Genomic DNA, 72,089 nt, shown 5'->3' on the forward strand with positions numbered 1-72,089 from the left:
TTCTGGCACGCCGAGCCTGCTCCGCCATTCAAGTAGAAGGTTGATATGGCCATGGACTCATCACTACCTACCTGGCTTCACCCCCACCCATAACCCTTAATTCCGCTTCTATGCAAAAATCTATCCAGCCTTGTTTTAAATATATTTACTGGCGTAGCCTGCACTGTTTCATTGGGCAGAGAACTCCACTGATTCACCACTCTCTGGGAAAAGCAGCTCCTCTTCATCTCCGTCCTAAATCTACTGCTCTGAATCCTGATTCTATGTCCCCTAGTTCTGCGGTCACCTACCATTGGAAAAACAATTTTCTTGCTTCCATTTTATCTATCCCTCTCATAATTTTATATGTTTCGATAACATCTCATCTCATTCTTCCTAATTCCAGCGAGTACAGTCCAAAGCGACACAATCTCTCCTCATAGTCTAACCCCATCATCTCTGGAATCAACCTGCTGAACCTCCTCTGCACCGCCTCCAAAGCCAGTATATCTTTCCTCAAGTAGGGAGACCAGAACTGCACGCAGTACTCCAGGTGCAGACTCACCAGTACCCCATACAGTTGCAGATCAACCTCCTTGCTTTCAAATTCAATCCCTCAGGAAATGAAGGCCAGCTATCCAATTGCCTTCTTGATAGCCTGCTGCACCTGCAAACCAACCTTTTGTGATTCAACCAACAACTTATGATTCAAAAATCCTCTGATGCCTACTTCAACATGACTTTTATTCTTTAAAGTTTTAACATAAAGTGAGGCTGGAAGGTAAAAAAAAAAGTATTATATCGGAGTATTCCTATTAGAAGAGCTGGCCTCTGATTAATCACAGATAATGTGCCACTATTAGAACTCCTTCACGGCAAATTTATTACTCGCCCTTTTTAGCAGATGCACTGATTGCTAAAAAGCTTTGTGCAAGACGTAGGCCTCCTAAACATTGACAAGAAGTGCTTTCCACCAAATGATTACAATCTATTCCTCTTCATTGTAGATAAGCCAGAATCTGGTCGGTCCATGGTTAAGACGGCTTCTGGAATGCTTGCTTTCATTCATCAAGAAACTGAGTGCAAATCTCAAGAGGTTATGGTGCAATTTCGTGGAACTCTCCTTTGGGTACATCTGGATTATTGCATTCTGGACTCCCCATTTTAGAAGGTTAAGGATTGGAGAGAGTGCAGACCGGGTCTACCAGGTTGCTGCCTGGTTTAGATGCCATGTGCTATCATGAGACTCTGGACAATCTTGATGTTGTTTTCTGCTGTGAGGCGTTGGCTGAGGGTACGTCTGATTGAGGTTTGTACGACTATAGGAGTAGACAGAGAATATATTGTTTTCCATGGTGGAAATGTCTAATATCGGAGGACATGCATTTAAAGTGACTGGGTAGGTTCAAGGGGAATGTGAGTGGCACATTTTTTACTCGGAGAGTGGTGCATACTTGAAATGCGCTGCCTGGCATAATGGTAGAGGCAAATACATTAGAACCTTTTAAGAGACATTTAGAGAGGTATTTGAATATGAGGAAGACGGGGAGATATGACCACTATGTAGGTGGAAGGATTAGTTATTGAGTTGTTTTATTTTAGTTTTTAGTTGGTTGGGTACAGAATTGTGCACCGAATGCCCTAATCCTGTGCTGTAATGTTCTAATCCTCTGTCTATTTCTAAGCATTCCACATCGGAAAGGAGGAAAGCACTGTGTTAATTCAGCCTCGGCTTCCGTCATCTTTCCAATGAATTGTAAAATTTGACAACAACATTAAATTCAGCCCTGGGGTAAAACGTTAACACTCTTATGGAAAAGAGTCTAAATGGGTAAAGTTACTGCAACCGCACCTAATTTCGTTTACAGGACTTCAAAAAAGTGACAGGTTCTTGAGAATTAATATGTTCTGAAAATTTTATCAACTTTAATTAGCACATCACCGCTCCCTCATGTACATCCTGTGCTAACAAGAAGTGAGAAGTGCACTGATGCACATTTATAGATATCCACAACCCACAAACCCACAAACGTGAATTTTCATTTCACACACACACACACACACACACACACACACACACACACACACACACACACACACACACACACACACACACACACACACACACACACACACACACACACACACACACACACACACACACACACACACACACACAATCTTCCATGCATTCTCTAGAATTTCCTTTGAATCTTAGTGATTGTAAGGTTTCACGGCGTTTTCTCCGGTGACGTCATCGTCAAGAATGACAGCTTAAGTCACTAGCTCCTCCGGAAAAACGCGTATTAAGCCCCGTTAACCCAACAAATATAGTATTTTTCGAAAAATATTAGTACTGAAATGAGGGGCAAGAATGGGGAAAAAGAATGGTAATTTTTAAAAAGCGACACTGCGGAGCCTGCGGCCGAGAGGAGTGCAGCGAGCGGCTCTCCTACCCGACCGCGTGCTAGCGAGGCGGCCGCTGGGCCTCGACCAGGCGAAGTGGCGAATATGTTTGAAATCCTGAAAGAGATAAGGGAGTTCCGGAAAGAAATAGAGCAGTAGCTCCGTGATCTTAAGTCAGAGCTCGCCAGTGTCAATCAAAAAATAGTGGTGGCAGAGACTCGAATTAGGAGGGTGGAAGATCGCGTTCAAAACGTGGAACGGATACTGAGTAAGACAATAAAAATATTACATCACGAAGAAGGTAAACAGCTTGACCTGGAGGGAAGATCACGGCGGAAAAATATCAGAATCTACAACGTTCCCGAAGAAGCAGAGAGCTCGTCTATGAAGGAGTTTGTCAGAAAGTTACTGCGGGACGCGTTGGATCTTGCCCCGGCTATGGAGCTGGAAGTTGAAAGAGCCAGCGCGTGTTCGTTCCGAAACCTACCCAGGATAGAAAGCCACGCTCAATAATAATTAAATTCCTTCGGTACAGCACCAAGGCGGAGATTCTACGAAGGGCCTGGGGTAAGAAGAGAGTGTTTTTAGAGGATAAATTAAAATATTTCGACCAAGATACCCCCCCCCCCCCGCGGACCTCCAGAAACGTAAAGAATACTCTGAAGTAAAGCGAGTACTAAAGTACGGAGATTTCAAACTCCGTACCCTGCTAAACATCGAGTGTTTTATGATAACGAGACGCGGTTGTACCAGACATTGGAAGAGGCGACTACAGACATGAAGGCCAGAGGGTTGCCCGTCAGCGTCACCAAAACGAGGGAAAGCCTGGTTTAGGAATTATCCCGCTCTGCTTGGGAAATAGTGCCAGAATTGAGAAGGCAGGAGACGGGAGGAGGCCGAGGGAAATATATCAGGAAGAGACCGGGAGTTTCCCAAAGACAGTCCTCACCCACTTCAGAAGAGCCATAAGGATTGGCTAACCTTAAAAATGTTGAGAAGCTAAACGGCAGCTAAAGTACACGGTGATATACCTACCTCGAGAAATACTTATTATAATGTGGATTTTATTCTTTATTCTTTATTCTTTGTTGTTATTCTTTATTCGCTCACTTACTCCTTTTCCCCACCAAAATGAGAATATATGTGTGTGTGTGTGTGTGTGTGTGTGTGTGTGTGTGTGTGTGTGTGTGTGTGTATGTGTGTGTCTGTATGTATGTATGTGTGTATATTTGTGTGTGTGCATATATATATGTATATATAGGAGGAGTACACAGGGAAATCTTTTCTGTGTAATGGATTTGTTCACTGACTTTTATGAATGCTGTAATGGGGGCCCTCAACTCACAAGTAGGAGGGGTTATCCCCCACAGCTAGACATTCCCTCTAGCTCAACGCAGGGTCATCGACTAGAGACCTCAGCCTTGGAATCACACGTTCATTGCTAGTTTTGTTATTATTTGCGTTTCTTGGTTCTTCTTTGTTCAGGGAGTAGATCGATTAAGTTTTATTCTAATTTCAATGATACATTGACAGATAAATACAGATGGCTAAGGACAAGGTAAAATTCATTTCTTTTAATGGCAATGGGCCATTAAATCCAATCAAACGAAAGAGAATTTTATCCAAAATGAAAAAGAACAAGCCCATGTAGAAACTCATTTAAGTGATAATGAGCATAAAAAACTAAAGAGAATAGGCTTCACTAATCTGTTTTTCTCCTCATATAAATCAGGACATAGGAGAGGAGTTGCTATTCTTATCTCAAGTAAGCTAAATTTTGAAAAAGTATTCGAAATGGGAGATAAAGAGGGCAGATATATTCTGGTAAGGGGGAATATAGACGGCAATTCAGTTACTGTATTCAATATATATGCACCCCCGGGAAGTGATATTAGGTTCTTTCAGAAAATTACTGATATTATGGTAACGGAAACAGAAGGTCTCCTGATATGTGGGGGGGGGGGGGGAGACTAAATTTACAATTACAACCAAACTTAGACTCTTCCAATAGAAAAGCCTATGAAACAAAATCCTTACATAAGAAAGTTAATACACTTTTTGAGGATGTTGGTTTAATTGATATATGGAGGGACCTTTTCCCTGACAGAAGGGATTACACTCATTATTCTGCTCCACATTCTGTATATACAAGAATAGACTATTTCATAACATTTGGAAAAGACAAAGGCCAAATAAACACCTGTAGAATTGGGACAATAGATGTAGGTGACCATGCACCTATATATTTATCTGTTGATTTTGACCTACAACCAAATAATACTATTTGGAAACTAAATTCAAGTCTACTCAATGATCCGTACTTTAAGGAACAAATTAAAAAAGAAATTGGTCTCTACTTGGAATTTAATGTTAATGGAGAGGTTTCACCTCCCATTTTACGGGATACTCTGAAGGCAATCTTAAGAAGGAAAATTATAGTGATATTTTCATATAAGAAAAAAAATAAGGAATAAAACATTACAAGAACTATAAAATAGGCTGAAGGAACCAGATAAAAAACACAAATTGAATTTGGCACAGGACACATTAGGGAAAATTAAAAGAATTAGGAATGAAATAAATAATTTGGCTACGCAAGAAATCAGGAAAAACAATGTTTCTGAAACAGAGACATTATGAAAGTGGATCGAAATCTATGAAAATACTGGCGTGGAAACTGAAAAAAAGATGATAGCAGAAAATACAATTCATAGAATTAGGGACCCAAGAACGAAAATGATTTTAAAAAAAATAAGCTAAGTGAAATTCAAGAAGCATTTGAAGTGTTTTACAAAATTTCTATATTCCAAAGTTCCAGGGGGAAGCATAACCCATATTGACACCTTCTTGAATTCTCTGGAGTTACCCACTTTAAGTGAAGAACAAAATAGAACGATGACTGCTGACATAACAAGTTGAATTAAAAGCTGCAATTAGTAGGCTTAAATTAAGCAAGTCACCAGGATCAGATGGGTATACGGCAGAGTGGTACAAATAATTTAAAAATGAGTTAATTACTGTTTTACTCCCCACACTGAACTGGGGTCTAAAATAGGCACAAATGCCACCCAGTTGGAAGGAAGCGATAATCTCAGCTATACTGAAATAAGGCAAGGATAAAATGGAATGCGGGTCATTTAGACCAATATCCGTTCTTAATGTAGATTATAGGTTATTTACCTCCATCATGGCCAAACGATTAGAGGAGTTTCTACTCATACTGATACGTAATGATCAGACAGGTTTTATACGACAACGCCAGACACAAGACAATATACGTAGGACACTTCACATTATGGATCATATACAAAAAATTAAAATTAAAATAAAATCGAAGCAATAGTGATAAGCGTGGGCGCTGAAAAAGCAGTTGATTCGGTTAATTGGAATTTTCTTTACAGAGTTTTACATAGATTTGGTTTCCAAGACACAATTATTAAAACTATACAGACACTATATGACAATCCTACTACTAGGATTAAAATCAATGGATATTTATCAAATAGTCTTACCCTAGAAAGAAGCATGAGACAGGGTGGTTCATGGTCACCACTACTCTTCGCATTATATCTGGAACCGTTAGCACAATACATCAGACAAAATGAAATTATCAGGGGAATTACTATTAGAGGGACAGAGCATAAATTGGCTTGTTATGCGGATGACATTTTGATCAATCTAGGGAAACCAACATACTCTTTACCCAAATTGATGCAATCCTTTGAGCAATATGGTCAATTATCAGGATACAAGATCAACATAGATAAAACCCAATTACTTTCATATTACTATAGCCCACCAAGAGAAATTGAAAGTAGATACCCCTGGGCATGGAACACAGAGTCTTTCAAATATTTGGGCATCATTATGCCAAAAGATTTGGCAAAATTATCAGAATGTAATTATCAGCCTTTATATTAAAAATTAAGGAAGATGTGGCAAGATGTAACCTGATTCCTTTTTTTCAGTCTCAGTTCAAGGATTGAGTCTATTAAAATGAATATACTGCTCAGACTGTTATATCTCTTTCAGACCCTACCAACAGAGATTAATCAAAATCAATTCAATGAATGGAACAAGATGCTAACAAAGTATATTTGGCAGGGTAAAAGGCCTAGAGCTCGTTTCAAAACTTTGCAACAGCAAAGGAAAAGGGGGGATGGGGCCTACCTTCTCTTAGAGATTATTATTTTGCAGCACAGTTGAGAGCTGTGATATGTTGGTGCAACCCATCATATGACGCTCAATGGAAAAACATTGAGGAGCGGGTACTTCCCATCCCCATACAAGCAATTTTGGCTGATAATAACCTACAAAGGTACATAAATACTATTCATAACCCATGGGTGAAATTGACAAAATATGGAATACTACTATAAAAGAATATAACCTAGAGGGAGATATTGCAATTCTTAAATGATGTGCATATGACTCGGATTTTACACCAAATAAATTGGATGCCAGATTTAAGGACTGGACAGCTAATGAAATAACAGTTCTTTGCAATATAATCAAAGAAGGAACACTGTTCAGTTTTGAAATGCTTAAAGAGAAACACTTATTAGAAAACCAAGATTTTTATCGATATTTACAGATGCGACAATATGTTAATAAGACACTTAAAAATGTAACCAAGGCAAGTACATGCTTGATAGAGCTCTTTAGAAAAGCATATAATTCAGATAATAGTAGTAGAATAATTTCAAGCATGTATAAGGGGTTGTCAAATCTTAAAACACATTCGACTTCATACATCAAAACAAAATGGGAGAAGGAAGGAGGGATAATTATATCTGAGGAAGAATGGACAACAATATGGAGATATCAATGGAAGTGTACCAGTTCACAGAAATGGAGGGAGTTTGGATGGAAAAACTTGATACGATATTTTATTCCACCCTCTCAGAAATCCCTTTATGATAGTAACCTCCCTGCTTGCTGGAGAAATTGTGGAAATTAAAATGCAAATCATTATCATATTTTTTGGGACTGTCCTATTATCAAAAACTATCGGAGGGGGATACACAATGCCCTACAAGACATCTTTAAATGTGAAATATCCTTAGAGAGTAAGACCATATATTTTGGATATATACCTCAAGAATGGTTGAAAAGAGATAAATATTAAATGAATATACTGTTGGTGGTTGGTAAAAAGACTCTTACTAGGAAATGGTTATCACAGGAGAGCCCAACTTTAAATACATGGATGGAAATTACAATGGACATTTACAAAATGGAGAAGATAACAGCATCTGTTAACCATAAGCTGGAACAATTTGCTTCATACTGGGAAAAATGGTTTAACTACATAATGCCTCATAAGCCTGATTTCATTTTCACAAATCAATGAATCTGTTGAAAATAAATCACTCCCTACTTGTACATAGTTCTTTCCTTTTGCTTGTTTTTTTCTTTCCACTCTTTTCTATAAGTGTATACCTCAGATAAATACCTTGTGGAGATCTGTGATGTATACAAACTTTGTATGATTATATGATATATAGGTACAATGTCTGAAATACATTTTATGGAAACGTTTGTTTGATGATGAACTTCAATAAAAAAAATTACAAAAAAAAAGACCTCCTTCACTCGCCCTTTTTAGCAGATGGTTAGTTTTGATCAATGCACTGATTGCTAAAATGATTCGTGCAAGGTGCAGGCCTCCTAAACATCGACAAGAAGTGTCTCCCACCAAATGATTACAATCTATTCCTCTTCATTGTTTCATTGTAGATAAACCAGAATCTGGTCGGTCCATTTGTGCCATAATTTAAAATTAATCCTGCTGCCCTAATTCGCAAAAGTGGCTAATATATTGTCTTCAAGATGCTCAATTAGGGTCTTGGAGGAGTCAAATTCCAGCCTGTCCTGTCCAAATTGAACAGCAGACATTAATCTTTTTCAGATTCCTCAAAACGCTGATAATCGTTCTAATTAGAAAACAAATGTTGCTTCTCTCCCTGTGTGAGCTGCCGGGCATCTAGCAATTGTAGGATCATGTGACCTTTATCAGAGGTTGACGTCAAAGTGTCTCTGCCATCAATTGAGATTGTTTCTATGCTTTAATGCATTTTTAATTTTACGAATCATGTAATTTTCTTCTCATTTTTCAACCTTTTTAAAATTCAGAGGAGGTACTGGTTGCTCCTTCAAAATTAATTTATTGTGCATATACAGTTCCACGTAACTTTATCTTATTCCTCATAATGAATGTCATTCTGTGATAGACTATCAACCTATGATAAAATCCATCGCTCTGCCTGTCTTTCCATCATTAAGGACGGCCCAGGATATGCTCTTTTCTCAAAATGCCCTCTAAAATGCACTCAACATTTTAGGAACAGCTTCTGCCTCTCTGCAAAACAACCAATTTCCAGACATGTGTCAACGATATTCAAGCTGATTACTTGACTCTAATTCAAATTCTGTTTGTTTCAATACTGTTCTTCATCGTTACCTGAACGATGTTTACAACGTTATGAGAGGCTCAGGCAGGATGAATAGAGTGAAATCTAGTCCCCATATATTAGACCTGACCAATCTAGAATCTATCAATCGCTGCTTTAAATATACTTAAATACTTAGAGGCATATAGTACAGCACAGAATTAATTCCTTCAGCGCATTTAGTCCATGCCAAAAACAATTTAACTGCCTACTCTCAATGACCTGCACTGGCACCATAGTCCTCCCTATCCCTACTAACCATGTACCTATCGAAGTTTCTCTCGAGCGTTGCAATCGAGCTCGCATGGACAGCTTGTTCTGGCAGCTCATCCCATACTCTCACGACCCACTGAGTGACGAGGTTTCTCTCTCGTTCCACTTAAACTTCTTCTCTTTCACCTTTAAGCCATGACATCAGGTTGTTGTCCCACCAAACTTAAGTGGAAACAGCCTGCTCACATTTACCCTATCTATACCCCTCATAGTTTTGTACACATGACGTAATGGTAGAGGCAAATAAGTTCGAGGCTTTTAAGAGACACTTAGATAGGTATATGAATCTGAGGAAGACGAAGCGGTATGACTACTATTTTGGTAGAGGGATTGGTTTTCGAGTTGTCTTAATTTAATTTTCAGCTGGTTCGGTACAACATTGTAGGTCGAATGGTCTGCTCCTATACTGTCCTATTCTAAGCCTGTATCTATGTCTAAGCATTCCACAACGGAAATGAGAAAAGCACGGTGTTAAGTCCATCTCGGCTTCCGTAATCTTTGCAATGAACTGTACAAGCTAAAAACAAAATTAAATTCAATCATGGGGTAAATCGTTAACACTCATATGAAGAACAGTCCAATTGGGTAAATTTACTGCAACCGAACGGAATTATGTTTACAGACCTATAAAAAGTGATAGGTTCATAAGAAATAGTAAGTTCTGTAAATGTCATCAACATTAACCAACAGATCACTGTTCTCTTATCCACATCCTGTGTTTTATTTATGGCTTATAATTGACCTCAGCTAAAGGTTTTCTCAAATTTACCACCATCAGAAACCTAACAAGAAGTGAGCAGTGCACTGGTGCACATTTGCATATATTCACAACCCACAAACATACTCTCCTTTCTTTCTCTCTCACTGTCTCTGTCTCACACATACACACACGCATGCACACGCACACAATCTCAAATTCTTTCTCTACAATCTCAATTGCATCTTTGCAGTTGTAAGGCTTCATAAAGCATTTCTGAAACTCGTAGAACATTGCTACACTTCGAATACATTATAACCAAAACTAGGGGTGAATTTTTAGAGAGAAATACAAAGGGCTTAAGAATATAAGAAATAGGAGCAGGAGTAGGCCACCTGGCCAGTCAACCCTGGAATCATTAAGCCACGAAATCAGGTTATTGTCCCACTAAACTTAAGTGGAAACAGCTTGTTTGCATTTACCCTATCTATACCCCTCATAGTTTTGTACACCTAAAAAGACACTTGGAGGCCAGGGCTCCACGGCTGCCTGTGGTGAAGAATTCCACAGATTCACCACTCTCGGGCTGAAGAAATTACTCCCCAACTGCGTTGTAAAAGAATGTCCCTCTATTCTGAAGCTGTGTCCCGTCCTCTTTGGCTCACCCGTCATTCAATACTGGAATTATTTTAGTGAAACTCCTTTGAAACCTCCCGAATTTCAGCAGCTCCTCTCTAAGATAAGGGGTCCAAAACTGCTCCAGATACTCTCGATGAGGCCTCACCAGAGCTTAAAATGTCTCAACATTACATCGTTGATTTTATATTCTAGTCCTCTTGGAATGAGTACTAACATCGCACTTGCCTGAGGTCATCAGTCGCCTAAACGCAGTGATACCCTCGAGCCAGGGATCACTGGTTGGCCTCGGGTAACCGGCCGTCTCGCGTGACTGGCGGGAAGTGCCGATGCTACCAGCCTGGAGCGCGAACAGATGGGCGCCGTCTCTAAACCTGTTCACCACACCGAATGTTCATGGGGAACCCGGTGCTAAAATATTTACAGACCACCTAATTCGCGCTCAGGGTTTCGTAATTAGCAGAGCAGCTACCTCGCTGCGATCTACTGAAAGTCATCCCTCCAGCCAAACTTTTGTCGGTCGATAGATCCTACCTACCTACAAGGGGGGCAGGCACGCCCCCTGTCGTACTCCTCGCTCGGTCTGTCGCTCTCTCCGGACTACAACCGCCGCGCCCCCGGCACTCACCTTGTCCTCTCACTGGTGTGTTGCAATGATTTTATATGTTCATACAAGGAAAACATGCGATGTATGTTTAAGATCCAAACGTTACTTAAAATGTCATGATGCTATTTACTTATAAGTGAGTGATAATTGACTTATCACTATATTCATGCGAGAAAAATAAGCGCTGTGTGTTTCATATTAAATTCGTTAGATAAACCCTTTCAGAAACGAAATTGAGTGTATTAGCCACTTATAAGTGACTTATAGTTGACTTATCGCCTATAGTCGGGGCGTGATTAACAGTCCCACCCCACGTCCCCCTCCCCGCCCCCATCCTTTCGTCGGCAAGAATATTGTCAATATTAAACTGGTCCGCGGTGCAAAAAAGGTTGGTGACCCCTGGCAGTCCTGTACCTTTGCATGACAGTTTTTTGTATGTTCCTTCCAGTCAGAAAATAGTCAATCTTTCCATTACTCCCAGTGCATGACCATACACTTCCCGAAGCTGTATTTCACCTGACACTGCGAAATCCATATGCCTATTCTCCTAATTTGTCTAGATTCTTCTGTACCCTCTCTACTTCCCCAACAATACCTGCCCCAACAATTATCTTCATATTGTCTGCAGACATTGCAACCAAACCATCGATTCCATCATCGAAATCATTGGCATATAATGTAAAAGGAATCGATCCCAACACAAACCCCTGTGGAACACCACAAGCCACTGGACTTAATGTTGAAACTTCATTACTGGTGAGGCCACACTTGTGGATTTTGTGAACAGTTTTGGGCCCCTCATTTTTAGTAATAATGTGCAGAAACTGGAGAGTGTTCAAAGGAGGTTCAAAGAAATTATTCCAGGATTGAATGACTTGTCATGTGAAGAGTGTTTTATGCCTCTGAGCCTGTATTCACTGGATTCCAGAAGAATGAGGAGAGCTCTTATTAAAACCTTTTGAATGGTGAAAAGTCTTAATAATGTGAATGTTAAGAGAGTGTTTTCAGTGGCGGTGGAGTCGAAGACCAGAGGACACAGCCTCAGCATACAGAGGAGTCCTTTTATAATGAAAATGACGAGGACTTTCTGCAGCCAGAAAGAGGTGAATCTGTGGAATTCTTTACCTCAGGCAGCTGTGGAGGCCAAGTCTCTATGTATATTTAAGGGAGAGGTTGAGAGATTCTTGATTGGGCAACGCGTGAAGGGATACTGGGAGAAGGCAGGAGATTGGGGCTGAGATGTTTATTCGTTCAGTCATGATAATACATAAGACAAGGAGCAGAATTAGGCCATTTGGCCAATTGACTCTGCTCAGCCATTCAATCATGGCTGATCCTTTCATCCCCTCCTCAGCCCAACTCCCCAGCCTTCTCCATGGAACCTTTGATGCCGTGCCCAATCAAAGAAAAGTCAAGTTCTGCCTAAAATGCATCCAACGACCTGACATTCACAGCTCCCTATGGTAACGAATTCTACAAATTCACCAAACGCTGCCTCAGGATGTCTCTCTGCTTCTATCTTTAAAATGGGCGTCCCTCTATCCTGAGGCTGTGCCCTCTTGTCCTTGAATCCCCCATCAAGGGAAACACACAATCCACATCTACTCTGTTTGACCCTTTCAACATTCAAAAGGTTTCATCCTTCTAAATTCCAGCGAGTGCAGATGCGGAGCCATCAAACGTTCTTCGTATGATAACCATTCCATTCCTGGAATCGTTCTTGTGAACCTCCTCTGAACCCTCTCCAATGCCAGCACATCTTTTCTTAGATACGGAGCACAAATCTGTTCACAATACTCAAGGTGATACCTCACCAGTGCCTTATAAAGCCTCGGCATTGCATCCCTGCACTTGTATTCTAGACTTCTTGAAATGAATACTAATATTGCATTTGCCTTCCTCACCACTAACTTTACCTACAAGTTTACCTTCCAGGTGATCTTCCCAAGTCCTTTGGCATCTCGGATTTTCTGATTTTCTACCCGTTTAGAAAGAAGTCTGCACATTTATGTCTGCTACCACAATGCATGGTCATGCATTTTCCAACATTATATTTCATTTGCCACTGTCTTACCCGTTCTCCCAATCTGTTTGTCCTTCTGCAGCCTCTCCATGTCTGATCCTCCGGTGACTACTGGATCAGAGATGAGGACCTCTGATTTCCCTCTCCTGAAGTTAACAATCAGTTTCTTGGTCTTATTGACATTGAGGAGAGGTTGTTGTTATTTCACCACTCAACCAAATTTTTAACCTCTCTCTATGCTGATGCATCACCCCCTTTGACAAAGCCCACAACAGTAGTGCCATCAGCAAGCTTGTAAATTATGTTGGAGCTGTACAGTCATGGGTGTAAAGCAAGTATAGCAGAGGGCCACATCTCCGCAGTTCTTGTGTGTTGACAGAAATCGTGTTGCTAATCCGCACTGACTGGGACCTACAAGTGAGAAAATCCAGGACCAATTGCACAAGGGGGTATTGAGTGCAGGTCTTGGACTTTACTGATTAGCTTTAAGAGGATGGTCGTGTTACATTCTGAGCAGTAACCGATAAAGAGCATCCTGATGTATGCATGTTTGCTGTCCAGATGTTTTAGGATTGTGTGAAGAGCCAACGAGATAGCATCAGCTGTAGACCTATTACTTCGGTAGGTGACTTGGAGCAGATGCAACTCACCATTAAGACAGGACATTATATGCTTCAACATCAGCCTTTCAAATCACTTCATCACAGTGAATGTAAGTTCCTCTCGGCAATATTCATTTAGACAAGTTCCCACGCTCTTCTTGGGAACCGGTACGATTGTAAACTGCTTAAAGCGAGTGGGTAGATAGATAGGTAGATATATACAGATAGATCGATAGATAGATAGAGAGAAATACAGACAGACCGACAAAAGGATAGATAAACAGAAAAATAGATTGACAGTCAGACAGACCTATAGATAGGTAGATAGATGTGAATGAGGTAGTGGTAGCTATGAAGCTGCTTCGTAATTCGACAAATTCAGATACAGCAGGCATCATATTGAGGCCGTTTTGGTTGACAGTCTGGCTGACCCAAAGTGAGGCACGATACTTTATGTGCTAAACCAAAATTCTCCCGATTCGCATCCATACCACAGATGACAAAATGAATTTTATCATCATTGTCTGGTCTGCCATTCAAGGCTCTTAGGAACCTGTTGTTCTTAGCAGTCTTGAGAATTAAATCTCCAATTTATATTGATGTTTGAAGATTGGTGGCTGAAATATGCTAAACCCAAAAATCGCTCTAACAATTCCTCTGCTTGGTCCTCCAGGACCAAAATAATTTTGTACTAGGAAGACTAGCCTTAAGGAGGATCGTCTCAAAGAGGGCAGAAGAAATGCGCTACCGCTGAATTTCCCCCAATCGCTTTATGTCATCTACATCTACCCGACCATCCCTCATCACTACTTACAAAATGTTTAGCAGAGAGATTCATCCAGAAATTTGAACAACAGTCTTTAGAACTGCAGCTTCATTCCTATGCGTGTTGGCTCTTCTCCTGCTCGCTGATTGCAGCTCAATCGTTCTCTTTGTCTTCAGTCCTTCATTCTCTTGTAGCTAAAGCTCTCTCTTTAGAGGGGTACCAGCAAGGCCAGTTTATCAGATTCACGGGCCTTCTCATCGATGTACAGGAAAGGATTTGGGTGGTCTCCATTTCAATGACTGGAAGGATTTCTCCCCTCTGGCACCTCCTTCCAAACTGTCCAGTCGATCACCGGTCCAACTGCTGAAAGGGCAGTTGCTCAGTTACATTCACTCCTCATTCGGGCTGGGAGTGACAGCCTTCAGATGCCGTGTGCCATCTTTCTCAGTCTGCCATGCCATCAAAGTTGTTAACCTGATGTTACAGCTTTAACTTAAATCCCTTCCCACCAATGTCTCCCAATATCTTTTCTATTCTATGCTATTCAACGTATCGCCTACCTGCAGCAACCAGCCTTCATTACAGATTATCATTATCATTACAGTTCTGCATGCATTTCACGGTTTTCTGTCATGCTCTCGGCGTCTTCTGCCTTCTCGTTTGCTGTGGGTGCATTTCCATCAACTGTGCTCAGGTGTGACAGGGCCGGCTGGAGTTCATCTCTTAAGTTCTCTGTAATTTACTAAGTTACTAGGTACACCTGATCCCCCGCACTGTTTGTGGAGCAACAAAAAGGTGAGTTGTATGGCTTAACCTGCACCAACTGGCTACCTCGCCAAGTCTGCACACAGACACAAGCGTCACTTGTTGAAAGTAGCATCTGTGGTCCTATCGATCTGGGAGGAATCCCTGCCTTTTCAGGCAGTACCCTCACCGGGACTTGGTCAGCTGGCTGTGCGAGGACTATCTCGCTTCCCTCTGTCTCTCTGATCAGCAATGTGCTGCTATTGTCTTGCTTGCTCCTTCAACAATTGAAGTTTGTTACAAAGGCCTTCACATACTGTGTCAATCTATCCCTGTAACTCCCCGGCTCACCGCAACCCGTAATTACCCCATAAGGGAAATCACATTGCTTGCCACGTTAATAATTCGTAAGGGCTGAGACCAGTGTGCTGTTCCGGGTTCCTTGCAATCTCATTGGGATTCCTGGTAAATCAAGCCTTTCCCATCTCAGCTATAGTTTTGGCTAAGGCATTCTTAGCCTTCTTAGTTCAGTTCAGCTTTGCTAACATTCCTGAACTCTGAGAGCAGTATAGTACTTGGAAGCAGCCTGTGCGGTTGTTCACAAGTGTAGGTCAGTTATCGATATGGATACTGCTGTGTCAACTAACATATCGCATTGCCAGCACCCTAACAATGTTGTGACCATCCGTAGCTCAGTCCTGGTCGCCTCACTACTGGAAGGATGTGGAAACCATAGAAAGAGTGAAGGGGAGATTTACAAGGATGTTGCCTGGATTGGGGAGCATGCCTTATGAGAATAGTTGAGTGAATTCGGCCTGTTCTCCTTGGAGCGATGGAGGATGAGAGGTGACCTGATAGAGGTGTATAAGATGATGAGAGACATTGATCATGTGGATAGCCAGAGGCTTTTTCCCAGGGCAGAAAAGGTTGCCACAAGAGGACACAGGTTTAAGGTGCTGGGGAGTAGGTACAGAGCAGATATCAGGGGTAAGTTTTTTACTCACTGAATGGTGAGTGCATGGAATGGGCTGCCGGCAACGGTGGTGGTGGCGGATACAATAGGGTCTTTTAAGAGACGTTTAGATAGGTAAATGGAGCGTAGAAAAAATGGAGGGCTGTGCGTAAGCCAAGGGAAAGAACATGCTCCGCACAACTTTGTGGGCCGAAGGGCCTGTATTGTGCTGTAGGTTGTCTATGTTTCTTTCTTTTCTTTCTTTTTAAATCTTTTTATTAATTTTTAAACAAACATAAATGAAACATGAATACAGAGAGTTTGAGAGTACATAGTTAATAGTTTAAATAAACATTCAAATAGATGATAATCCATATAACCTCGCAAACTCATAGTAATTACGAACAAAAGAAACAAAAAAAACCCAAAAAAAGAGAGAGAAAAAACTAACCAACATGGGCCATTGCATTATGTCAAATATATACAGTAGTGCCAATAACTCCATACCTCCATCCAAATAATTAAGGATAATAAAAGTGAGGTTTAGGAAAAGACAGTTTAACTCATATGAAAATGTTGAATAAATGGTCTCCAAGTTTCTTCAAATTTAACTGAAGGATCAAAGACAACACTTCTAATTTTATCTAAGCTCAAACAAGAGATAGTTTGAGAAAACCACTGAAATATAGTTGGAGGATTAATTTCTTTCCAATTCAATAGAATAGATCTTCTAGCCATTAATGTAACAAATGCAATCATCCGTCGAGCTGAGGGGGATAAACGACTATTATCCGCCATTGGTAAACCGAGAATTGCAGTAATAGGATGCGGTTGGAAATTGATATTCAGAACTGTTGAAATAATACCGAAAATATCTTTTCAGTAATTTTGCAAACAAGGGCAAGACCAAAACATGTGGGTCAATGAAGCAACTTCAGAATGACATCTGTCACAGGTTGGATTAACATAAGAATAAAATAGAGCAAGTTTATCCTTAGACATATGAGCTCTATGTACAACCTTAAATTGTATTAGGGCATGTTTAGCACAAATAGAAGAAGAATTGACTAATTGTAAAATTTTCTCCCACTGCTCAGTGGGTATAAAACAATGAAGTTCTTTTTCTCATTCCTTCTTAATTTTTTCTGATACTTCTGGCTGTATTTTCATGATCATATTATAAATGGTGTCTACTAAACCCTTCTGACAAGGATTCAGAGCTAAAAAAAAATTCCGTAATGTCCGATGGACATAATTTCGGAAAAGACTGGAACTTATTATTCAAGAAATTTCTAACTTGCAAATATCTAAAAAAAAATGAGTTTTAGGTAAATTATATTTATTAGATAACTGTTCAAAGGACTTAAAACTGTTAACTAAAAATAGATCACAAAAACATGTTATACCTTTTGTTTTCCATAAAACACAGGCTTGATCCATAAAAGAGGGCCGAAAAAGAAAGTTAGATATTATAGGGTTTGATAAGATAAACTTATTCAAGCCAAAAAATTTACGAAATTGAAACCATATTCGCAATGTATGTTTAACTATAGGATTAGTTATTTATTTATTCAATTTAGATAAAGAAAAAGGAAGTGAAAATCCTAAAATTGAAAACAATGAATAGTCTTGTACAGATTTACATTCCAAATTTACCCATTGTGGGCAAGCTGCTATAGTCGATTCTTGTGTTCAAAATATTAAATATCATATACTAACTGCCAGTAGTAAAATCTCAGGTTTGGCAAAGCCAAACCATCCTCCTTCTTAGGCTTCTGTAAATATTTTTTGCTTAGTCTAGGATTTTTATTCTGCCACACATAGGAAGATATTTTGGAGTCAAAAATATCAAAAAAAGATTTAGGAATAAAAATTGGTAATGCTTGAAATAAATATAAGAATTTGGGTAATACCATCATCTTAATAGCATTAATTTGACCAACCAATGACAAAGATAATGGAGACCACCTGGTAACAAGTTGCTTAATTTGGTCAATTAAAGGTAAAAAAAAAATAACTTTAAATAAATCTTTATGATTTTTGGTAATTTTAATACCCAAATAAGTAAAATAATCTGTGACGTATGTTTCTATGTTTAAAAGCTGCTGAAAGATCATCAGCTTTGTTAAAGACAAAGACTGATGGCCACTGGGAAAGTCCACCATTTTGGTTGACAGTCCGAAGGTGTTTCGCACACTCATTCACTCTCTCTCTCTCTCTCTCTCTCTCTCTCTCTCTCTCTCTCTCTCTCTCTCTCTCTCTCTCTCTCTCTCTCACACACACACACACACACACACACACACACACACACACACACACACACACACACACACACACACACACACACACATCTGCGGGCTGATTCATAAACAGGAAATGTGAACTCTACCCCTTTAGCTAGAATGTGACAACGGTGATGAATTGCACAGTTCTGGCCAGAGGTTATAGCTGGTAAACAATGTTTGTGTTTCTTTAGAAACATCCTGTAAGATGGTTCCTTTATTAAAGCCACCATGGGAGCAAATTATCTCAGGAAAACAAATTTGACCACAGGGCCTTCCCTTTCATATCCTTCTTACACAGTCAGCGCCGTCGTGCCCAGCACACCGCCCTCGGATCTATTGCTATGACGATGAGACGATCGCCTGTCTCATTGTGGTCTGTAAATTTGCAAAGAAGGGCTAGAAAGGGACTGAAAAGAAAGAAGGTCGTTGTTTGGGACCATCCTGAGCTGTTGTGTGGCAGAGTACTCTGTTCTGCTGGCTGATTCTGGGAACACACACTGAGACACACATGAAGATATATAAGAAAGGAAATCTGTATGTAAACACCAAGATATACAGGCGCCTCATCAGTAAACATGCTTACAAGATGAGCTACCACAAGAAAAGATCCCCATCATCAGGTCATGTTCTCTCCTTGCCACTACCTTCTGGCAGGAGGCACATGAGGCTTAGGTCCCATTACATGAGGCCCAGGAATAATTATTACCACCCAAACTTCAGGCTCCTACTTCAGTGAGGCTAACATCATTCACCTCAACGACGACCTGAATTCACAACCTATAGATTCACTTTCAAGGGTTCTACACTCAATATTATTTATTTATTTATTGTTATTTATAATATTTTTCTTCTTTTATACATTGGTTGTTTGTCAGTCTTTGTTATTTGTAATTTTCATAAAATCTATTTTATTCCTTTATTGTCTAAAGGTAGTAAATAGTGACAAGTACGTACTTTGACAATAATTTAAACTTTGAAATTTGAAGAGCTCTGTAAGATCATCAATTCTGTAATAGAGTACACTAAAACCCAATCACTACCAGAAAATGAAAGGTTTGGTCGTTTGTGGAAAAAATACTCTCAGACCTTTCACGTATACATATCTCAAGGAAGCCATCGAAGTGACTATGCGCCTTGTATGAAGAATTCACCAACATTACAATGTATAAACTCAAAGAGATTATGAATTTATTTAAAAAGGCACACTTGTTTGTAGTTCTTGTGTATACTTTTCAACAATAACATTTACTTTGAAATAAGACTGCTCACTCAAGAATGAGTTGTTCAGCTTTATTTCACAGTAATAAGTTATGTCCAATAAATTTTTCCCAGATTTATTTTATCCTAATAGCTCAATGATGTGTGCACTTGGAAAGATTAACCACTGCATCGTGCATTAGATCTGGTGTGGCCAGCTGGTTCCAATCTTTCTGGTTCTCGGTAATTGCATGGTTATCGGTACACTTGATCCGCTGCTCTGTACCTGGGAACAACAAGAAAGTGAGTCATATGGTTTATCCTGCGTCCACTGTCTCCACTGGCTGCCTCGCCGAGTCTGCACAAAGACACAAGTGTCACTTTTTAAATTTACCATCTGTGGTCCTCTCCATCAGTTACAAAGGCCTTTCACATGCTGTCATTCTATCCCTGTAAGTCCCCAGCTAACCACAACCGGTGATTGCCCCAGAAGGGAGTCACATGGCTCGCTGCATCAATACTTTGTGGCGGGTGAGACCTAGTGGGCTGTCTGGGGTTGCCTGCAATCTCATTCGGATTCCTGGTAATGCATCAACCTCTGTCTTTCCCGTATCAGCTCTCGCTTTGGCTACTGCATTGAATGTTCAGTTCTTCCTTTCCCGAACTCTGAGAGTGGTATTGGATGCCTGTGAAGTTACAACTCCACGTCGTGCACATGCCATCAGATAATCATGCACATTAGGCATACCAGCTGTCTGTACAGTATATGCATTTACCCGTTGCCTTTACTATAAGACCTTAAGACCATGAAAATAGAGTTAGGCCATTTGGCCCATCGAGTATGCTCTGCTATCCAATGATAGCAAATCCTTTTCTTCTCCTCCTCAACTCCATTTCCCATCCTTATGCCTGTAACCTTTGATGCCATGTCCAATCAAGAACCCATCAACCTCTACCTTAAATACACACAACGACCTGGCTTCCACAGCAACACGTGGCTACAAATTCCACAGATTCACCACACTCTGTTTTTAATGGACACAGCTCTATTCTGAGGCTGTGCCCTCTTCTCCAAGATGCTAACATCACGGGAAACATCCTTTTATCATCTAATCTGTCTAGGCCTTGCAACATTCGAAAGGTTTCAATGAGATCCCCCCCCCCCCACCTCTCACCCTCCTAAATTCCAGTGAGTACAGACCCAGAGCCATCAATGGCTCCTAGTATGATAACCTTTTCATTTCTGGAATCATCCTTGTGAACCTCCTCTGAACCCTTTCTGACCCCAGCACATCTCTTCTATGATGAGGAGCCCAAACGTGTATACAGTACACAAGGTGAGGCCTCACAAGTGCCTTATAAAACCACAGCATCATATCCCTGGTCTTGTATACTAGACCTCTTGAAATGAATGTTAACATTGCATTTGCCTTCCTCACCACAACTTATCCTGCAAGTTAACCTTCAGAGTGTTCTGCACAAAGACTACCAAATCCCTTTGCATCTCAGATTTTTGAAATTTCTCCCCATTTAGATAATAGTCAAAGTGCATGACCATGCATTTTCCAACATTATATTTCATTTGTAACTTTCTTTCCCGTTCTCCTAATCTGTTTAAGTCCTCTCCATCCTATCTGCTTCTACAACACTACCTGCCCCTCCACCAATCTTCGTATCATCTGCAAACTTGGCAACACATACATCTATTTCATCATCTAAATCATTTATATATAGCAGAAAAGGAAGTGGTCCCAGAACCAACCCCTGCGGAACACCACCAGTTGATGGCAGCCAACCAGGATCTTTTTATTTCCACTCGATGCGCTCTCCCAACCAGCCAATGCTCTGACCATCTCAGTCACTTTCCTGTAATACCATGGGCTCTTAACTTTGTAAGCAGCTTCATTTGTGACATCTTGTCAAAGGCCTTCTGAAAGTCCAAATATGCAGCATCCACTGCATCCTCTTTACCATCCTACTTGTAATCGCCTCAAAGAATTCCAATAGGTTTCCATATGGGACCCATGCTGACTGCGTCTTATCTTGTACTGTGTCAACAAGTACTCTAGCACCGCGTCCATAACAATAGACTCTAACATCTTCCGAACCACTGAGGTCATACTAACTGGTCTATAATTTCTTTTCTGCTGCCTGCTCCTTTCTTAAAGAGCAGACTTTTGCAATTTTCCAGTCCTCTGGCACCATGCCAGAGTCCAGTGATTTTTGAAAGATCATTTATAATACCCCCATAATCTCTAATGTTACCTCTTTCAGAACCCTAGCGTGCAGTTCATCTGGTCTGGGTGCCTTATGTACCCTCAAGTCTTTCAGCTTTTTGAGCAGCTTCTCAAAATTGCACCCACTTCTCTCCCTTCACACACTATAACTTCTGGCACACTGCTAGTGTGTTCCACAGTGCATAAATACTCATTTAGTTCATCTGCCATCTCCTTGTCTCCCTTTATTATTTCTCCTGCCTCATTTCATTTCACTGTCATTTCACTTTTATTTTCAACATACTATCCACATTGATATTATTTGCTAGCTTGCTTTCATATTTCACCTTTTCCCGTCTAATGGTTCTTCTAGTTGCTCTCTGTAGGTTTTTGAAAAATACCCCAATCCTCTAGCTTCCCACTAATGTTTGCTTTGTTGTATACCCTCTCTTTTGTTTTTAAATTGGTTTTGGCTTTCCTTGTTAGTCACGGTTGTATTATTTTGCCATTTCAGTATTCCTTCATTTTTGGAATACATATGTCCTGCACCTTCCTCATTTTTCCTAGAAACGCACGCCATTGCTGCGCTGCTGACATCCCTGCCTGCACAGCTTTCCAGGTTACTTTGGCCAACCCCTCTCTCACACCACTGTAATTTCCCTTACTCCACTGAAATACTGCTACGTCAGACTTCACTTTCTTCCTATTAAATTTGAAGCTGAACTCAATCAGATTGAGATCCTGATTCCTAGGGGTTCCTTAAGCTCCCTAACCGCCTCCCATACATTATGTAAGACGCAATTCAGTATAGCTGATCCCCTAGTAGGAGCTACAGGCAGCTAGTCAAACCAGGGCTTCGGGAGACATATAGGTGGGTAACAGTCAGGAGAGGGACGTGCAGGAGTCAGAGGCTGGAGGGTACCCCTGTGGCTGTCCCCTTTGGCAATATCTGCGCTTGCTTGAGTACTGTAAGGTGAGAAGGCCTAACTGGGGGAAGCAACATTGGCCACGCTTTTGGCACAGAGTCTGGCCCTGTGGCTCTGAATTGTAGGGAAATGAAGAGGATGGCAACAGTGATAGGGGACTCTATAATTAGGGGGTCACACGGGCAATTCTGTAGATGCAGGAAAGAAGCATGGATGGTAGTTTGCCTCCCAGGTGCCAGGGTACGGGATGTTTCTAATCCCATCCGGAGGTGTGTCTATTTCAATGCGAGGAGTATTGTGAGGAAGGCTGACAGCTGAGGGCGTGGATTGACACGTTGAATTATGACACTGTAGCCATTAGTGAAACTTGGCTACAGGAGGGGCAAGGCTGGCAGCTTAATGTTCCAGTTTTCTGATGTTTCAGACGTGATAGACGCAGAGGGATGAAGGGTGGTGCGGGGGGGGGGGGTAGCATTGCATTACAGCAGTGCTCAGGCAGAACAGATTGGAAGGCTTGTCTACCAAGGCCATATGGGTGGAGCTAAGAAACAGAAAAGCTATGACCACATTAATGGGGTTGTATTATAGACCACCCAATAGTCAGCGAGAATTGGAGGAGCAAATCTGCAGAGAGATAGCAGACAACTGCAGGAAGCATAAAGTTGTGATAGTAGGGGATTTTAATTTTCCACGGATTTGGGACTCCCATACTGTTAAAGGTCTAGACGGGTTGGACTTTGTAAAATATGTTCAGGAAAATGGCCAAATTTGAAGAAATGAGAAAGGATCTAAAAGGCGTGGATTGGGACAGGTTGTTCTCTGGCAAGGATGTGATTGGTAAGTGGGAGGCCTTCAAAGGAGAAATTTTGAGAGTGCGGAGTTTGTATGTTCCTGTCAGGATTAAAGGCAAAGTGAATAAGAATAAGGAACCTTGGTTGTCAAGGGATATTGGAACTCTGATAAAGAAGAAGAGAGAGATATATAACATATATAGGCAACAGGGAGCAAATAACGTGCTTGAGGAGTATACAAAGTGCAAAAAAAAAACTTAAGAAAGAAATCAGGAGGGCTAAAAGAAGACATGAGGGTGCTTTGGCGGACAAGGTGAAGGATAATCTTAAGAGCTTCTACAGGTATATTAAGAGCAAAAGGATAGTAAGGGATAAAATTGGTCCTCTTGAAGATCAGAGTGGTCGGTTATGTATGGAACCAAAAGAAATGGGGGAGATCTTAAATGGGGTTTTGTGTCTGTATTTATTAAGGAAACTGGAATGGAGTCTATGGAAACAAGGCAAACAAGTAGGGAGGTCATGGAATTTATACAGATTAAAGAGGAGGAGGTGCTTGATGTCTTGAGGTAATTCACAGTAGATAAATCCCCAGGACCTGACAGGGTATTCCCTCAAACCTTGAAGGAGACTAGTGTTGAAATTGCAGGTGCCCTGGCAGATATATTTAAAATGTCGGTATCTACGGGTGAGGTGCCGGAGGATTGGAGGATAGCTCATGTTGTTCCGTTCTTTAGAAAAGGCTCTAAAAGTAATCTGGGCAATTATAGGCCCATACGTTTGACGTCGGTAGTAGGTAAAATGTTGGAAGGAGTACTAAGAGATAGGATCTACAAGTATTTAGATAGACAGGGAGTTAATAGGGAGAGTCAACACGGCTTTGTGCGTGGTAGGTCATGTTTAACAAAGTTATTAGAGTTTTTTGAGGAGGTTACCAGGAAAGTGGATGAAGGGAAGGCAGTGGATGTTGTCTACATGGACTTCAATAAGGCCTTTGACAAGGTCCCGCATGTGAGGTTAGTTAGGAAGACTCAGTCGCTAGGTATACATGGTGAGGTAGTAAATTGGATTAGACATTGGCTCAATGAGAGAAGTCAGAGAGTGGTAGTGGAGGATTGCTTCTCTGAGTGGACGCCTGTGACTAGGGGTGTGCCACAGGGATCTGTGATGGATCTATTCCTATTTGTCGTCTATAATGTGGTAAATTGGATCAGCAAATTTGCTGATGATACAAAGATTGGAGGTGTAGTGGACGGTGAGGAAGGTTTTCAAAGCTTGCGGAGGGATCTGGACCAGCTGGGAAAATGGGCTGAAAAATGGCAGATGGAGTTTAATAGAGACAAGTTTAAGGTATTGCAATTTGGAAGGACAAACCAGGGTAGAACATACACAGTAAATGGTAGGGAACTGAGGAGTGCATTAGAACAAATGGATCTAGGAATACAGATACAAAATTCCATAAAAGTGGCGTCACAGGTAGATAGGATAGTAACGAGAGCTTTTGGTACATTAGCCTTTATAAATCACTATAAATGTGACTAAACACATTAATTAAGGTTGAGCAGTAGATGTAGTGTATATGGATTTCAGCAAGGCATTTGATAAGGTACCCCATGCAAGGCTTATTGAGAAAGTAAGGAGGCATGAGATCCAAAGGGACAGTATTTTGTGGATCCAGAACTGGCTTGCCCACAGAAGGTAAAGTGTGATTGTAGCCTGGTCATATTCTGCATGCAGGGCGGTGACCAGTGATGTGCCTCATGGATCAGTTCTGGGACCCTTACTCTTCGGGATATTTATAAATGACCTGGATGAGGAAGTAGAGGGAAGGGTTAGTAAGTTTGCTGATGACACAAAGGCTGGAGGTGTTGTGGATAGTGTGGAGGGCTGTCAGAGGTTACAGCGGGACATTGATAGGATGCAAAACTGGACTGAGAAGCGGCAGATGGAGTTCAACCCAGATAAGTTTGAGGTGGTTCATTTTGGTAGGTCAACTATAATGGCAGAATATAGTATTAATGGAAGACTCTTGGCAGTGTGGAGGATTAAAGAGATCTCGTGGTATGAGTCTATTGGACATTAAAAGCTGCTGCGCAGGTTGACTCTGTATTTAAGAAAGCATACGTTGCATTGCCCTTCATCAATCGTGGGACTAAGTTTAGGAGCCGAGAGGTAATGTTGCAACTATATAGGACCCTGGTCAGACCTCACTTGGAGTGCTGTGCTCAGTTCTGGTCGCCTCACTGCAGGAAGGATGTCAAAACCATAGAAAGGGTGCAGAGGAAATTACAAGGATGTTGCCTGGATTTGGGAGCATGGCTTATGAGAATATGTTGAGTGAACTCGGAATTTTTTCCTTGGAGCAACAGAGGATGAGAGGTAACCTATTAGAGGTATACAAGATAATGAGAGGCATTGATCGTGTGAATAGTCAGAGGCTTTTCCCCAGGGCGGAAATGGCTAGTACGAGAGGGAACAGTTTTAAGATCTTTAGAAGTAGTTACAGAGGAGATGTCAGAGGTACGCTTTTTATGCAGAGAGTGGTGAGTGCGTGGAAATGGCTGCCAGCGACGATGGTGGAGGCGGGTACGATAGGGTCTTTTAAGAGACTGCTGGACAGGTAAATGGAGCTTAGAAAAATACAGGGTTATGGGTAACCATCGGTAATTTCTAAGGTAAGGACATGTTCGGCACAGCTTCGTGGGCCGAAGGGCCTGTATTGTGCTAGAGGTTTTCTTTGTTTCTGTGTAGTGGGTTCAAAGTCAAACTGCTCTAAAAAGCCATATTTTCGGTATTCAACAAACACACTCTCTTGAGAGCCATTAGCAACCTAATTTTCCCAATTGATCTGCATGTTAAAATCTCCCATTACTATCATAACATTGCCCTCTTGACATGACTTTTCTATTTCCTGTTGTAATCTTTGGTCCACCTACCAGTCACTGTTGGGAGGCCTGAATATGACTGCAATCAGGGTTATTTTACCCTTACCGTTTTTTAACTCAGCCCAGAAGGATTCAACATCTTCCGATCTTATGCCACATCTTTCTACTGATTTAATGCCACTCTTTACCAGTAGATCCACGCGGCGGGAATTAAACCCGAGTCGTTGGCGCTGTAATAGCTTTATGATCATCGTAACGCTACAATGCCACCCTGAAGTTACCTGGACCAGTCTTCTTGGGACACGGAAAGTTGTAGTGGATCTGACATGTTTAATTTTATGTAAGGTATAATCCAACCGGCTGGAGCAAAACTATTTTCATTTCCAGAGATGCAAAGAGCCAAGACAAGGTACACAAACTTAAGGTGATTGACTAAAGAATCAGGACCTACACGTGGATGAACATAAATAACCCTTTTGCATCGCAAGTGACTGGGGTTCTGAAATGCCATTGCACAAATTGTGGTCGAAAGAGAATCAACTTTAACACTCAGAGGGGAGCGGGATGCGTATCTGAAAAGAAAGGACAGGTTGGTGCTGTTGCTCTTGAACACAGATTGTCAGCGTTGGCAATTGGTGACTGTTTTCTTATTGTCTCACGAAGTGAGATGCACTGCAAGCTTTGTCATACCTGGCACTCAGCCGGACATTTTGAAACATAAGTAGACACACTCAGCGGCCACAGAGTTAGGTAAACCAGCACATATACTCATGAATACAAATATTTAAACAGCCAATCATGTGGCAGCAGCTCAGTGCATAAAAACATACAGACATGGTCAAGAGGATCAGTTGTTTAGAGCAGATATCAGAATGGGGAAGAGATATAATGCAAGTGACTTTGACCGTGGAAAGTTTGTTGGTGACAGAAGGGGGTGTTTTGACTATCTTAGAAATTGCTGACCTCCTGGGGTATTCACGTTCAGCGGTCTCTGGGGTTTAAAGAGAATGGTGCGAAAAACAAACAAGCAACCTTGAGTGAGCTGCAGAACTGTGGGTGAAAACACCTTGTTGATAAGAAAGGTTAGAAGACCATTGCCAAACTGTTTCAAGCTAGCAGGAAGGCGACAGCAACTCAAATACCAGACGTTACAACAGCGCTGTGCAGAAGAGCATCTCTGAACAGACCACTCTTCGAAGTTTGAAGTGGATGGACGACAGCAGCAGAAGAGCATGAACATACACCCTGCAGCCATTTAATCAGGTACAGAAAGCACCTAGTGAAGTGGCCAATGAGTGCAACTGCAAAAGGTAAAACAGTAGCAGATTGCAAAATATAGTGTCAGAATTACAGGGAATGTGTAATGCAATCTACACAATTAAGATGCAAATATTCATCTTTATCATAGATGAAGTCAGTTATAACACCGGGATAAAAGTTATTTTCAAGCCTAATAGTAGATGTTTTCATTTGACTATAAGACCATAAGATACAGGAGCCGATACGGTAGGCCATTCTGTCCATCGAGTCTGCTCCATCATTCAATCATGGACTGATCCAATTCTTCCAGTCATCCACACTCCCTTGCTTTCAATCCATACCCTTTGATTCACTGGTTAATCAGGAAACTATCTATCTCTTCCTTAAATACACCCAATGATTTGGCCTCCATGGCCACTCGTGGCAACAAGTTCCACAGATTTACCACCCTCTGACACAAGTAATTTCTCCGCATCTCAGTTCTAAATGGACGTGGTTCAATCCTGAAATTGTGCCCTCTTGTCCTAGAATCTCTTATAATGGGCAATATCTTTGAAAAGTCTAATCTGTTTAGGCCTTTTTAACTTTCGGAATGTTTCCATGAGATCCCCCCTCAATCCCGAACTCGAGGGAATACAGCCCAAGAGCTGCCAGACGTTCCTCATACAGTAACCCTTTCGTTCCTGGAATCATTCTTGTGAATCTACTCTGAATCCTCTGTAATGTCAGTATATCCTTTCGAAAATAAGGAGCCCCAAACTGCACATAATGCTCCAAGTATGGTCTGACGAATGCCCTATAGAGCCTCAACAATACATCCCTGCTCTTATATTCTATGCCTCTAGAAATGAATGCAAACATTGCATTCGCCTTCTTCACAACTGACTCAACCTGGAGGTTAACCTTTAGGGTATCTTGCATAAGAACTTCCAAGTCCCTTTGCATCTCTGCATTTTGAATTCTCTCACCATACAAATAATAGTCTGCCCGTTTATTTCTTCCACCAAAGTGCATGACCATACAACTTCCAACGTTGTATTTCATTTGCCACTTCTTTGCCAATTCCCCTAAAGTATCAAAGACTCTCTGCAGGTTCTCTGTTTCCTCAACACTACCTGGAAGGAAGGAAATGAAGAGAGAATGATTGGGGTGAGAGGGGCTTTTGATCACTTCCTTGTTACCATCTTCTGAGCATCTTGCACTAGGAGAACTAAGATTTGCACTAATTTGCACAGAGTGCACCAACTGACAAATATTGCAACGTGTAAATTGGCAGGCAGTGATGAGAACCTGTAAAGGGGGTGAATCATGTTCAGAGCTTGTGTAACAGATAAACAGGGTGCCAGTTTTCACTTGCAAACTGGCCGATGTCATCAAGTGCCTGATCCAGGTGCCTTCTCCAACCTTGTAGCATAGATGAGATCCCTCGGACTATATCTGATACAGCGGCACATAGGGGAGAGTCAAAGACAGGGTTTGGAACCCAGACCCCTATACTGTCAGTGTGGAGCTTTCACGTTGACCCTGTGCTCCAGTTTCATTCCACACCCAAAAGACATGCTGGTCTCACGATGTAAATTGCGCAGGTGAATTGCAGAATCTGGGGATGGGTGGAAGGAAACATTTAGGATTAATGTGGGTATAGTTTAAATGTGTGGCTAATGGTGGGTACAGAGCTGATGAGCCGAAAGCCCTTCTTCCAGACTGTGACGAAATTAGTAGCAACAGAACGAAGTGGCGAGTGTCACTGTTGAGGCTGTATGTTGGGCACTACTGAGGGAAGAGATCCTTCACAATTGCTGGAGTTGATATCCATGGGAACCCGAGTTATGTATCTCATAACTTTATATACATTTGGAAACATTGGGTCCATTCCGACTGGTATTCATACAGAGCATATGCGTGTTCACGACGTGTGAAAAAATTTACAATTCCATGCAGAATTCGCATTCTCCGTTTTGAATGAGCATTGGATTAGAAATTCCCACGAATCCCAGAATGTTTGTTTTAGGACAACACTGCAGTCTGCCCAACGGAGCGAACTGAAATACTCAATGCTGGAAGCGTGGTCCGAGCAGAGGATACTAATATTAGTTTATTTACTCTGCCTGCGGAGTTTTTGAAGAGAGAACGTTGTTATTGACTTTCCAATGCCTTGATAACCAGGCTCTATGTGGCTTCTATCTCAAGGACATAGAGGAGGGCAGGCAGCACAGCTTCAACATTGCATCCCTGCTTTATATTCTCGTCCTCTCGAAATGAATGCTAACACTCCATTTGCCTTCCTCACCGCAGACTCAACCTGGAAATTAACCTTTAGTGATTACTGCACAACTACTCCCAGGTCCCTTTGTGCCGTCTGTTTGTTTTTGTATTTTCTGTCCATTTAGAAAATAGTCAGCACTTTCGTTTCTTCTATAAAAGTGCACGACCATGCGCTTCCTAACACTGAAATTCCATCTGCCATTTTTACCCATTCTCCTGAATTGCATAACTTCTTAAATAGACTGTGTACTTCAACAAAACAGCCTGCTCCTCCACCTATCTTCATATCGTCTGCAAACTTTACAACAAGGCTATCAATTCCATCATCCAAATATTGACATATAACGTAAAAAGAATCGGCGCCAACACAGACCCTTGTGGAAGACATCTTGTCACCGACAGCCAACAACAAAAGGCTCATTTTATTCCCACTCTTTGTCTCCTGTCAATAAGAAACTGCTTTATCTCTGCTACAATATTTTCTGTAATACAATGGACTCGTTACTTGTTAAGTAGCCTCAGAAGTGGAACCTTGTGAAAGACCTTCTGAAAATTCAAATATTCATCATCAATATAGTCTCCTTTTTTTATCCTGCTTGTTATTTCTTCAAAGAATTCTAACCGATTTGTCAGGAAAGATTTTCCCCTGAGGAAATCGTGCTGATTATGGCCCATTTTATCATGTGCCTTCATATACCCCGAAACGACATCACTAACCATTGACTTCAACATCTGCCCAACCACTGAGGACAGACCAACAGACCAATAATTTCTTATAGAAAACATAGAAAACCTTCAGCACAATACAGACGTTTCGGCCCACAAGGCTGTGCCGAACATGTACTGACTTTGGAAATTACCTCGGGTTACCCATAGCCCTTTACTTTTCTAAGCTCCATGAACCTATCCAGGAGTCTCTTAAAAGACCCTATAGTCTCCGCCCCCATTACTGTCGCCGGCAGCCCATTTCAGGAACTCACCACACTCTGCGTAAAACATTTACCCCGGACATCTACTCTCTACCTACTTCCAAGCACCTTAAAACTGTGCCCTCTCGTGTTAGCCATTTCAGCCCTGGGACAAAGCCTCTGACTATCCACACGATCAATGCCTTTCATCATCTTATAAACCTCGACCAGGTAACCTCTCATCGTCTATCGCTCCAAGGAGAAAAGACCAATTTTAGACAACCTACTCTCATAAGCCATGCTCCCCAATCCAGGCACTATCCTTGTAAACCTCCTCTGCACCCTTTCTATAGTTTCCACATTATTCCTGTAGTGAGGTGTCCAGAACTGAGCACAGTACGCCAATTGGGGTCTGAGCAGGGTTCCATGTAGCTGTAACATTACACCCCGGCTCTTGAACTCACTCTCAGTTTCCTTAACTGCACAGTCAATCTGCTTCACACACAGAATTCTGGTGGAACGTAGCAGGCCAGGTGGCATCTATAGGAAGAAGCGCTGTGGATGGTTCGGGCCGAGACCCTTCGTCAGGACTAACTGTAAGCTTAATATCGTTTTCAATTAGTCCTGACAAAGGGTCTCGGCCCGAAACGTCGACTTAGATTCTTCCTATAGATGCTGCCTGGCCTTCTGTGTTCTACCAGCATTTTGTGTATGTTGCTTGAATTTCCAGCATCTGCAGATTTTCTCGTGTTTGCATTTTTAAATTCACTACTGCAAAACCTCTCCCAGTGATGCCTACACTGAAGAAGTTTAAACCTTCTCTTCGACGGGAGTTCAGTGAAACCCTCTCTCACTGCTCCCCATCTATAATTTCTTCGACCCCCTTGGGTTTAAGGTCACGCCTGCCCCAAAAGAGGTCCCAATGATCCAGAAATCTGAATCACTGCCTCCTGCTCCAATCACTCAGCCACGCATCAATCCTCCACCTCGTTCTATACCTATACTCACTATCGTGTGCCTTAGGAAGCAAACCCAAGATTACTACCTTTCAGGACCTGCTTCGCAGCTACTTTCCTAGCTCGCTGTAGTCTGTTCTCAAGATCTCTTCCATTTTCCTACCTTTGATATTGGTACCAATGTGTACCACGATTTCATGCTGTTCACCTTCGCTCTTCAGTATATCGTGGACGAGGTCAGAATCATCCCGGACCCTGGCAGCTGGGAGGCAAACTACAATCCGTGTTTCTCTCCTGCGTCTGAAGAATCCCCTCTCTGCCCTGCCCCCCGAACTATAGAGTCGCCTATCACTGCCGCTACTCTTACTTCCCCCCGCCCACCTCTGAGCCACAGGGCCAGACTCGTTCCCCCCCCCCCAACAGTACACAAATAGGAGTATTTATTGTTAAGGGGGACTGCCACAGGGGTTCTCTCTACTATCTGACTCTTGCCCTTCCTTCTACTTACTGTTACCCACGTATCTGTCTCCCGAGGGCCCAGTGTTACTACTTGCCTATAGCTCCTCACTTTCCTTGACCAAACGAAGATCATCAAGATGCATCTCCAGTTCCCTAACTCGGTCTCTAAGGATCTGCAGCTCAACGCACCTGGCACTGTGGCCGTCCGGGTGGCTGGAAGTTTCTGGGGCTTCCCACATCAGACACCCAATACAGAACACAGGCTTTGCAGACATACTTCCTATTCCTATTCTTGACAAGTAACTTTTGTCACCTCGACCTGTTATCGCCGAAACCCCGTTGAGCCAAAGAGCTCCTAATCTGAATACCTACACCGTTGTTCACTCCTCCAAAACCCGCTCTATAAAGCTGTCTTCTTTTTAAATTCTTCCCGCAAGTCTAACTCGCTAACGTCCACTTGCCTGCTCAGTCGTGCCTCAATCAAAGCCCTTCTTCTGCCTTTCTCCCTTCTTGAAGAGCGGGGTGACATTTTTCAATTTTCCAGTATTCCAGAAGCGTACGAGAATCTACTGATTCTTGACAGATCATTACTAATGCCTCCACAGTGTCTTCAGTCCCATCTTTCAGAACCCTGTGGTGTCCACCATCTGATCCAGCTGACCTATCTACCTTCAGACCTGTCAGTGTCCCACTATCCTCATCCTTAGGAATGGCAACGTCACACACTTCATGAACTGTGACACTTGGAACTTCCATCATATTACGAGTGTCTTCCATAGTGAAGACTAATGCAAAATGCAGGTATATGCTAGGTTTGAAACGATGTTGAAGCTGTAAAGCACCGGTGAGAGCTCACTTGGAGTATTGTAAACAGTTTTGAATTGTATCCCTTTATGACCCGACCAATAAAGAGTCTATAAATGTCTGCATTAAATATTCACAAAGCCTTGGCCTCCACAGCTGCCCGTGGCAAAGATATGACAACCTTTAGGGGCTCAGATAAGGAGGGGTCCTCACAGGCTGACTACCATTTGGCCAGAGGTATTCATTAGAATCGGGTCCAAAAACATTCCAGGAGAGCTGGAGTAACAAAGGTTGATCAAAGTCTATGAAATATCTTGCGTGCCAAACGACTTGTGTTATTGGAACTTTTCCTTTGTTTCTGAACGCACTATTTTCTCAATCTCGTCTCTCGTTTGAAAGGAATATGACAGGAGCAAAGCAGGATTCGTGGCCTTTTCCAGTGTAGACCTGGGACAGACAGAATAGATCCATCGATGACAATAGGCTCTTAAGCAGGTCCAGGGACTGCCAAGCCACCTGTAATTTCTGCACAACACACTGAGTGGAGACGCTTCCCCTCATGTTCCTCGTAAACTCTTCACATTTCACGCTTCGCCCATGATCTCCAATTGTAGTTCCACCCAACCTCAGTGGAAAAAGCCTCTATACCTCGCATAATTTTGTATACCTCTTTCAATTTAAAGAACACATTCCTAACCTATTCAATTTTTCTTGTAACGCAGGTCCTCCAGAACCGGCAACATCCTTCTAAAGTTTCTCTGTACTCGTTGAACCTTGTTTACATCTTTCCTGTAGGTAGGTGACCAAAGCTGCACACCATACTACAAACTAGACAACGTATTATAGAGCTTGCACATAACATCCATCTCCGCTGCTCAATACATTGACTTATGAAGACTAAAGGTTCTCTTTACGAACCTATCTACTTGCGACGCCACTTTCACCAAATTATGATCCTATATTTCCAGAACCCTTTGTTCTCCCACACTTCTCGATGCTCTAATGCTCACTGTGTAAAACCTACCCTGGTTAGTCCTACCGAAGTTCAAATCCTCACACTTGTCTGCAGAAAATTCCATCTGCCATTTTCAGCCCATATTTCCAGCTAATGCAGATCCCTCTGCAAGCTATGAGAGCCTTCCTCACCGGCCACTACACCTCCAGCCTGGGTGTCATCTGCAAATTTGCTGATCCAGTTAAGCACATTATCATCCCTATCATTGATATAGATGACAAACAACAAAAGGCCCAACAACAATCCCTGCGGCACACCTCTTGTCACGGGTTTCCAGTCAGAGAGGCAACCCTCTGCTACCACTCTCTGGTTTCTCCCACAACGCCGATGTGAAATTCTATTTACTACCTTGTTCTGAATGCAGAGCGACTGAACCATGCATGACAATCTCAAAACCTTTCTAAATTCAATGTGGACAGTATCCACTTTCCTGGCAACTTCCACAAAAAACACTACAAGATTGGTCAGACATGACCTACCACGCCCGAGGCCATGCTGACTATCGTTAATCGTGCATGCCTATTCATATACATATATATCCGGTCCCTTGGAAAACCTTCCAATGATGGAGTGGATGACTTTGTGGCGAGAGTTGCAGACAACATGAAGATAGGTGGAGAGCAGGTAGCTTTGAAGAAGTAGAGAGACCAGATTAAGAGAATGGGCAAAGAAGTGGTAGATGGAATACCGTGTCATGTACTTCGCTAGAAGCAATGAAACGGTTGGTTATTTTCTAAATTGAGAGAAAACTTAAAAAAAACAACAACTGAGTATTAAAGGATCTTGGGGGTCCTTGTGCAGGATTCCCTAAATTTCCTAATTTGTAGGTTGAGACTGTAGTGAGGTAGGCAAATGCGATGTTGGCACTTATTTCAAAAGGACTAGAATATAAAAGCAAGGATGTAATGTTGAAATTTTATGAAGTACTGGTGACGCTTAACACGCAGTACTGAGCGCAGTTCAGGGCATATTATGTTAGAAAGGAGGTGCTGAAACTGGACTTGGTTTAAAGGACGTTGACGAAAATGACTCCAGGATTAAATGGTTTATTACATGAAGAGCTTTTGATGGCTCTTTCCCTGTATTTACAGGAATTCAGAAGCATGACAGGTGACCTAATTGGAACCTATCCAATGGTGACAGGATGGGAAAATGAGAAGATTGTTCCAGTGGTGGGAGAGTCTAAGACCTGAGGACACAGCCGCAGAATAGACGGGCGTCCCTTTAAAACGGAAATTTGGAGGAATTTCTGTAGCCACAAAGTGATGAACCTATGAAAAGACGCCACGTGAAGCTGTGGAAGCCAGGTCTTTATGTTCAGTTAAGGCAGCAGTCGATTGATTGCTCAAAGCATGAAAAGAGAAGGCAAGAGATAGGGGCTGAGAGAAAAATTGGATCAGCCATAATGAAATGGTGGAGTACACTCGATGGGTCAAATAGCCCTATGCCGCTCCTATTTATGGACTTATGGTGAAATTAGTTTAAACTTTCCCGAACAACTCTAGCAAGCATGGCTGCAATGGCATTGGCCCCACTCAGGTTCAGATGTAACCCGTCCCTTTTGTACAGTCCGTACCTTCCCCAGAAGAGATCACTATGGTTCGCAAATATGAACCCCTGCCCCCTGCGCCAGTTGCTCAGCCACGCATTAATCTGCCAGGTCATCATATTCCTACTCTCACTGGCGCGAGGCATTGGTCCTGTTTTCAGCTTTCTACCTCGGTCCCTAAAATCTCTTTTCAGGACCTCCACACCTTGTCCACCGATGTCATTGGTGCCAATATGTACCAAGACCCTCGGTTGCTCATCTTCCCCTTTCAGAATGCCATTCACCGGATCCGAGTCCTCCCTGACTCCGGCACGTGGGAGGGAACATAGCATCCCGGTGTCTCTAGCCCGCCCGCAGACTCTTGTATCTGTTCAACTGACTATGGAATCTCCGTCCAGCACTTCAGTTCTCTCAGCTTTCTGCTCTTCTGAGCCACAGCACCAGAGACTCTGTTTCTGGGACTCCCTCGGTCGGTCGTCCCTCTCAACAGCAAATCAAGTGTTATACCTATTATTGAAGGGACTTCTCACTGTTGACGCCGCCTTTCTTACTGGAATTCCCTGTTTTCGCAAAGCGGCAGGTGCGTCCTTAACTCAGCACTGTTGCGAATTTGTTATCACAACAGTTTCTGGATTGCAAGCCGAACTTCAGTCAGGGCACACTAGTGCACATGTCAGTGCGGATTTTAAAGTTATGCCGACAACCCCTTCCACACTGGGTGGAGTTTAACCGATTAAAATAAAAGCTGCAGCCCATCGCTGTGCTGTGTTTCCTCGGAGTTAGAATAGACTTGGCGCTCGACTCCCATGGCGCTACAAGCGTTCAAAAAATTGAAATGTATCCTTCTGAAGAATTACCCCAACGTACTGAAAATCGGTGGGAAAGGTGCGATCACTTCTTGTCCTGTATGGGTTGGAAGAAATGTTGGAGAAAATCAGCCCGAGTCCCTGTCATCCGGAATGGAACGCAACCCACGCCGTGATTGTTTTCGCTGTGCCCGCAGTTATCCTCCATTTGTTTTGCGTGGTCGTGTACCCGGATTCACGGAGACTGCTGAAGTGTGGGCCAGGCTGTACCCTTCCTCGCGGTGAGACCGACGGTTGCTGTAAGACCTGCTGCACCTGGAATCAATGTGGTTTTGCAACGATGACATTGCTGAAAACAGGGATCCCATCTGTCTTATGGATCGTCATTGTATTTCTGGACGGGAATTACTATACCTGTTCGAAAGTCCAAAACCCGAACAGCGAAACGTGCAAAAATGATTGCAGCAGTAATAATTCCCCTGATGTGGTCGAATGGAGAATGTGTGGAGCAAGTTAAGACCTACAAGTATCTGGGAGTACAGTTAGATGAGAAGCTAGACTGGACTGCCAACACAGATGCCTTGTGCAGGAAGGCACAGAGTCGACTGTACTTCCTTAGAAGGTTGGCGTCATTCAATGTCTGTAGTGAGATGCTGAAGATGTTCTATAGGTCAGTTGTGGAGAGCGCCCTCTTCTTTGTGGTGGCGTGTTGGGGAGGCAGCATTAAGAAGAGGGACGCCTCACGTCTTAATAAGCTGGTAAGGAAGGCGGGCTCTGTCGTGGGCAAAGTACTGGAGAGTATAACATCGGTAGTAGAGCGAAGGGCGCTGAGTAGGCTACGGTCAATTCTGGAAAACCCTGAACATCCTCTACATATCACCATCCAGAGACAGAGAAGCAGTTTCAGCGACAGGTTGCTATCGATGCAATGCTCCTCAGACAGGATGAAGAGATCAATACTCCCCAATGCCATTCGGCTTTACAATTCAACCGCCAGGAATAAGATATGTTAAAGTGCCGGGGTTAGGACTCAATGTATTTAAGTAAACAACTTAAGAACTTTTTAAAAGCTATTATTAATGCTGTTTGAGAGAGTGATTTTAGATGCATATCATATTTTTACTGAGTTAAGTATTGTATGTAATTAGTTTTGCTACAATAAGTGTATGGGACATTGGAAAAAATGTTGAATTTCCCCATGGGGATGAATAAAGTATCTATCTATCTATCTATCATCATTGCTCCAAGTCTCGGGTGAGAGTCCTCAGCTGTGGCTTCGAGTCTGTGACTGTAACGGTACAGCACTCGGGCCCGCGAATATGCCCGCATTGTTAATGTTGCATAACGACTGCGATTTACCGGGAAGCCGGTCAGAACTGGAACTGGAATGGAGCTTGGAGCGCAGAGGTTTCAGCTCGAAGGGACCTGATGGGTAGGTTTTCCACATAGAGGGTGGTGATTGTATGGAAAAAACAACAAGACATGGAGATAAAGGCGCGTACAATTAGACTGTAGCCCATTGTATCTGAACCGAATTGTGGCAGACGGACTAAATACGAGCAAATTGCTTTAGGTTGATGGCATTGACCAGGTGGGTGGACGATGGTCTCGTTCTTGTATTCAGCGGTGCTATGATTGTCCGTCTTCTGATGCTTCAGTGCACGATCTCTGGTACTGAAATAAATCAGCTTATTTATTGAATTGGTTATCAATCACCTATTCCGCTGTATGTCTGTTATCTATTTGGTCATTTATTTACTTATTTCTGCATTTATCTATATATTTATTTGTTTATTTATTTATTTATTACTATTTATTTAGATATATATTTTTTAGTTGACTTAATTATTGCTTCTCTATTTATGCCTATACTTCTATTTATTTTTCGATCGTATTTGCATAATTTTTAATTCATCTATTTAATTGTTTACCTGTTAATGTCATCAGAGTAGAAGTTACGGGCTAGTATAGGAGTACTGAGGTAAATGATGACCTCATTTGTGGAAAAGTTCATGATCTTGCTGAACGGTCGAAGGTGACGTCATTGAAAAAAATGAACTTGATTAAATTGATCAACATTCGTAAAGATGTGGGTCTGCTTCTGTCTCTTAGCGTCTTTTTTTTCAATCCCAACAGATGATTGGAGCCATTTTGCTGGTGGTGACCATGATTCTGGTAGCAATATGTTACTTCCTTCCTACGTGGAAGTGTGGCGATTGCACTTTGGAGAGATATTACGAGGCAAAATATTAGAACATGCTGGAGAAAGAGAAACGGACCAAGATGAAAGAAGAATTGAAAAAGGAAGCAAAAGAATTTGCAGAAGAATCAGCCAAACAGGTCATTGGTAACCTGAAACTCGGTAAAACTAAGCGGAATGATCAGCAATCTAATACACCACCGGGTAAGGAGGACGATACAGCTAATCTCAACCTAATCCAAACGCCATCCCAATGGCACCTGTCCATTAGCAACCCCCGATATAACCATATAACAATTACAGCACGGAAACAGGCCATCGCGGCCCTTCTAGTCCATGCCGAACGCTTACTCTCACCTAGTCCCACCTGCCTGCACTCACCCCATAACCCTCCACTCCTTTCCTGTCCATATACCTATCCAATTTTTTTTAATGACAAAATCGAACCTACCTCTACCAGTTTTACTGGAAGCTCGTTCCACACATCTACCACTCTCTGAGTAAAGACGTCCCCCCTCGTGTTACCCCTAAACTTTTGCCCCTTAACTCTCAACTCATGTCCTCTTGTTCGAATCTCACCTACTCTCAATGGAAAAATTCTATACACAACAAGTCTATCTATCCTCCTCATAACGTTAAATGCCTCTATCGTCCCCCCTCAACCTTCTACGCTCCAAAGAATAAAGACCCAACTTGTTCAACCTTCCTCTGTAACTTAGGTGCTGAAACCCAGATAACGAAATCCAGGAATATTTAGTTGACAATCATACCCCTCCTGCAACCATGTTTCACTAATAGCCGCAGCATCATATTTCCTGGTATCAATCCATGATCTAAGCTCATCCACCTTTCTTACAATGCTCCTAGCATTAAAATAGATGCATTTAAGAAACTCTCCACCTCTTCCTCTCTGTTTATCCCTAACGGTGCAAACAACTTTATTATCTTTTTCTTCCTTCTCCCCTACATCTTCGGTCTGATCGCTCCCCTTCTCTATCACCTGCCTGTCCTACCTCACACACTGTCTTCTAGCTTTATTTGTGAACTAACCTCCTCTCCCCTAGTCTCTTCAAATTGATTCCCACCCTCCAACCATTCAACAGTTTGTAGTTTAAAGTCTTCTCAGTGGCCTTAGCAAATCTCCCCGCCAGGATATTGGTCCTCCTAGGATTCAAGTGTAACCCGTCCCATACCCTTTGATGCCCTGGCTAATCAAGAACCTATCTCTGTCTGCTTTAAAGGCACCCAGTGTCTTGGCCTCCACAGCCGCTCGTGGCAACCAGTCTCTCAGCCACGCATGAATATGACTGATCATGCTTCTCCTGTGTTCGTTAACATGTGGCACGGGCAGCAATCCTGAAATCAGTAAACTAAAAAGTTATATCTCAAAGGTATGGATACCAGCCCGGCTTTACTCAGTAAAAGCCACGAGTTAGAACGCACAACCGGGGCGGGGAGGAGGCGGATAGTAAAGTCACAGTTCGCACGCCACTAAGAAATGGGCACGTGCCTGGAGGGATCCCCGCTCTTCTTGGTCAGAGAGATTAAACAAGAGGAAATTGATATATTTAAGATGGAAATAGATAAATATTTGGCAGATGGACAAACTGGTACAGCCTGTGCGTATCACCACGATCATATTTAACAGCGGGGTTGACTTGAGGAGTCTGTCGCTGCCCCTGCTCCCTATTTAGTGCGTTTAGAATGAAAGAGAGAACGAGATGACCACCGATAACAAATTGAAGGAACTGAGATTCTGAGTTAAATGTTACAAAGTTATAAAAACTCTGTTGCAAGCAAGGGGAAGTCTGTAGATACTGGAAATCTGAGTAACAGACACAGAATGCTGGAGGTGGGCAGGGAGATGAGGTGAGAGTGGAAAAGGGGGATCGGAAAAGGACGGGGGCGGAGCTGGGGGACATTACCGCAAGTTTGAAAAATCGATGTTCGTGCCATAAGATTGGAGGCTATACAAACGGAATATAAGGTGGTCTTCCTATAACCGAAGTGTGGCCTCATCCCGACAGTGGAGGAGGCCATAGAGAAACATATCGGAATTGGAATGGGAAGCGGAAGTAAAATGGGTGGCCAGTGGGAGATTCTGTTTGTTCTGGCGGGCCGAGCGTAGATACTCGGCGAAAAGGTCTCCCAATCTACAACGGGTCTCACCGATATACAGGAGGCCACACCGGGAGCAGTGAACACAGTAAATGAACCCAACAGACTCAGAAGCGAAGCGTCGCTTCAACTGGAAGGACTGTTTAGGGCCCAGGATACTGTATTGGATCAGCTGAAGGATCAGATAACACACACCCGAGTGTCTAGAGTCATTAATCCCTTGTGCTTTCTAGTTAACCTTGACATGTTTATACCGACTGGCCTGTGCGTAATTGTTTAAAATGCTCATTCCGATGCTCATTTGAAATTCTTATGAATTAACTCGAGTTTCTGTCTCAACACGGGAATCTGTCGTTCCTCCATCGGGGTTCAGTCGTTTATCATCGCACACCGTGACACCCAGGCATAACCCACACAGAGAATCAAGGCAATGCTTATAAGTGCTCAGTCTGATCATCACCTACCGGAGGATCTCAACCCACCTCCCTCACTAGTAAGCACAACAGCTCCTTCGCTAGCATACAAATTCCTTTTCAGGAACGGGCTGTTTAAGATTAATTCTCCTGGATAATACCACTGTGCTGTAGGCTAAGTCAAACAAGGTAGGATTTGTGGTCAATTAGAAATCGGTAAAATGGAATTCAACGGAAAACCTTGAAATTTTGGAGTAATAACTCAGAGACAGAAAGATGATGGTGTTTGGCAGAGGTCAATTGCTCTAACCGCACCTTATAGTGTCAGTAAATTCGAATATGGCCCAATTGCGGGGAGAGAGAGAGAGACAGAGAGAGAACCGGGTCGATCGTTTACAGACTTTAATACGAACAGGGTTAGAGTGAAAGGAAAACAATAAACGAGGCCAAACAGGGCCGTTAACTAAAACTCTCAAAAGGAAAACGAAGCCAACACTGCGGCGAGAAGGAATAACAAAATTTAAAACGAATAGCGGTAGTCTCTGGCGTCAGTTGACTAGACAGTCCAATTTCTCAATCAAGGCCGAATGCAGGCAGGCAGCGAAATGTTGCTGAGCTCTGCTCAAGTTTCGGCAAGCGCTACGACGAAAAGAATGGAGTTAAATCCCATCAAATTAAAATAATAATTAGCTACCAGGAGCACAATCGCCGAATCTGCTGCGCAGCGGAGTCTGTGATTTTGACATATTGATTATAGAACATCCAAGTTTCAAGAGCCAGGGTTGTTTATTGCCATCCTTCAGTACATAGTGATAAGGTAGCAGCAGGACACATGGAACACAGTAAGACACTGACTGAGTCAGTGTAGGTATGAGGTGTGGAGTGTCGGTGTAAACGGGCAGCACATGTGGGGAGGGGGTGTGGGATGAAGGCTGCTGAGGGGTTTTGGGGAGAAGTGGGTGATTTGGATGTACTGGGCGTGGTAGTGAGGGGAGCTCATAGATGGGCAGCTAATGGATGGGGATGCTCTTCAACTTGACGGCTTGGAGAAGTAACTGCTTCCAAACCTAGTAGTTGCGGCCAGGGCATTTGCTCGCCTCTTCCCTAATGGAGCGGGGCAAAGAGTCCACGGGAAGGGTGTGTGGGATCCTTCATAAGAGGTACTAATGAGGGAACAAAAAATGGCTTAAGAACTGAATAAGTATTTTGCATCAGTCTTTACCGTGGAGGCACATAATTAAAATAGGCATAGTCAACATGGTTTCCTCAAGTGATCCTTCATAATATGGTTGGCATTTTTCCACCACATTTCTGTACAAATGTTCCTGCTGTCGGTAGGCTGGTGCCCTTGATGGATGCTTTGAGCGATTTTAACTATTCATTGTAGAGCACTACAGTTCATCACATGGAACACAGTAAATAATCTCGGGGATTACTGCCTGTGCAACATGACAAAGAGTATAGGAATAGAATGAGGTAGGGGATAAATGCGTGGCTAAGGGATTGGAGCAGGGGGCAGGGAGTCAGATTTCTGGATCACTGGAGCCTCTTCTGGGGCAGGTGTGACCTGTACAAAAAGGATGGTTTGCACTTGAATCCGAGGGGGACCAATACCTTGGCAGGAAGGTTTGCTAAGGCTTTTGGGGAGTGTTTAAACTAGAATTGCTGGGAGATGGGAACCAAACTGAAGTAACGGAGGAAAGAAAGGTTGTCTTACAAATAGAGAAAACTTGGAGACAGTGAAAAAGGGAAGATAGGCAGGTGATAGAAAAGGAACGCACTGAGACCGATGGTTTGAGATGTGTCTATTTTAATATAAGTATTATGAATAAAGTGGATGAGCTTAGAGCGTGGATCAGCACTTGAGTTATGATGTTGTAGCCATTACAGAGAATTGGAAAGAGCAGAGGCAGGAATGGTTACTTCAAGTGCCAGGCTTTCGATGTTTCAGAAAGGCAGGGAGGGAGGCAAAAGAGATAGGGGCGTGACACTGTTGAACAGAGATAGTGTCACGGCTGCAGTAAAGGAGGAAATCATGAAGGAGTTGTCTACGGAGTGTCTGTGGGTGGAGTTTAGGATAGGAAGGGTTCAATAACTTTACTGGATGTTTTTATAGACCACCCAATAGTAACAGGGACATCGAGGAGCAGATGGGGAGACAGATTCTGGAAAGGAGTAATAACAACAGGGTTGCTGTGGTGGGACACTTTAATTTCCCTAATATTGATAGGCATTTCCCTGAGGGGTTTAGATGGGGTGGAGTTTGTTAGGTGTGTTCATGAATGTTTCTTGACATAATATGTAAATAGGTCTACAAGAGGAGAGGCTGTACTTGATCTGGTATTGGGAAATGAACCTGGTCAGGTGGCAGGTCTCTCAGTGGAAGAGCATTTTGGAGATAGTGATCACAATTCCATCTCCTTTACCATAGCATTGGAGAGGGACAGGAATAGACAAGGTAGGGAAACGTTTAATTGGAGTAAGGGAAAATATGAGGCTATCAGGCAGGAACTAGGAAGCATAAATTGGAAAGAGATGTTCTCAGGGAAGTGTATGGAAGAATTTTGTCAAATTTTCAGGGGATATTTGCGTGAGGTTCTGCGTAGATATGTTCCAATTAGACAAGGAATGGATGGTAATGTACAGGGACCGTGGTGTACAAAGTCAGTTGTAAATCTAGTCAAGAAGAAGAGCTTAAGAAAAGTTCAAAAAACTAGGTAATGATAGAGATCTTGAACATGATAAGGCTAGCAGGAAGGAGGTTAAGAATGAAATTAGAAGAGCCAGAAGGGGCCATGAGAAGGCCTTAGCAGACAGGATTAAGGAAAAAGAAAATCCCAAGGCATTCTACCAGTATGTGAAGAGCAAGAGGGTAAGACGTGAGAGAATAGGGCCAATCAATGTGACAGTGGAAAAGCGTATTTGGAACGGGAGGAGCTTGCAGAGGTACTTAATGAATGGAAACATTCAAGTTGGGTAAGTCACCGAGACCGGCTGAGATGTACCCTAGGCTACACGGGGGAAGCGAGAGAGGAGATTGCTGAGCCTCTGGCGATGATCTTGGCATTATCAATGAGGACAGGCGAGATTCCAGAGGATTAGAGGGTTGCGAATGTTGTATCCTTCTTCAGAAAAGGGAGTAGGGATAGTCCAGGAAATTATAGACAAGCAAGTCTTATTTCACTCGTTGGTAGGTTCATGGTGAAGATCCTGAGGATTTATGAACATTTGGAGAGACATAATATGATACGGAATAGTCAATATGGCTTTGTCAAAGTCCGGTCGTGCCTTAAAACCTGACTGAATTTTCTGAGGATGTGGCTAAACACATTGATGAAGGTACAGTCTATATGGATTTTAGCAAGGCATTTGATAAGGTACTCCATGCAAGGCTTATTGATAAAGTAAGGAGGCATGGGATCCAGAGAAACATTGCTTGTGGATCCAGAACTGGCTTACCCACAGAAGGCAAAGATTGGCCTGGACGGGTCATATTCTGCATGGAGGCCAATGACCAGTGGTGTGCCTCGGGGATCTGTTCTGGGACCTCTGCTCTTCGTGATTTTTATAAATGACCTGGATGAGGTAGTGGAGGGATGGGTTAGTAGATTTGCTGATGATGCAAAGGTTGGGGGTGTTGTGGTTAGTATGGAGGGCTGTCAGAGGTTACAGTGTGACATTGATAGGATGCAAAACTGGACTGAGAAGCGGCAGATGCAGTTCAACGTAGATAACTGCATAATAATAACAGCATAGTTAAGTGTGAAGTGGTTTATTTTGGTAGGTCAATTATGATGGCAGAATATAGCCTTAATGGCAAGACTCTTGGCATCGTGGAAGATCAGAGGGATCTTGGGGTCGGAGTCCATAGGACACTCAAAGCTGGTGCGCAGGTTGACTGTGTGATTAAGAAGGTATACAGTGCATTGGCCTTCATCAATCATGTTATTGAGTTTAAGAGCCGAGAGGTAATGTTGCTGCTATATAGGATCCTGGTCAGACCCCCCTTGGAGTACTGTGCTCAATTCTGGTCGCATCACTACAGGAAGGGTGTGGAGACCATAGAAAGGCTGAAGAGGAGATTTACAAGGATGTTGCCTGGATTGGGGAGCATGTCCTATGAGAATAGGTTGATAAACTCGGTCTTTTCTCCTTTGAGCAACGGAGAATGAGAGTTGACCTGATAGAGGTGTACAAGATAATGAGAGGCATTCATCATGTGGATAGTCAGAGGCTATTTTCCCAGTGATGAAATGGCTAGCACCACAGGGCATAGTTTTAAGGTCCTTGGAAGCTGGTACAGAGGAAAGGTAAGCGGTAATTTTGTTACACAGAGAGTGGTGAGTGCATGGAATGGGCTGCCGGCGATGCTGGTGGCGGCAGTAACGATAGGGTTTTTTTTTAGACTCCTGGATGGATACATGGAGCTTAGAAAAATAGTGGGCTATGGGTAAGCCTCGGTAGTTCTAAGGTAAGGATATGTTGGGCACAGCTTTATGGTCCGAAGGGCCTGCATTATGCTGTAGGTTTTCTATGTTTCTATGATTCTAACAGGACAGCAAATTACAGGCCCTTCAGCTCAAGATATTGACATTTTAATATATTCCAAGATCAAGCTGTAGGAAGGACTGATCACGTATATGAATCGGACTGGGATTTTCGAGTGTCTTTATATTGAGTTTCGTTCAAACCGTAGGCAGGGTGAGTTCTTTGGAGTTTAAACCCGACATATTCCTGGGTGTTAAAACAGTGCAAGTTCATTAAAATGCTTGCAAGTTGGTATAATTTTGTATCATAAAATTATTCTGTTTTATACTATCACATCTATATGTTTCATCTATAAGACCTTGGTCAATCAAGCAGCTTATTTCCGCAGGCATTCTTCCCTAAGACGCTTGTGGCATTACAGTGTCTTAGAACAGTCATTCTCAACGGGGGCCATATGGCCCCCTTGGGGGTCCTGGCACATTTGAAAGGAGCCACAGACGGAAAACTATGAGATGACCTCCAACTGTCGTTGTCTAACTATTAGCCCGATATCATGAAACTTGCAGAAAAGCACCAAGCTCAAGGATCGCATTAGGGCTGATAGATGTTGAATTTCATACAGTCTTTTTTAAAGTTTTGTCCAGTATGTCAAAATGTTCAAGCTTTCTTGGTGTTCAATAATAAATGATTTTCTGTCTATCTGTTCGTGTTGTATCCCTGTTTGAAAGGGGGACCCTGGACCCTGAGAAGAGCACCTATGGGGGCCGTGGCCAAAAAACGGTTGAGAATTACTGTCTTAGAACATAGAGCAAATAACGGAAGGGAGTATTCCGGGGCCCTCAGACCACTATGATCTACTGACTTCTTAGCTTGCTCCAAGATCAATTGAAATCTACTCCCCACAGAGCCCTCCATTTTTCTTTCATTCGTATGAAATTGTGGGTGAAATTGTGGAAGACATAGCAGTGTACCAGAGGTCTGTGAGTGTCAGGGAGCAGGAGTGAGCGCCATTGCTATTACAATGGCAAAAGGTGTGAGACAAACAGAAAGGTCATGAGATGGATAAGTCACATGAACCAAATGGACTACATCCCAAACTTCTAAAAGAGGTTGCTGAAGAGATAGAAGATACATTGGTTATGATCTTTCAAGAATCACAAAAAAATTGGAGGTGAGAGATATAAAAAACAGCCATGATGGAATAGCGGAGGAGATTCGATGGTCCTAATGACCTAATTTTGCTCCTATGTCTTATGGTTTTATTGTTTATTGGCACCTAGTGTTAACCCCGACTCACATTCAGAAAACAAGTTTCAACTCCCAGCTGAATTTCAAAATGCAGGGCGCTTCTAACTCACAGCTAATGTGGAGTGACCCCTGAATACAGCTTGAACTTCTCTGAGAGAGTGACGAGCTCAGCAGGGTGGAACCATTTTGCTCGAACCAACTGTCGGTGCTTCCTGGGTGGAAATTAGCAAATCGTATGATAGCTAGCTCACACAGGTTTGCTGTTAGGCTTTGCGTACCGAGAGTTTTGGAACTGTCACTAATTCACCCTGCCATACCATCGCATGCTCCCTTTCAGAAGCTGTAAAGCAATTTTTTCAAAAATAAATCCCTGTATCCGGTGGGACTAAGTACAATTTTAACTGGAATCCTTTACGGAGTGGAATACCTGATGGAGAAATAAAGTCCGTGTCCCTGTGATCCGATGCTGAATGTTCACTACGCGAGTATTTCTTTCCTTATTCCAGCATCCGCGATGTTCCTGCTCAGTCTGCTGGTGTCACCCGATGCGGGGAAAGTGGTTATGTGCCGGGTCAGCTTTTGTTTCCCAGCTACTTCCCCATCAACCCCGGCCAGAGTGAAGTTGATTGATTTAAGTGGGCTTTAAATATGTGACGAGACTTCGATGGCCCTTTTACCCCAGCCTTCGCCCTAACTTGAAACTATCCGCCCTCAGCCCGTGATCCTGCTGGCGTAGGGTTCTACATTCATTCATCATAGAAGGCAGTGCATGTTAGACCATAAGGCATAGAAGCAGAACTTCCATCATCGTCGATTTATTATCCCTCTCAATCCCTTTAACCCATTTTCTCACCGTAACGTTTGACTCCATCAATGATCAAGAACCTGTCAAACTCAGCTTTAACTAATGACTTAATGACTTGGCCTCCACAGCCGTCCGTGGCAATGAATTCACATATTCACCAACCTCTTGCGAGAGAATTCCTCTTCATCTCTGTTCTAGATGGACTTCCCTCTATTCTGAGTCTGTGCCCTCTGGTCCTGGACTCAGCCACATGGAAACATCTTCTCCACATCCACTCTATCTCGTCCTTTCGCTGTTCAACAGCTTACAATGAGCTCCTCCTCATTCTTCGGAACAGCTGTAAGTACAGGCTCAGAGCCATCAAACGCTCCTCAGACGTTCGCCCTAGCATTCCCAGAATTATTTTCGTCAAGGAACCAAAGCTGATCATAATACTCCAAGTGCGGTCTGAGCAACGCTTTATAAAGCCCCAACGTCAAATCCTTCCTCTTATATCCTAATCCTCTCAAAATGAGTGCCATCTTCAGATCTACCTTGCTTACGACCGACTCAACCTACAGGTCAGACTTTAGGGATTCGCGAACGAGGACTCCCAAGGCGTTTGCACCTCTGATATTTTGAACTTCCCCTCCGTTTACAAAATTTACTACGCCTTTATTTCTGCCAGCAAAGTGTATGACCATACACTTCTCTAAACTATATTCCATCTGCCACTTCTTCACTCATTACCCCAATCTGTCTAAGTCCTTCTGACGACCTCGCTTTATACAGTTTACAAACCTGGCCACAAAGTTGTCAATTCCATCATCCGAATCATAACCATAAAACGTGAAATAAAGTGGTTCCAATACTGACACTGTGGACCACCACTAGTCACAGGCATCCAATCAGAAAAGGATCCCTATATTCCCTCTTTTTTGCCTCCTGCCAGTTAGGCAATTTTCTATCAGTGTCAATATATTTCCCATTATACCGTGGGCTCTTTTCTTGTTAAGCAGCTTCACGTCCAGCACCTTGTTAAAGGCCTTCTGAAATTCCATGTGAGCAACATCCAATGATTCTTCGTTCTCCATTCTTACTGTTATTTCTTCCATTACAGTAGCTTATCCATTTCAAGGTTGGAAATGCTTTGCGTTCTGAGATGCTGTTCTTCACACTGCTGTCGTAACGCATGGTTACGTCGCCTTTCTTTCAGCTTGAACCAGTCTGGCCATTCTCCTCTGACCTCTGTCATTAACAGGGCGTTTTCGCCCACAGATCAGGATGTTCTTTTTACACCATTCTCAAACTGAAAATCCCAGGTGATCAGCAGGTTATGAGATCCTCAAACCACCATGTCTGGTACTATCATTCCACGGTTAAAGTCACATAGATCAAATTTCTTCCCAATTCTGATGTTTGGTCTGGACAAACTAAAACCTCTTGACCGTGTCTGCATGCTTTTTTTCTGCACAGAAATGCTGTCACGTGATTGGCTGATTAGGCATTTGCATTAATGCGCACATGTAATAAATAGGCCACGGAGTGCACGTGATGAAATGGGCTGTAGGCAGAATGGTTTACTCAAGGAAACATCTTGCCTGACAGATCTGTTGGAATTGTGTTAAAATATAACAAGCAGGATAGACAAAGGAGAATCGGTTGATGTGTATTGGGTTTTTGTGCGCACGAGTCTCCTTAAAGACTTTAGCATGGATAAAGCAGGAGATTAAGAGTGGGAATAAGGGGAACCTTTCCTGGTTGGCTGCGGTTGACTAATGGTGTTGCACAGGGGTCTGTACTCGGACCATTTATTTTCACTTCAAATGTCAATGATGATGGAATTGATGGCTTTGTTACAAAGTTGGCAGACGAAATGAAGATAGTTGAAGGATCAAGTAGTTTTGAGCAGGTAGATAGGCTACAGAAGGCCTTATAAAGATTAGGAGAATCGGCAAAGAAATTACAGATGGAATACAATGTGGTGAGGTGTACAATCATGCACTATGGTAGAAGAAATGAAAAGGTTGACTATTTTCTAAATGGAAAGAAAATTGCAAAACAAAGCTGAGGCACAAAAGGTCTTGGATGTCCATGTGCAGGAATCCCTCAGGGTTCATTTGTGCGTTAAGTCTGTGATGAGGAAGTCAAATGAAATATTAGCACTAATTTTAAGAGGACTAGAATATAAAAGCAATGATGTAATGTTAAGTCTTCATAAAACAATTGTGAAGCTTCACTTGGAGTATCGTAAGAGGTTTTGGGCCCCTTTCCTTAGAGATGATGCTCTGAAACTAGAGAGGGTTCAAAGGAGGTTCACAAATTGATTGGAGGATTGAATGGCTTCTCATATGAAGACACTTTCATAGCCCTGGCCAGTATTCACTTAAATTCAGAAGTCTTGAGGGGTGATATTTTTGAAATCTATCGAATGGCAAAAGGCCTTGATAGAGTGGAAGTGGAAAGGATGCTGCCGATGGTGGGAGAATCTGAGATCAGAGGGCACAGCCTCAGAATAGAGGGGCATCCTTTTAGAAGAGAGATAAGGAGGAATTCCTTTAACCAGAGCGTGGTGAATCTGTGAAATTCTTTGCCACAGGTTGCTGTGAAGGCCAAGCCATTATGGCTATTTAATAATTTTTGATTGGTCAGAGCAGGAAGGGATACTTGGAGATGGCGGAAAATTGGGTCTAGGCCGAGATTTGGATCAGACGTGATGAAATGATGGAGCAGACTCGATGGGGCAAAGTACCTAATTCTGCTCCTGTACATTATGGTCATATGGTCGTATGGAGTTTATATACAATACCTAATCAGTATTACGACCAAGTCGTCTTTACGAGTTCGTCCAGTTTCCCTGTGTTTGGTCCATAATCCAAATTTAGTCTATCCATGTACCTAACAAACTATCTTTAAATGCATTTGTTTCCACAGCTACCACGTCATCATTTGACAGCTGCTTTCAGATACCCGCCAATCCCTGTATGAAAAGGTTGGCTTCAGAACTCATTTAATTTTCTCCTCGCATTTTAAACGCATGTCCACAGTTTGAGCCACCTCACAAACCCCATCCTATACATCTACCCACCTTTCCACACCGCCACCACCGTGGAAAAACTTGCCCTTTCTGTAAAATGAGGGAAACATTTTAGATTTCAATTGTAAGGAGCGTGAATGATATGGCCAAGAAAATATCTCTGATAGAGTGAGAATAAATGACTTAATATGTCAGTTAGAAACCTATTATGCTTCTCAGTCTCTCATCGCGTGGCAAACAAGCGGCCAAAGGTCTTCACCACACACCCTCTCCAGCAACTACATTTATTTAGGTAAGAAGACCTAAATAGTCCACGATGTTATACACGTATGATTGTAGTTAGACTGTTCTCACCGCTTTCAAATTCTCTCCTAAGGTTTACCTTCCTTCGGGCGCTGTATCCGCATATTCTTCTTCATCGCAAACACACACATGCCTCTTTTAATGACATCATTATCTTAATAAAATAGCATAATTTTCTGCTTTGAGTAGAAGTGGAGAATATAACGTCTCTCCGCATTGTCTTTTATCGCTAATATCCTTGACCAGTCACCCAGTTTGTGTCTAGTCACGTCCTTATCCTCATTCGTTTTCTCACTTACATCTGTGTCATAATTCTGTTATTGCTTTATGTAATCATGTAAATTGGCAACTTGTTTAGTCACTCACATAAACTGAGGAACATTAACGAAGTTTCTTGCATTTCTTTCATACAGATCGACTGACTATAACAGTTCATTGAGGCAGTGCATTTAAAATAACAGAGCCCCAACTTAATTCTTATAGTGCAGAGAAAGGGAGAGTCGGTCAAAAAAATGCAAATTTATAATGACGAAGTCTGTCAATTGCCCTTGTTTATATTTGTTTGCCATTGTATCATTTTGCTTGTATGTAACTTAGTATGAATAAGTATTTTAAATTAGTCTGTTCTGTGTTTTCACTTACATTATTCAACTTGATAGGTTCAAGAGTGAACACTGATAAAAGAATTTTATGTCCATCTACAGAGTGACATTCATTGTGGTATCCCCATATGGAATAAAAGGAAGTTAAATACAGCAAAAGAGTACTTCAGGAAGAAGATACTTTTCAACAACACAGTTAAAATTCTGGTGGGACTTAGCAGGTAGGCCAGCATCTATTTAGGGAAATGCATCCCTGTGTCACAATGTTTCAATATTCAGTAATGCTTCATACGGCCATGCCATTCAATAATTATATCCTGGCCCGGTATTATCTTCCCACGGTGCTTCAATTAACACATATCTGAGTTAACTTCCATCACCCATTCCCTTACACACACTCTCAGTTGACCAAATTCCTAATGTAACATGAAATTAAAATGTTTCACTATCCAAAGCACTGCTAATTTTAATGTCATCCGCAAGAATATGGATCATCCTGTCTCTATCCTGTACCACATTGTTATAAAATATTACGAACGGAAAGTGCATTTCAATACAAACCCTGTGGTATGCCGCTGCTTCCTACAGCTATCGGGTTTTTAAAAAGCAAAGAAAACGACTCTCCGCTCTCACAGTGTTGCCTCCTACCTCCAAACAATGTCGCATCCGATCGCTTCTATGTCATCTGACCCTGTGTGATACATCCTCTGTGCACTCGTTCAAACACACTCACACACACACACACACACACACACACACACACACACACACACACACACACATCTTTCTTTGTCACACACTCGGGATCAGTGCACACCATCAAGTAATCAAGTATCTCCTCGCTACAGATTAAGCCTTATTTCCCATTCATTTCAACGTGAAGTTCTTTATTCTGCTGCAGGTGCTTATGAAAGGCCCGACCTTTGTGAACCTACGTGACTCAAACCACCAAAAGCTGATCTTTATCTGTTCACGTCAGTTAGCATATCTGCATGCACACAAAGCAAGGCTAGTTTCAGAAATAAATCCATCTTGTTTTCTGCCGTCTTTCCGGAAAGCGAATCCTCTGCCTCTCCTCCATTCTGGTCTCGGCCCCACAGAATGGTTCCACAAACACGAGAAAATCTGCAGATGCTGGAAATCCAAAACAACACACAAAAAATGCGGGAGAAACTCTGCAGGACAGGCAGCATCAATGGAAAAGAATAAACAGCCCATGTTTCGGGCCGAGACCCTTCGGTAGTACAGTCCTCTTTTCCAGAGAGGCTGCCTGGCCAGCTTAATTCCTCCAGTATTTTGTGTGTACTGCTCCAACAGAATGGTTGGTGGCTGTTTAAATCCCTGGTTTAGTAGCACTTACTGACGGTGAGTAAGTTATAACACTTATTTATTATATAGGATCATATATTTTCACTCTCTCATTGCACCTGTGGGTTGCTGAATAGAAACGAGATCCTTCAAAATGATATTAAGGAAACAAAGATTAAATTTATTTGTCACGTGTATATCGAAATAAACAGTGAGTGCGTCGTTTGCCTCAGCAACCAGTCGAATATGTGCTGGTGGCGCCGTACTTCCAGAGCCAACATAGCATGCTTACTACCCTGTAACCTAACCGTACACTATTTGGGCGTGGGAGGAAACCGGATCACTTGGAGAAAAGGTACACAGTCACAGAGGGCAATGGCTGTTGCATCCAGCCGCTGCTTCTAACAATCCGCGTTCAGGAGTTGGACCTGGAACTGAATGAACTCCAGATTATTACACGAAAGGTGCATGACACAGGAAAGTCGGTGACAGCCGGGAAGGGGGAAGTGTTTAAGGAGCCAGTGCAGAGTGCCCCTGTGGCCATTCGACTCAACAACAGTCATACCACTTTGGGTAATATGGGGGATGACCTAACAGGAAAATCATAGTGGTCAGGCCTCCGGCACTGAGCCTACCTCTGTTACTCAGAAAAGAAGAGGGAGAAGAGCCGTGTTACGGCGATAGGGGATTCGTTAGTTAGGGGAACGCACGGGGGTTCTGTGGGTGAGAAGGAGATTCCTGAATGGTATATTACCTTCATGTACCAGCGTCCGGAACATTTCAGATCCCGTCCTCAGCATTCTAAAGTTGGAGCTTAAACAACCAGAGGTCGTGATCCACACAAAGCCATGGGGTACGAGTGACGAGGTTCTGCATTGGGAGTTCAGGGGGTTAGGTGCTAACTTAAAGGGCGGGGCCTCCAGAGTTGTGATCTCCGGACTGTTGCCCGTGTCACGTGCTAGTGAGGCCATAACTAGGAAAATTATGCAGTTTAACGCGTGGCTAAGGATTTGGTGTAGGGCAGAAGGCATAAGATGTTTGGATCATTAGTCTCTCTTCCAGGGCAGGTAGGCCTGTACAAAAGGGACGGTTTGCAATAAAACTGGAGGGGGAACTAATGTGTAAAGGGGACGGTTTGTTTTTTGCACCATGGACCGGTTTAATATTGACAATATTCCGGACTGGCCGACGGGGTGTGGTGGGGTGGGTGTTAATCACGACAGGAATATAGGTGATAAGTCAACTGGTAGTCACTTATAAGTGCCTAATACACTCAATTTCGTTTCTAAAAGGGTTTATCTAACGAATTTAATATTAAACAAACAGCGCATATTTTCCTTGCATTATAAGTCAATAGCATCATAACATTTTAAGTAACGTTTGGATATCCAGTGAGAGGACAAGGTAAGGGCCAAAGGTCCCCGTACCGGGGCCGCGGCGGTCGCAGTCCGGAGAGAGCAACCGACTGAGCAAGGAATGCGACAGGGCGCGTGCCTGCCCCCCTTGTAGGTAGGCAGGATCTATCGGCCGACAAAAGTTTGGCTGGAGGGATGACTTTCAGTAGATCGCAGCGAGGTAGCTGCTCTGCTACTTATGAAACCCTGAGCTCAAATTAGGTTGTCTGCGAATATTTTAGCACTGGGTTCCCTACGAACATTCGATGTACTAAACAGTTATAGTGACGGCGCCCATCTGTCCACGCTCCAGGCCAGTACCATTGGCACTTATTGCTGGCTGCACGAGGCGGCCGGTTACCCGAGGCAACCAGTGCTCCCTGGCACGAGGGTATCACTGCGTTTAGGCGACTGATGACCTCGCGTGAGTTCAAGTTCAACAGTGGGCGTGACAGGGAATGAGGAAAGGTGCAGCTGACTCATATCGTTTCATATTGCCAAATCATATCGTTTCCCCGCAACCCGGTGGTTGGGGACCACTGTGTTAATGCTCCACGGTAGGATTTAAAATAGAGTTGCAGGAGGGTGGGAACCAGTGTGCCAGACGGCTAGTGAATAGGTTCTGGAGACAGATCTTTGTAAGAGCTCAAAGAAAGTCAGATATCATAAGGTTGAGTATGGTATGACGGGTATCCCGAGTTGCGTGTATTTCAATGCAATAAGTATCGTAAGTAAGGTGATAATCTTATGGTATGGATCAATACCTGGAATTATGACGTCGTAGTCATAACATCATAATTGGGTGGGACTGAGATATTGGAGAGGTATGATCATGGTAATGGGACTACATTACAGACCACCCAACAGTCCTAAGTATTTAGGGGAACAACTTTGTAAAGAGACCGCAGAGTGTTTTAAGAACCATAAGGTTGTTATCGTTGGTGATCTTAACTTTCCACATATTAACTTAGGAATCCCATACTGTAAAAGGACTAGATGGAATCGAATTTGTCAGATGTGTTCAGGAAGGCTTTCTTCATCAGTACATAGATATCCTAATGAGAGAGTGTGCGATACTGCACTTGCTATTAGCGAATCAGACAGATCAGTTGACAGAAGTATGTGTCAGGGAGTGCTTTCCCCTCAGTGACCATAATCCATTAGGTTCAAGATAAACCTGCAAAAAGTAGGTCTGGTCCGCGGGTTTAGATTTTAAGTTGAAGAGAGGCCAATTTTGATGCTATCAGAAATTATCTACAAATTGTGGATTTCTCAAGATCACAAGATAAAGGAGCAGAAGTAGACCATTCGGCCCATCGAGTCTGCTTCGCCATAAGCAAAACTATTCTTCCACCTAGTTCGTTTCCGGCTTTTTCCCCATATCCCTTGACTAATTACATACCTATCAATCTCCTCCTTAAACACCCTGAATGATCGGGCCTCCACAGCTGCATGTGGCAATGAATTCTATAAATCCACGAGCCTCTGGCTAAAATAAAATTCTCCTCATCTCTTTATTAAATGGGTACCCTCTAATTGTAAGACTGTGGTCCCTTGTCCTGGACTCACCCGCCATTTGGAATGATTTGGACCGGCTGTTTTCTGGCAGATGTGTACTTGTTAAGCAGGAGGCCTTAAAAACCAAACTTTAAGAATAGAAAGCTTCTTTGTGACTGTCAGAATAAAAGAAACATGACAAGTGTAGAAGACATCGATTTTCAAGAGATATTGAGTCCCTGGTTAAGAGAACAACAGAGGTGCACAGCAGATATAGGCCAGCCAGAACAAATACACTGCTTAGGAAATGCAAGAGAAAACTTAACAAATAAACCACTCAGGCTAAAAGAAGGCATGTAGTTGCCCTAACAGGCAACTAACATATGCCCTAACATAGTCTACAGATATGTTAAGAGCAGAAGGATTGCAGGAGGCAAAATTGGTCCTCTGGACAACCAGAATAGTAGTCCATGTGAGGAACCACAACAAGTGGGAGAACTATTAAATGAATTCTTTACATCTCTATTTACTCAGGAGACGGACACAGAGTCTATAGAAGTGAGGAAAAACGGTATCAACTTCGTGGAGCCTGCCCAGGTTAAAGAAGAGGAGGTGTTTACTACCGTGAGGCAAATCAGGGTGAATAAATCCTCAGGGATTGACAAGGAGTTCCCTCGACGCCTACGGGAGGCAAGTGCAGAAATTGCCAGGTCCCTAGCAGAGATATTTCAATCATCCTTAGTTACAAGGGAGGTTTCAGAGAATTGGAGGATAGCCAGTGTTGTTCCGTTGTTTAAAACAGGTACAAAACACAAACCGGGCAATTATAGTCCAAAAAGTCCAAAATCAGTTGTGGGAAATTTATTGGAAGGTACTCCAAGTGACTGGAGGAATAAATATTTGGAAAGGTATACACTGATTAACGAGAGTCAGCATGGTCTCGGGCGTGGTAGGCCATGTCTAACCAATCTTACAGAGTTTTTCATGGTATTTGCAAGGAAAATGGATGCTGTGTACATTGAATTTAGTAAGGCATTTGACATGGTCCTGCATGGGAGACTGCTCAGTAAAGAACAAAGAACAATACAGCACAGTGCAGGCCCTTCGGCCCACAATGTTGTGCCGACCCTTAAACCCTGCCTCCCAATATATCCCCCCAACTTAAATACCTCCATATACCTGTCTAGTAGTCTCTTAAATTTCACTAGTATATCTGCCTCCACCACTGACTCAGACAGTGCATTCCACGCACCAACCACACTCTGAGTAAAAAAGATTCCTCTAATATCACTCTTGAATTTCCCTCACCTTACCTTAAAGTCATGTCCTCTTGTATTGAACAGTGGTGCCCTGGGGAAGAGACGCTGGCTGTCCACTCTATCTATTCCTCTTAATATCTTGTATACCTCTATCATGTCTCCTCTCATCCTCCTCTCCAAAGTGTATCCCCTAGCTCTCTTAATCTCTGATCATAACCCATACTCTCTAAACTAGGCAGCATCCTGGTAAATCTCCTCTGTACCCTTTCCAATGCTTCCACAGCCTTCCTATAGTGAGGCATCCAGAACTGGACACAGTACTCCAAGTGTGGCCTAACCAGAATTTTATAGAGAGGCATCATTACCCCGCAACTCTTAAACTCTGTCCTTCGACATATGAAAGCTAACACCCCATAAGCTTTCTTAACTACCCTATCTACCTGTGAGGCAACTTTCAGGGATCTGTGGACATGTACCCCCAGATCACTGTGCTCCTCCACACTCCCAAGTATTCTAGCATTTACTGTGTACTCTGCCATAGAGTTTGTCCTTCCAATGTGTACCACTTCACACTTCTCTGGGTTGAACTCCATCTGCCACTTCTCAGCCCACTTCTGCATCCTATCAATGTCTCCCTGCAATCTTTGACAATCCTCAACACTATCCACAACACCACCAATCTTTGTGTCGTCTGCAAACTTGCCAACCCACCCTTCTACCCCCACATCCAGGTCATTGAGAAAAATTACGAAAGTAGAGGTTCCAAAACCGATCCTTGTGGGACACCACTAGTCACAACCCTCCAATCTGAATGTACACCCTCCACCACGACCCTCTGCTTTCTACAGGCAAGCCAATTCTGAATCCACCTGGCCAAACTTCCCTGGATCCCATGCCTTCTGACTTTCTGAATAAGCCTACCGTGTGGAACCTTGTCAAATGCCTTACTAAAATTCATGTAGATCACATCCGCTGCACTACCCTCATCTATATGCCTGGTCACCTCCTCAAAGAACTCTATCAGGCTTGTTAGACTTGATCTGCGCTTCACAAAGCCATGCTGAGTGTTCCTGATCAGACCATGATTCTCTAAATGTCCATAGATTCTATCTCAAATATCTTTTCCAACGGTGTTCCCACCACAGATGTCAGGCTCACTGGTCGATAATTACCCGGACTATCCTTACTATCTTTTATGAACAAGGGGACAACATTCGCCTCCCTCCAATCCTCTGGTACCATCCCCGTGGACAATGAAGACATAAAGATTCTAGCTGGAGGCTCAGCAATCTCTGCCCTCGCCTCATGGAGCAGCCTGGGGAATATTCCGTCGGGCCCCGGGGACTTATCCGTCCTAATGTATTTTAACAACTCCAACACCTCTTCTCCCTTAATATCAACATGCTCCAAAACATCAACCTCAGTCATATTGTTCTCACCGTCATCATGTTCCCTCTCATTGGTGAAAACCAAAGAGAAGTATTCATTGAGGACCTCGCTCACTTCCGCAGCCTCCAAGCACATCTTCCCACCTTTATCTCTAATCGGTCCTATCTTCACACCTGTCAACCTTTTGTTCTTCACACAGTTGAAGAATGGCTTGGGGTTTCCTTTACCCTACTCGCCAAGGCCTTCTCATGCCCCTTTCTTGCTCTCCTCAGCCCCTTCTTAAGCTCCTTTCATGCGACCCTATATTCCTCAATAGACCCATCTGATCCTTGCTTCTAAACCTCACGTATGCTAAACACAAAGTACACTGCAGATGCTGTGGTCACAGCAACACGTACAAAAGCTGAATGAACTCAGCAGGTCGGGAAGCCTCCGTTGAAATGAGCAGTCAATGTTTCGGGCCGAGATCCTTCATCGGGACTGAAGAAGGAGGGGGCAGGGGTCCTATAAAGAAAGTGCGGGGAGGGTGGAAGGTGCCAAGTGAAAAACCAATCAGTGGAAAGATCAAGGGGTGGGGAAGGGGAAGAAGGGCGGGGATAGGCAGGAGACGTGAAGAAGGAATGTAAGGGGAAAGCACTATGGGTAGTAGAAGAAGGCAGAGTCATGAGAGAGGTGATAGGCAGTTAGAACAGGAGGCAGCGTGAAAGTGGGATGGTGGAAGGGAGAGAGAGGGAATTACTGGAAGTTGGAGAATTCAATGTTCATACCAAGGGGCTGGAGACTATATGAGGTGTTGCTCCTCCAACCTCAGTTTGACCTCATCATGGCAGTAGAGGAGGCCATGAATGGACATATCCGAATGGGATTGCGATGCAGATTTGGATGGCAGGGATCGGTGCTCGGCTCTTTGGTGTTTGTCATCTATATCAATTATATGGATAATAATGAGTTAATTGCAGCAGCAAAATTGCAAATGACAGATTGGGGTTGTAGTGTCCGTGATGAAGGCTTGCAGAGGGATCTGCATCACCGGGAAATATGGGCTGAAAATGGCAGAAGGAATTTAATACAGACAGGTGCGAGGTTTCTGAACTTGGGTAGTACCAATCAGGGTAGATTTTACACAATGAACGGCAGGGCATTGAGGAGTGTGGTAGAACAAAGGGATTTGGGAATATAGGTCCATAATTTGGTAAAAGTGGCATCGCAGGTAGATAGGTTCGTAAAGAAAACCTTTAGCCTTCATAAATCAGTGTATTGAACGGGGGAGATCTATCTCATATGGAAGTTGTATAATGCGTTGGTGAGGCGGAGTTTGTAGTACTGTGTGAACTGTTGGTCAGGAAAGATGCAAACAAGTTTGAAAGAGTACGTAGAAAATTTGCAAAGTTGCTGCCGGGTCTGAAGGACCTGCATTATCAGGAAAGATTGAATAGGTTAGGAGTGTATTCTTTAGAACGCAGAAGATTGATATATGTATAAAAAATTATGTGGGGTACAGATTGGGTAAATTCAAGCAGACATTTTTCACTGAGGTTGGGTGGGAGTACAGTTAGAGATCATGAGTGAAGGGTGAAATGTGAGGAGTTTAAGGGGAATATTTGGAGAAGCGTTTTAACTCAGAGGGTCGGGAGAACATGAAGTGAGGTGCCAGCACAAGTGCTGCATGCGAGCATGATTTCAAAGTTTAAGAGAAATTTAGGTAAGTAAATGGATGGTCACGGTGCAGATCGATGGGAGTGGGCAGTTTAAGTGGTTTCGGCAAGGATAAGATGGATCGAATGGCCTGAGTCTTGGCTGTTATAGACAATAGACAAAAGATGCAGAAGTAGACCATTCGGATCTTCGAGCCTGCACCGCCATTCTGAGATCATGGCTGATCATCTACTATCAATACCCGGTTCCTGCCTTGTCCCCATATCCCTTGATTCCCCTATCAATAAGATGCCCATTTAGCTCCTTCTTGAAAGCATCCAGAAAATTGGCTTCCACTACCTTCCGCGGCAGTGCATTCCAGACCCCCACAACTCTCTGGGAGAAGAAGCTTTTCCTTAACTCTGTGCTAAATGACCTACCCCTTATTCTCAAACCATTCCCTCTGGTACTGGACTCTCCCAGCATCTGGAACATATTTCCTGCCTCTATCTTGCCCAATCCCTTAATAATCTTATATGACGCTATCAGATCCCCTCTCAATCTCCTTAATTCCAGCGTGTAAAAGCCCAGTCTCTCTAACCTCTCTGCGTAAGACAGTTCGGACATCCCAGAAATTAACCTTGTGAATGTACGCTGCACTTCCTCTACAACCAAGATGTCCTTCCTTAACCCTAGAGACCAAAACTGTACACAATACCCCACGTGTGGTCTCACCAGGGCCCTGTACAAATGCAAGAGGATTTCCTTGCTCTTGTACTCAATTCCCTTTGTAATAAAGGCCAACATTCCATTAGCTTTCTTCACTGCCTGCGGCACTTGCTCATTCACTTTCAGTGACTGATGAACAAGGACTCCCAGATCTCTTTGTATTTCTCCCTTACCTAACTCTACACCGTTCAGATAATAATCTGCCTTCCTGTTCTTACTCCCAAAGTGGATAACCACACCCTTATTCACATTAAACGTCATCTGCCAAGTATCTACCCACTCACTCAGCCTATCCAAGTCACCCTGAATTCTCCTAACATCCTCATCACATATCACACTGCCACCGAGCTTAATATCATCAGCAAACTTGCTGATGTTATTCTCAATGCCTTCATCTAAATCGTTGATGTAAATTGGAAACAGCTGGGGTCCCAATACCGAGCCCTGTGGCACCCAAATAGTCACCACCTGCCATTCCGAGAAACACCCATTCACAGTTACCCTTTGCTTTCTATCTGCCAACCAGTTTTCTATCCATGTCAATATCTTCCCCCCAATGCCATGAGCTCTGATTTTACCCACCATTCTCCTATGTGGGACTTTATCAAATGCCTTCTGAAATTCGAGGTACACTACATCCACTGGATCTCCCTTGTCTAACTTCCTGGTTACATCCTCGAAAAACTCCAATAAAACAGTCAAGCATGATTTGCCCTTGGTAAATCCATGCTGTCCTGGCCCAATCCTATCATTGCTATCCAGATATGCCACTATTTCATCTTTAATAATGAACTCTAGCATCTTCCCCACTACTGATGTTAGGCTGACAGGACGATAGCTCTCTGTTTTCTCCCTCCCTCCTTTCTTAAAAAGTGGGATAACATTAGCCATTCTCCAATCCTCAGGAGCTGATCCTGAATCTAAGGAACATTGGAAAATGATTACCAACGCATCCGCAATTTGCAGTGCCACCTCCTTTAGTACCCTAGGATGCAGACCATCTGGACCTGGGGATTTGTCAGCCTTCTGTCCGATCAGTCTACTCATCACCGTTTCCTTCCTAATGTCAATCTGTTTCATTTCCTCTGTTACCCTATGTCCTTGGCCCATCCATACATCTGGGAGATTGCTTGTGTCTTCCCTAGTGAAGACAGATCTAAAGTACTTATTAAATTCTTCTGCCATTTCTCTGTTTCCCATAACAATTTCACCCAATTCATTCTTCAAGGGCCCAACAGTGTTCTTAACTATGTTCTTTCTCTTCACATACCTAAAAAAGCTTTTGCTATCCTCCTTTATATTCCTGGCTAGCTTGCGTACGTAGCTCATTTTTTTCTCCCCGTATTGCCTTTTTAGTTAAGTTCTGTTGTTCCTTAAAAAATTCCCAATCATCTGTCCTCCCACTCACCTTAGCTCTGTCATACTTCCTTTTTTTTTAATGCTATGCAATCTCTGACTTCCCTTGTCAACCACTATGGCCCCTTTCCCCCCTTTGAATCCTTCCTTCTCCGGGGGATGAACTGATTTTGCACCTTGTGCATTATTCCTAAGAATACCTGCCGTTGCTGTTCCACTGTCTTTTCTGCTAGGATATCCGTACAGTTAACTTTGGCCAGCTCCTCCCTCATGGCTCCATATTCTCCTTTGTCCAACTGCAACACTGACACCTCCGAGCTGCCCTTATCCTTCTCAAATTTTTCTCTTTCTGTTCTGTTCTTCTGTTCTCTTTACCTCCGTAGAGGGTACAAGCATATAAGGATGAAGGCTTCGATTTACCCTTGGAGTCAGAAGACCTGTTTGAGATACTAAAGAAAACTTTAAGTCGGTGTTCACCAAGAAGGAGAGTGAGAGCAATGTGTAAAACGGAATAGGAAATTTTGCGATCACAAAGGAGCCGCTGCTGGGGTTCTTGAAGAACATTAAGATAGATAGCCAAGTGATTGAGTAAGTTTTGTGGAAATTACAGGTGGCCTGGTAGTCCCTGCACCTACTTAAGAGCCTGAAAATCATAAAAGGTAGGGGTCCCAGAACCATTCCTTGTGGGACACCACTAGTCACAACCCTCCAATCTGAATGTACTCCCTCCACCACGACCCGCTGCCTTCTGCAGGAAACCCAATTCTTAATCCACCTGGCCAAACTTCCCTGGATCCCATGCCTTCTGACTTTCTGAATAAGCCGACTGTGTGGAAACTTATCAAATGCTTTACTAAAATCCATGTAAATCACATCCACTGCACTACCCTCATCTATATACGCCTGGCCACCTCCTCAAAAAACTCTAAAATGCTTGTTAGACACGAACTGCCCGTCACAAAGCCATGCTGACTGTCCCTAATCAGACCATGATTCTCTACATGCCCATAGATCCTATCTCTAAGAATCTTTTCCAACAGCTTTCCCACCACAGACGTAAGGCTCACTGGTCTAAAATTACCCGGACTATCCTTTCTACCTTTTTTGAACAAGGGGACAACATTCGCCTCCCTCCAATCCACCAGTATCATTCCCATGGACAACGAGGACATAAAGATCCTAGCCAGAGGTTCAGCAATCTCTTCTCTTACGTCATGGTGGAGCCTGGGGAATATCCTATCAGGCCCCGGGGACTTATCCGCCCTAATGTATTTTAACAACTCCGACACCTCTTCTCTTTTAATATCAACATGCTCCAGAACTTCAACCTCACTCATATGGTCCTCACCGTCATCAAGTTCCCTCTTATTGGTGAATATCGAAGAGGAGTATTCATTGAGGACCTCGCTCATTTCCACAGCCTCCAGGCACATCTTAAAAATGATGGATGGCTTGAGTCCAAAAACAATTGGAAACCTGGATTGGAAGGGCTAGAGAACGAAGAGAAAATATGGACTTAAAATGATTTATGACTGAAACCTGAAACTGGAAATAAGAGCAGAAATTACACGTGTGTGTTACAGGTTTAACTCAATATGATAAGAAATTTGACTACTCTACAACCACAAGTAGCTGGAACTGCTGTAGAGTCCAAATGTAGTGAGACCCAGTGTAACACAAACAAGTAGGATCAGTTTTGGGAGATACAGGGGAATTTGTCACTTTGGTACCAGGGTCCCACAAGCAAAGGTAATATTTAATCTAACTGATATAATGGTAGCTAAATGGTGCTCGTCTACAACGGCACAGTTATTTACACATTTTCTTGGGAGAAACTAAGCAGCAGTGTGTTTAAGTTGTTCAAAAATAGAAAAAGAGAGGACTACTGGAATTAGTGAAAGTAGGTTATGCATCAAGGTTTGCAACGGTCAATATGTATATACAACAGTTAAGAAACCAGATGTCATTCTTTCAGCAGAAAATGCGGGATATTACTGGAGAAAATTATTGGATTCAGATGCAGACTAATCAAATTGGTCGGAGTACATCACAGGTAACTCTGGATTCAGGGAATTTCTGAAGCCCCTTCAAGATACCATGAATTCGATAATTGACTGCATACAGTAGACCTGAGGAAAGCTGAGATCTGTGCTACATATACCTGTACTAGTTGGTTGTGCGTCATGATTTGTACAACTTTATTAAAACTTGATTCATATCGATATCACACTCGGCATCAGATGAATAACTAAAACAAGCGTTTGGGGGAAAATGCCCTTGTGTTATCTTAGAGCTTACACTAACCGATAGAGTACCGGGTGTGTATGACGATGGTGAAAGAAAGTATTATCTCCGAAATGAGAAAAGCACGGTGTTAAGTCCATCTCCGCTTCCGTAATCTTTGAAATGAATTGTAAGACCTAAAAACAAAATTCAATTCAAACATGTGGTAAACCGTTAACACTCATATGAAGAATAGTCTAATTGAGTAAAGTTACTGCAACCGAACGCAATTATATTTACAGAAAATTAGGATACAGAGAAAGCTACAGTGGACTACAGACCTACACAGGACTGCATAAAGTGCACAAAAACAGTGCAGGCATTACAATAAATAATAAACAGGACAATAGGGAAAGGTGTCAGTATTATCCACCCTGAAGTTCAGTCTAGTTTTTATACTATGTCATGTAACACCATGGTTCTTAAAAAGTGATAGGTTCATAAGAAATAATAAATTCTGCAATTTTAGCTACTTTAACTAACAAATCGCTGTTCCCTTATGCACGTCCTGTGTTTTATGTATGGCTTATGATTGAGCTCAGCTAAAGGTTATCTCAAATTTACCACCATCAGAAACCTAACAAGAAATGAGCAGTGCACTGGTGCACATTTACATAGAATCACAAAACACAAACATACTCTCCTTCTTCCTTCTCTCTCACTGTCTCTCTCTCTCTCTCACTGTCTCTCTCTCTCTCACACACACACACACACAAACACACACACAAGCGCGGGCGCGAGCGAGCGAGGAATCTCAAATTCTTTCTCTACAATCTCACTTGCATCTTTCCAGTTGTAAGGCTTCATAACGCCATTTCTGAAACTCGTAGCACACTGGTGCACTTTGAATCCGTTAAAACCAAAACTAAGGGTGACTTTATACAGTGAATTACAAAAGACAAAAGAACATAAGAAATAAGAGCAGGAGTAGGCCATCTGGCCAGTCAACCCTGGAATCATTAAGCCATGACATCAGGTCCGACCAAACCTAAGTGGAAACAGCCTGTTTGAATTTACCCATTCTATACCCCTCATAGTTTTGTACACCTAAAAACAGAATTGCAGGCTTGGCCTCCACAACTGCCTATGGTGAAGAATTCCTCAGATTCACCACTCTCTGGCTGAAGAAGTTACTCATCGACTCTGTTATAAAAGGATGTCCCTCTGTTCTGAAGCTGCGTCCCGTCCTCTTAGGTTCTCCCAGCATAGGAAACCTAATCACCACGTCCACTCCATCAAGGGCTTTAACCGTTTAGTCATGCCTTATTCTTTTGAATAATGGAGAATACAAGCCCAGAGCCATCACATGCTCCTCGTATGGGAAGTCATTCAATACTGGAAATATTTTCATGAAATTCCTTTGAAACCTCCCGAGGTTCAGCAAATCCTCTCTAAGATAAGGGCTCCAAACCTGCTCAAGATACTCTCGAAGAGGCCTCACCAGTGCATTACATCATTGATTTTATATTCCAGTCCTCTAGGAAAGAAATGATAACATCGCATTTGCCTTCCTCACCATAGACGCAAAATGCAAATTAAAGTTCAGGGAATCCTACACAAGGACTGCCTTTGCATGATAGGTTTTCTTTTTTGTATTTTCGTTCCATTCAGAAAATAGTCAATCTTTCAATTTCTCCTACCAAAGTGGATGACCATATACTTCACGAAACTGTATTCCACTAGCCACTGGACGTAATGTTGAAACTTCATAAACCATTGGTGAGGCCACACTTGTGGATTTTGCGAGCAATTTGGGGCCTCTCATTTTTAGTAATAATGTGCAGAAACTGCAGAGTGTTCGAAGGAGGTTCACAGAAATGATTCCAGGATTGAATGACTTGTCATGTGAAGAGTGTTTGATGGCTCAGAGCATTTCTTCACTAGATTTTAGAAGAATGAGGAGTGCCCTTATTAAAACCTATTGAATGGTGTAAAGCCTTAATAGTGTGAATGTTAAGAAGATGTTTCCAATGGCGGGAGAGTCTAAGACCAGAGGACACAGCCGCAGAATGCAGAGGAGTCCTTTTATAATGAAAATGACAAGGAATTTTTTCAGCCAGAAAGAGGTGAATCTGTGGAATTCTTTACCTCAGGCAGCTGTGGGGGCCAAGTCTGTATGCATATTTAAGGGAGAGGATGATAGATTCTTGATTGGGTAACGCGTGAAGGGATACTGGGAGAAGGCAAGAGATTGGGGCTGAGATGTTTATTCGTTCAGTCATGATAATACATAAGACAAGGAGCAGAATTAGGCCATTTGGCCCATTGACTCTGCTCAGCCATTCAATCATGTCTGATCCTTTCATCCCAACTCAGCCCAACTCCCCGGCCTTCTCCAGGGAACCTTTGATGCCGTTCCCAATCAAAGAAATGTCAAGCTCTGCCAAAAATGCATCCAACGACCTGACATTCACAGTTCCCTGTGGTAACATATTCTACAAATTCACCAAACGCTGCCTAAGGATGTTTCTCTGAATCTATGTTTAAAATAGACGCCCCCCTATACTGAGGATGTGCCCTCGTGTCCTTGAATCGCCCATCAAGGGAAACACACAATCCACATCTACTCTGTTTGAGTCTTTCAATATTCAAAAGGTTTCATCCTTCTAAATTCCAGCGAGTGCAGACGCGGAGCCATCAAACGTTCTTCGTATGATAACCATTCCATTCCTGGAATTGTTCTTGTTAAAAATCCTCTGAACCATCTCCAATTCCAGCCCCTCTTTTCTTAGATACGGAGCACAAATCTGTTCACAATACTCAAGGTGATGCCTCCACCAGTGGTTTATAAAGCCTCGGCATCGCATCACTGCTCTTATATTCTCGACCTCTTGAAATGAATGCTAACATTGAATTTGCCTTCCTCATCACCGACTTTACCTGCAAGGTGTTCTTCCGAAGTTACTTTCCATCTCAAATTTTCGGATTTTCTCCCCGTTTAGAAAGTAATCTGCACATTTATTTCTGCTACCGAAGTGCATGACCATGCCTTCTACAACATGACGTTTAAATTGCCACTTTTTTACCCGTTCTCCCAATCTGTCTAAGTCCTTCTGCAACCTCTCCATGCCTGATCCTCCGATGACTACTGGATCAGAGATGAGGACCTCTGATTTCCCTCTCCTGAAGCCTACAATCAGTTCCTTGGTCTCATTGACATTGAGTGAGTGGTTGTGGTTATTACACCACTCAGCCAATTTTTTAACCTCTCTCCTGTATGCTAATGCATCACCCCCTTTGACATAGCCCGCAACAGTACTGCCATCAGCAAACTTGTAAATTATGTTGGAGCTGTACAGTCATGGGTGTAAAGCAAGTATAGCAGAGGGCCACATCTCCGTGGTGCTCATGTGCTGACAGAAATTGTGGAGGAGATGGTGTTGCTAATCCGGACTGACTGGGACCTACAAGTGAGGAAATCCAGGACCAAATGCACAAGGGGGTATTGAGCCAAGGTCTTGGACTTTACTGATTAAGGTAAAGGTCATGTTAAATTTCGAGCAATAACCGTTCAAGAGCATCCTGATGTATGCACGTTTGCTGTCCAGATGTTTCAGGTGTTACGTACCTCGTAACTGGGTTAACGTGCCAGCAGAAATGGACTGATACGTTGGAGTCTGGTGGTACTGTAACTAAAGGTGCTTATTAGTAAACTAAGTAATACAGAATCAAAAATGCAAATATACATATAAAACAGGTTAACAGTGATATATATGTTTATACAGAAGTGTGGAAATAAGAATCAAAAACCAAGCTCGATCAAAGTCTAGGGGTAAATGAGTAGATAATGCAGAGTTCAGTTCAGTTCTAAGTCGAGGTAGTTGCTGTTGTGACATTGGAGAGAGAGAGAGAGAGAGAGCGAGATGTGAACAGCTGCAGCAGGCAAACATTCCGTTGTTTTCTTGTTCCGTTGCACTGATGTGATCATTCGGTTATGACCCCTCCGTTCTCGGCTAGACCGTTCTTCCGTGGTGGGCTTGTCACTCTGGCATGAGTGAACACACCCACAAGCCCCCACCGGTCCTGCCGTCACACTGTGCGTTTTGTGACCGATCTCCAGATTCGGTCCTCCAAGCCTCCACCTTCCTGTGGGTGCACAACACTCTTACAGTGTCTCGTGGCGTGTCTGAGGGTGTCTCGGCAGACCAGTCTTTTATTCCCACTGACGGGGTATCAGCCATCCATCAACTCTACGTCCATCAAACTGACCACTCCCTGCTGTCTCCTCAGGAATGTTAGCGAGCAAAGAAGTGTCCTTGTAGCAAAAGATAAATAATCAGTGAAGAAGCCATAATACTAAATCCTGTATGTGTCTCTCTCTTATCTGCATCAGATCCCTCCTCTGTTCTCCATCTCTCTCTCTCATTAGCAGCATAGTTCATGGGGGGGTCAATTCTGGACCCCAGCTCCATCTGGTTCTCTCATCATACATAACACCCCCACCCTTCAAAGAATTTTTACCGGACGTAAAAATTAAAACATGCATGCACATATGCATGTTTTATATGCATGTTCATATGTGCATATTAGACTCTGCATAAAACATGCAGAATCTAATATGGTATACAGATAGTCATTAACTAACAGAGTAACACAGATATACTTTCAAATCTAACACCTAGATAAACAATCATCAATTACATTGTCAGTCCCCTTTACATGCTGTATTTTAATATCAAATTCTTGTAACTACAGACTCCAACTTAATAACCGTCTATTTTTATTCTTCATGTTAGACAAAAATACCAATGGATTGTGATCGGTATAATCTATCAAGGGTTTCTGTGCCAAACAAACTTAGACCTCAAAATGCTGTAATGCCAGAATAAGTGACAACAACTCTTTTTCTACAGTGGAATAATTTCTCTGGTGCACATTGAACTTCCTAGAGAAATAAGCCACTGGGTGTTGAATTTCGTCCTCAGCTCTCTGCAATAGGACTGCCTCTGCAGCTTCGTCGCTAGCTTCTGTTGCTAGGGAGAAGGGTTTTGAAAAGTCAGGTGCTTTTTACACAGGTGGTAACACAGTATGGTTTTCAGCCTCTCAAAGGCTTCTTGGCAAGGATTGCTCCACACAAACTTTTCATTCTTTTGTAAGAGCTTTGTAAGAGGAAGAGCAATATCTGCAAAGTTCTTACAAAACTTCCGATAGTACCCCACCATTCCCAAAAACTTTCTCAGTGCCCTCTTATTAGTCGGGACGGGGACTTCAGAAATAGCCTGTACTTTCGCCTGCACAGGGTCCAGCTGCCCCTGTCCTACCACATACCCCAGGTACGTGACCGTGGCATGACCGAACTCACTTTTGGTGAGGTTCACTGTGTGATTGGCTGCAGGCATTCGTTTAAACAGTTCCTCCAAAGCCTCAACGTATCACTCCAAACCACTAAATCGTCAATGTCAGCCCTTGTGTTGTCTAACCCTTTAATCACTGAATCAATCATTCTCTGAAATGTCCCTGGAGCGTTTTTCATTCCAAAATGCAAGACATTGTACTCATATAACGCTGTTGGAGTAACAAATGCTGAAATTTCTCGAGCTCTGTCAGTCAAGGGGACACACCAGTATCCCTTTAGCAAGTCAATCTTGGTGATGTATCTAGCCTTACCCATTTTATCAATGCAATCTCCACCCTTGGGATAGGGTTAGCATCAGTCTTTGTAATGGCATTCACCTTCCTGTAATCTGTACAAAACCTTACACTACCATCAGGCTTCGGGACAACCACGCATGGACATGCCCATGCTGAGGAAGATTCCTGGATAATACCAGCAGCTAGCATATGTTCAATTTCTTTTTCCACTAGCTTGCTCTTTTCCACGTTCATCCGATAGGAGGGTTGCTTAATAGGCTGAGCTGAAATAACAATAACATCATGTGTTGTTCCCTCACATCTCCTCGGAACGTCTGGGCATAAATCTTCATGCCAGTTAATTAGCTTGGTCATCTGTTCCCTCTGTCCAGGCTCCAGATGCCTGACCTTATCATCAAAATTGGCCAAAATAACAGAGTTCTCTAATCTGGTGGGCACTATGTTTATCTTTTCAAGATGCTCGGGCCCCTCATTATCAATCCTTACGGCCTCATTTGCTTTCGTGACAGCACCGACTGACGCGGCTTTTGCCTCATGATAACCTTTCAGCACACTAACGTGTACCAACTGGCTCGGTTTCCTCCTATCAGGGGTTTCGATAACATAGTTCAGAGGGTCTATTTTCTTAATTACCTTGTACGGACCTTGGAAGCTCGCCTGAAGGGGGTTGTTCATTAATAGAAACAGAACCAAGACCTCATCGCCCACTTGAAATTCCTGTTCACAGGCTCGTCTATCATACCATTGTTTCATTTTGACTTGGGAGTCTTGGAGATTTTTCTTTGCAAGGTCGCAAATCTTGTTGAGCCTTTCACGAAATTTCAAAACATAGTCAATCACATTGACATGCACTGCCGAGCTCGACCACTGCTCTTTAAGTAAGGTCAGAAGCCCTCTGGGCCTATGACCGAAAAGCAGCTCGAATGGGCTGAACCCCAGTGATTCCTGAACCGTGTCCCTCTCTGCAAATAACAGAAGTGGTATGCATCATCCCAGTCTCAAGTATTTTTCTGACAGTGAGTTTTATTCATAGTCTTTAAAGTCGCGTGGAATCTTTCCAACGCCCCTTGAGACTCCGGGTGGTATGCGGAGGCTAAAATTTGTTCAGCTCCCATCTCAGACATCATCTGCTGGAATGTGCGGGACGTGAAGGTACTCCCCTGATCTGACTGAATCTCCCTAGGCAGCCCTACCGTGGTGAAAAATTTTACGAGTGCCTTTACCACTGCGGGAGCTTTGATGTTCCCCAGGGGCACAGCCTCTGGAAATCTAGTGGCAGCACACATAATGGTCATCACGTACTGCCGCCCACTCGCAGTTCTAGGCAGGGGACCCACAGAATCCACAATGACTCGGGAAAAGGGTTCCCCAAAAGCGGGTATCGGTCGAAGTGGTGCCTTAGGGATAACCTGATTTGGTTTTCCTACCACCTGACAAGTGTGATACCTTCTACAATAATCGATAATATCCTTCCTCATATTTGGCCAGTAAAAGTCTCTCGTAACTCTATCTACTGTTTTCCTCACTCCAAAGTGTCCACCTCGGGGTATCTTATGGGCCAGGTTCAAAATTTCGTCCCGATAAACCTTCAGAACCACCACCTGGTGTACCACCGCCCAGTCCTCATCTGCCGGCACGGAGGTCGGCCTCCACATTCTCATTAATGCTCCCTCCTTCATATAGTAGCCCACTGGTTCCTTCTTAATTCCCTCCTCCGACAGAGTTATCTCTTTCAATGCCACAAGTTCCTCATCACGTCTCTGCTCCGTTATAAGTTCCGTCCTCGGTAATGGCAAATCCACCTCCTCTCCCTTACTTTCCTTAGCTCCACTATCCTCTTTCTTCTCATCCTTTAACCCCTCCTGATACAAGGTCGGTAGAAACGTCTCAGCTAAATCAATGCCGGACTCAGTTAAATGTGTGCCTGTCTCAGCCGCTTTTCTCGACATGCTGCGAGTTACTGCGCAGGCGGGGTAAACCTTAGAACTTATGGGCGGG

This window comes from Hemitrygon akajei, chromosome 2 (genome assembly GCF_048418815.1).
Source record: "Hemitrygon akajei chromosome 2, sHemAka1.3, whole genome shotgun sequence".
NCBI lineage: Eukaryota > Metazoa > Chordata > Chondrichthyes > Myliobatiformes > Dasyatidae > Hemitrygon > Hemitrygon akajei.